The following is a 72,089-nucleotide window of genomic DNA, read 5'->3' as shown; positions in this document are numbered from 1 at the left end:
GAGAGGCTGATGACTTATGGAAGCTTAGAGAGGGTTGCAAAATAATCATGAAAGGCAAGAAGTAAGCCTATTTCTCTTCCTGGCCCAGCATGTTGGAGGATATGAGAGAAGATACATCTAGGATTGGAGGGGAGAGTCAGGAATGCATTGTCTTTTTGTGAAAAGATAGTTTTTCTATTTACTTCACAAGGTTGTCATTGAGGAAGTGAAATCACAAATATGAGTATATCCCCTATGAGCTTTGAGTATCCTTATCTCAACTCCCACTGTCACTGATGAGCCAGGCCTCCAGTGCTTAGTTGACATCTCCCTCTCAGAGCACAAAGAGTACTTCTAGAATTAAATTTATAGTTCCATTGCATGAGACTTCCCCATGAGTATGCTGCCCCCAAGACTAATAACTGAGAATCATTTAGTAAGCCAACTTTAAACAACTTTCTGAAAGGGTTATAGTCTAAGAGGGTACGATAAGAGCAGGGAGTACAAACTATCTCCTACCAAAAGTCAGGGACACATTTTTCTTCAAGTACATATAGAATCCAGGGGAAAGTGAGCTCATGCTTAGAAAGCATATGGGGCAAGGAGGTAACTGACAACTGCCAGTTGCTAACAGTCCTTCACTCCAACTCCGGGAGTTTGTGAAGATCCCCTAAGATGAAGAATCTGTGTCCATCCATCCTTGGTTCCCCACTGCCACCAGCTGACACTGAGAGACTATTGAGAACACCAGTGGGAAAGTGGGAAGTCCAACATCTTCCAGACATTTTAAAGATCAAAGATCCTTATCCTCATCAAAAATAGGGGGAGAACTTGACCAGTTCTTCCTAATCAGGTGGTTCTCCTCAATGGTGTGCTAAAAGTCACATATTTTAAATTCTAGAAAAGCTTCCCTAAATGAATTAGTGCTTTTATTTGTGACCCAAAGGGCATAAAGAAATCCCATAGCCCATTGGATTAGGTTCATCATCTGGAATTATTTCACTTCTCTTATTTCAATATCATTATTATTAATATTATCATCATCATCACCATCATCATGATCATTGAGAAGGGTGCTCAACAGGGTCAAATAAAGGTTGTAGAGTTAGTAAAGGTGAGGACTGAGAAAATGTCATTAGATCTAGCAAGTAAATAATCATTTATCAAATAACTGATATTGTAAGAAGCCAGATTGCTGAGGGTTGAAAAGAGAGTGAAAAGAAAGAAAGCAGAGTTACTATGGCTTTCTCCAGGAGTTCTACTGAGAATATGATATAGGGTCATAGCTATTGTCAAAGGTAAAGTCTAGTGAAGGCATTTAAGAGATGTTACAAAGGTGAAATCAATAGGCCTAGGTAACAGATAGGATATGGAGAGTGAGACATGTGGAGTAGTGGAGGATGATGCTTATGGATGTGAAGATATGAGAAATGTGGAGAAGTGGAAGTTGCTAGACTGGAGAACTGGGAAGATAGTGGTAGCCTGGACATTAATAGGAAATTTTGAAACAGGAAAGGGTTTTAATGCAAGGGTGGGGAACATGCAGTCTCAAGGCCGCATGTGGCCCTCTAGATCCTCAAGTGCAGCCCTTTGACTGAATCCAAACTTCACAGAACAAATCCTCTTAATAAAAGGATTTGTTTTATAAAATTTGGACTTAGTCAAAAGGCCTCACCCAAGGACCTAGAAAGCCACAGGTGGCCTCAAGCCTGCAGGTTCCCCACCCTGGTAGAGGAAGAGATAAGTTTATTTCGACATGCTAACTTTAAGATGTCTACTGGATATCCAATTCAAGATGTCTGAGAGACAAAGTTGTAGATGCAATGCTATAGGTCAGCAAAGTGGATAGATTTGAGAATTATCAGCATAGAGATGGAAATTAAATCCATAGGAGCCGATTGATCACCAAGAAGAGAAGTTGCTTCTGTTGTTCCTCTCCAGTTTATCCTGCGTATATATAGCTTGTTTGTACATATCTGCTTGTTACTTCTCTCACTAGACTGAGTTCCTTGAAAGTAGGGAACATCTTTTTATTTTCTTTGTGTTCTCATCTCTTCACATCGTGTTTGTCACTAACAGGAACTTCATAAATGCTTATTGATTGACTGTTTGATTAACTATCTACTATGTATATACATTTACATTTCCACAAATCTTTACAGAGATACAGTATCAATGTTCCCTCTTTTTTTTAACCACCACACAGACCTGTTACTACTCTAAACAGAAAATTTTTATATGACCTAACAACTACACAGCACTTTAAAAAGACTTTTGTAGTAAATATGATATGACTATTTCCAATGAAAATTTAAAATCTACATATTTTTAATTGTATTTATTAATTGAATGTTACAATAAAATTTAGCACAATTTTATTGAAACATTCATCTCATTAGTTACTATTTACAAAATTGTTTTTCCTTTCCTGATGGTGATGTGACCTCCATCCTGGGCTTTGATTCTATCTCACATAATTTCAGGTTTCTACAGCTAGATAACTCTAGTTAAGCAAAGATAACTCCAGCCAATCATTACTTCCTCATCCATTTGAAAATAGGTAGGTTACTTATTTCATTGCTAACTAGTCCTGGAGGCCAGCCAAGACAATATGACCTCACTGGACCTCATTGGCAGTTGATAAACTAATTAGGATATGTAGAGCATCAGGAAAAGAAAGCAAAAACAGCCATGTAAATCATGACTTAGAAACAGCAATGTTTTTAAAAGAAATTTTCAGCTTCGCAGTAATAATTAATGTGTACAGGAGCATCTCAGTCACTGCATGGTTATGTACCTGCCCAGATTAGAGGGAATATTATATAGTACAGACTACAGTTTTATGTACAAGATATTGAAAGATACTATTGGGTACATATCAAGTTGATAACATGCATTTCCTCTCCCAAAGGAACTTACCCTCTAGAAAGGTAAAAAAATATCTATAACAAATATCATTGTGGGTGATATAAAGCTATGAAGTGCTTCAGAAATACAGAAGAGAAATAGCTGAAGTGTTTCTAGTAGCTCACTTAACCTAATGGTCTGTCTGTGTGTGTGTGTTTGTCCTTCTTTATCGAAGAAGACCATGCCATCAGAGAAATAACGACATGACTTGCACTTGACTTTGTTTTGAGTGAGGGAGGGCTACACAGGTCACCAGCCTCACTTGTCTCCCACAGCCATCTGAATCCAGTGACCAGATATTCATCAGGATGACTGGAGATGACCCAGGATGAGGCAACTGGGGTTAAGTGACTTGCCCAAGGTCTCACAGCTAGTGAGTGTCAGGTGTCTGAGGTGAGATTTGAACTCAGCTCCTCCTGACTCCTGCACTGGTGCTCTATCCACTGCACCACCTAGCTGCCCCTACCTAATGGTCTAAGGTGGGGAGGAGGGGGAGAAACCTATGGCCTCAAGACCACATGTGGGCTTCTAGGTCCTCAAGTTTGGCCCTTTGACTGAATCCAGACTTTACAGAACAAATCCCCTTAATAAAAGGATCTGTTCTGTAAAACTTGGACTCAGTCAAAAGGCCTCACTTGAGGACCTAGAGGCCCATATGTGGCCTTGAGGCTGCAGGTTCTCCACCCCTGGACTAAGCAAATGCTGTGGGTTTTGCCCCAAAATTCTTCTTCAAGAAATTTTAAATCAACTTCTTTTTTTTGGACACTTAGGACACTCTCCTAATAAGCAATTCATCCCTACCTCTTAACATTATATATATATTCAAGAGTTAGAATTTTTAAAAGATGACAGATAGAAGGAACTGACTGTAAAATGTTTATCTATAAAGGTCTTGGGGAAGCAACCACTAAGTTAATTTGTAAATATCTTGAAAAGAACTGTACCAGAGCTAGCTTCAAAAAGGCCAAGTCATATCAGACAAATCTAATATCTACTGAAGAAGTAATAGATGCTACCTATCTACTGACAGAGAGGTAGATAATGGGCTCATTATATGGAATGAGATCCACATTTTTAGACATGGACAACATGGCAATTTATTTTGTTTAACTAATCATATTTGATACAAGGGTTTTGTTTTGCTTTTTTTTCCCAATGAGAGGGGGGAAGTGAGAAGATTAGAAAATAAATGCTCATTAACTGAAAAAAAAATTAATAAGAAAAAAATAACAGTCTCAATGGGTCTAGGGGTAATAGAGGAGATAATAGAACAATTTTCTTGTAGCAAGGCCTTTAAATCCATCTCAATCAACCAGAAAAATGTCATTCAGACCACATAATTATTAAGGTTTTAAATTTAGAACCAGAAAAAAACTTCAAGGTCATATAGTACAACCCCCTTCATTTTACAGACAAGGTAACAGTGACCCAGAAAGTTAAACAAATTGTCCAAGGTTGCACAGGCATCAGAGGCAGAATTGAAAGTCAAATTCCCTGACTCCAAATAGATCATGCTTTCCAATGTACTACAATATTACACAGAGGAGGAAAACAAGACTTGGAAAAGTTGTAACTTGCCCAAGGTCACATAGGTAGCAAATAGTGGAGTCAGGATTTGAATCTAGATCCTCCAATGACAAATCTGGCACTTTATCTGCTGTATCATGTTGTCTTTCAATTAAAAAACAAAACCCTAGGGCAACCAGTATTCTCTGCCAGGAAATTAACCAACAGGTTGGATTTAACCAACATGACATAAGTAGTTTCAGTAGTAGCCAAGCTTGGGCCTGTTTTCATCAGTAGCTTGAAGGACAATGTAGGTCAAAAGTCCCAGTCTTCCTCTAATGGGAGACATAATGATGCAATAGAAAGAGTCTTGGATGAGTAGTCAAAATTAGTCAGCAAGTTATTAAGCATCAACTATGTCCCAGGCACTGTGCTGAATGGGGGAGAGACAAAGAAAGGCAAAAGGCAGTCTCAGCCCTCCAGAAACTCACAGTCTAAGGAGGAGGCAACATGCAAACAACTATGCACAAACATGCTATATATAGGATAATAGAGGGGGACATCAACATTAAGAGGGACCAAGAAAGGACCAGGATTCAGCTCCTAGCTCCAGTAGTCACTTCTTATCTCTCCACCAGAGCTTCCACACCTGCAAAATCAGGGGACTGGACCAGGGGTCCTCTGAATCCCCTTCAGGCCCTGAAACTGTGCTAATGAAATTAAATTTAATGAAATTAAATATTAACGAGAATCATGGAACTTCAGTGTATTAAAGTTTGTTGTACACTCAGTGAAAAATAGTTTCCTTCTATCAGTCAAAAGGAGGAGAAAGAAGAGAAAAATAGAGGACTGAGATCAAAGATGAGGGGATGGAGTGGTATAGGAGGAAGGAAAATAAGGAGATAGAAAAGTGATAAGGAGAAAAGAAAGCAGAAGATAGAAGAACCTGGTTCCCCTGGTCAAGTTAGTCTGCGGTTTTTTGCCACTGAGCCTGCACAGGGGAACTTTCTGCCTCTGTGGGATGCAATCTCCTGCCAGGGTAAAGGATTCAGATAACAAGAGAGAGAGAAGGGCCCTGACCTAGGTAGCTGTCACCCTCCCTTTCTCCTTTCTTTTACACAAGGTAGACTGCAGATTCCTGGAAGATCCAAGGCTACATATGGCACTCTCACCCTTCTCAGAATCATCTCCCAGGCAAAGAGGCCCACCCCTAACCAACTGCACCCAGTCTGAACAGAAACCTCCTCCCTCCCCTCAAATGAGCCACTCTCAGCCTTGTGGGTAAAAGACCTACTCCTCTTTCTAGTCCAATGAGCATTAAAGATGGTAGGCCCTGGAATCTAAGATGGTGCCTAGGATTCAGTATCTTCTAAGGGGTTTCAAGTTTCTGAGAATATAAAAAGATGAAAAGAGCAAGAAAGGAAGAGATTTGAGATGAAAGGAAGTTTGTTAATAATAGAATGGGTGGGAGGGCAGAGGAAAAGATGAAAAAGAAGGACAGAAGAGGAGAGTGGCGGGGGGAGGAAAGGGCTGAGCCTTTAAGATAAGTAAGTGTGGGAGAACAGGGAGTGGTAGCAAGGGGAGGAGCCTTTTGCCTCAGGAGGTTTATGTCTCATCCACTGTAACTGTGAATCACCAGCATAAGAGAGAAGGAAGGTACTTGCTACCCAGAGGACTGGGGAAGTACCAGTTGCCTGGGCCCCCACCTACTATGAATCCTGTAAAGATGGAAAACAGTGTCAATCTATTCTTTCTAAACAGTAAAGATCAGGAGGCAGAGGCAAGTCCAGAAGAAGAGGTCTAGGCTCTGTCAGGAAATACCCACTTGGTGACAGACTCCACGGATCTGACAGCTCATGATCCTACAGGTTTATTTAATTGTTCTTGTATTCTTAACTGCTTACCACAGTGATTGGCAATTAGGAAGCACTTTACACATGCTTTTCATTTGTTGATTCAATCTACTTCTGTCAATACCATACTTAATATTCATTCCTCTTGACCACCACCACTTTTCACCTACTCCAACTTCACATGTCATCTTCTCCCCTGTAGCCTTGTAAACTCCTAGAGGGCAGTCTATTTTTTTTTCTGCTTGTATGTGTATCCCTTACTTGGCACATGCCAGATACATAGTAAGTGCTTCATAAATACTTGTTGACCTACTGACCATGTAAACTCCTCTGTTTAGCTTTAATAGGTGCTTAATAAAGGCATTATCTATCTTTTCTAACTAAAGACCTTCAGAAAGCTAGCTTTCTGTTCTTCACATAACACTCCATCTCTCATCTCCTTTTCCTTTGTCTATTCCCCCCATGGACAGCTGAATGCATTCTCTCCTTACCTTTAACCCATCTTCCTCTAGTTTTCAGCTCAAGCAATCCTTTCTGCAATTTCCAGTGCCCTTCCTCTCAAACCACCTCTCTCTCTCTCTCTCTCTCTCTCTCTCTCTCTCTCTCTCTCTCTCTCTCTCTCTCTCTCTCTCTCTCTTCTCTCTCTCTCTCCATATATATATGTTTAAATTTAAACAACTTTGTATTTATAGATGATCTTGATGGTCATCCCATACCAAAGACTGACTCATGTATAGGAAAAGAGAGATGAGTTAGTAACAAATGAGCTAGACTCTTCAGACCAGTCATTAGGGTAAGTTATTATGTTCCTGGTAAACCTGAAGATATAGTTACATAAGTATCTAGACTACAGTACAAGGGCTTGCCCATGTGAAATGTGAATTTCATACACATGTAAATTACTCCATGTTTGAGTAAATTTGCTTCTTATTTTGCTGTTATGTTCATTTAATAGTTTTGTGTTATGGTCATGCTATAGAGATATTTATTAACCGGTTTGTGTATATGCTAAGCTTATGTTTAAAGTGTATTTTTACGTAGCCCAATTGGTAGTGCCATTGTTGCCGTTAGCTAGCTTTGCTAGTTAGCTATGCTTTATTGCTTATGTTTAATTACTGTATATTATGGATATGCATGTACTTTTGAAATGTGCATGTGTTGTGTCCTGCCTATAGTTAGGTATGTTGTCGTTGTGGTAATATTAGGTAATGCTCTGTATGCCCTGTCTATTACACGTACTGTCAATGTATATTTGTTTTATTTTAGTTTCAATGTTGCCATAGCTTGAATAGTTAGTTACTACTAATTTCAAGTTTGCCCCAGTTTGACCTCTTACAAGAGGCTACAAAGACTCAGAAAAGGAATGTCACCCAAAGGTACATTTGCTTAAGACTCTTAAAGGGCAGAGTTGGCAGAGCTTAGGAGAAGAGAGAAGATACAGGTCTAGATTCTCTGCAGAAAGATGACCCTGAAGAGAAAGAGTGACTCAGGAAAGAAATGGCTGATGTGTACAGGTAGCAACACCCAACTGTCACCAGTTCCCACCAACTACTCATCCAAGCAGGGAGCATTGAGTTATTGGTTTCCATCAATAAGCAGAATCCTATGAAAAAAGACTTTGAGCTGGAAACATTCCCTTGGGTCAAAAAGAACCCACCCCATTTTAGCCCTGATATATTTCTTAGGTAAGAAATAATCAATCAATCAATTATAGGCCTTAGATGAAATGTGATAAGTCTGAAAACTACTTGACAGAAATTCTCCTTCAATTTCAAGAAGTTGAAACAAGTGTGGTTTTCAGTAAAACCTCTGAGAAGAAAGTAGAAAAGGGTATTAAGGAATATCTCACATTTCCATATACGTGGTAGAATACAAAATGAAGGCTGCATAGGAAATTATGAATCTCCCTTTCATACTTTTTTAAGGATATAAATTCCATATATTAATTTCAATATTGTCCTGCTTATCTGTTCTTCCTCCTGAATATCCTTCTGTTCTCCTCTGTGCATTAAAAAAAAAAAATTCAATGGCCCTTCTGGGGTATTATTACTGTTAATCCTCTGCTGTCTGACCTACTCTGGACTCTTCCACCTTCCTGCCCACCTCCTTGCCCCAACAGGGGCCCCAGACATATGTACTTTCGAGCTCTTCTTTGTGGTTTGTCTTCCCCCATTAGTATTTTGGAATGTAAGCACTGTCTTTATCTCTTTTTTTGTTTTTATTTGTAATCCTAGCACTTTGCACAGTACCTGACACATATTGAGTGCTTATTAAATATCTACAATTAAATTAAAGCAAATTAAATATTAAATATCTACCTATTTATCTATCATCTATCTTTCTATCCAGGATTTGGTCCATGGGCAAACTGTCTGACTCACAGTTTAAAAAAGAATATCATGGAAGCCTCATAAAGTTGATTCTCCGAGAGCACAATCATCATGTCAGAGCGATGAGGTCTAAGCTCAAAAATTTTGTTCCTGAAACAGAAATAGTCCACAGACCATCAAAGGAAGTCTTTCCTTCCTCCTCTCCCCAGCCATGTATTTCCTGCTAACCAAAATAATAAAGCTTCTGTGTGATCACCTCTTTGAAAGGTATGTATTTCACACCTCCAGACACTTATATAAGTATAATGTGGCTATTCCCTTACTTTTAAAAAAAATAATCCCCTAAAATAGAAAATAAATAAAATGTAAAATATAAAACACTATCTTCAGGATATCCTTCAATTCCACATTGTAAGTATTATGCAAATATTACTTATTGCTTGAAATGCACAATTTTAACCTAGAAGAGAAATCCTTGGGAAAGTAATCTCAAAATATATTGGTACGTAATTATTCTTTCTATTTTTATTTGACACTAAAGGATTACACTGACCATGTCAGCAGTGTGAGGCTTGTTAAATGATCCCTGGATTTGGTGTCAGAAAACATGGGTTTCAATCTAAGCTCTATTATTTATTACCTGTGTGAGTCTGGGAGAAGTGATTTAACCTCACTGACACTCAGTTTGCACACTGACAAAGTGCTAGATGCTATGACCTAAGTTTTGTCCTTTGGAGGTGTAAACAAACAATCTTGTTACAATTTTATAATTACAATGACTTTGTGGATTCCAGATTTCAGTTCTTCATTGCAAAAGCAGGTCTCTAAGAGTGGCTGTTAATCTTTATCAGATATTTTCTCTTGTCAGTAGACAGGTAGGAGAATATTGGATATGAACAGTTGTATAAAGTGGCAGATATGGTGGTTTTGTGAGTCAGTTTTGTTTACCTGTTTTTCTTAGCTGCAGGAAGAGTTAGATAGGAAGGGGACATTTAGGAAAATCAAGAAGACTTATCTTCCTAAGTTCAAATCTGGGCTTAGACACTTATTAGCTGTGTGACCCTGGGCAAGTCATTCAAACCATTCAATATCACAGTAATACAAGTTTGTGCTCCAACCATTGATGCTGAAGAGGCCAGAGTTGACCAGCTCTATGAAGACCTAGAACATCTTCTAAAAATAATAGCCCCCAAAAAATGTCACCTTCATCAGAGGGGATTGGAATGCTAAAGTAGAAAATCAAAAGATAATTGGAATATCAGGTAAGTCTGGCGTTAGAACACAAAACGAATGATGAAAGAGACTAATAGGGTTTTATCAAGATAACTCACTGGTCATAACATTCTTTTTCAACAACTCAAAAGCCAACTCTACACATGGACCTCACCATGGTCAATATAAAATCAGATTGATTACATGTCTTGCAGCCAAAGGTGTAGAAGCTCTATGCAGTCAGTTAAAACAAGATCTGGAGCTCACGGTGGCTTAGATCATGAGTTTCTTATTGCAAAATTCAGACTTAAATTGAAGAAAGTAGAGAAAACCATCAGACCATATAGATATGACCTAAATACCATTCCTTATGAATATGAAGTGGAAGTGATGAATATATTTAAGGGATTAGATCTGGTAGACAGTGTGCCTGAAGAACTACGGACAGAGGTTCACAATACTGTACAAGAGGAAGCAACAAAAAATATACCGAAGAGCAAGAAAGCAAAATGGTTGTCTGGTGAGGCATTACAAATAGCTGAGGAAAGAAGGAAAGCAAAAGGTAAAGGATATACTGAACTGAAGCTGAATTCCAAAGAATAGCAAAGAGAGATAAGATTTTCTTAATTGAACAATGCAAAGAAATAGAACAAAATAATAGAATGGGAAAGACAAGGGATCTCGTCAAGAAAATTAGAGATATCCAAGAAAAGTTTCATGCAAAAATGGGCATGATAAAAGACAAAAGATAAAAAATGGAACTTAACAAAAACAGAGATTAAGAAGCAGCAAGAATACAAAAAGAACTATACAAGAAGAATCTTAACATCACCAAGAACCACAATGGTGTGGTTACTGATTTATAGCCAGACATCCAGGAGAATGAAGTCAAGTGGGCCTTAGGAAGCATTGCTAAAACTAGGCTAATGGAGGTGATGGAATTCCAGCAGAGCTATTTAAAATCCTAAAAGGAAATGATGTACTGCATTCAATATACAGGTAAATTTGGAAAATTCAATAGTGATCACTGGATTGGAAAAGATCAGTTTATGTCAGAATCCTAAAGAAGGGCAATGCCAAGAAATGTTCAAATTAATAAACAATTATCCTCATTTCACATGCCAATAAGCTAGGATTCAGCAATATGTGAACCAAGAATTACCAGAAGAGCAGGCTGGTTCTCAAGGAGGCAGAGGAACTAGAGACCAAATTGCTAACTAACCCTCTCTGGATTATGGAGAAAGCAAGGGAGTTCCAGAAAACATATGCTTTGTTGATTACACTAAAGCCTTTGACTATGTGGATCACAACAAAATGTGGCAAGTCCTCAAAGAGATGGGAATACCAGATCATCTTACCAGTCTCCTGAGAAACCTGTATGTGGGCCAGGAAGCAACTGTTAGAACCAAACATGAAATAGCTGATTGGTTTTAGATTGGAAAAGGAATACTACAAGGCTGTATGTTGTCACTTATTTATTTAACTTACGTGCAGAGTACAGCATGTGAAATGCCAGGCTGGAAGAAATATCAACAGTCTCAGAAATGCAGAGAACACCATTCTGATGGCAAAAAGTGAAGAGGAAATAAAGAAGCTTCTTGATGAGAGTAAAAGGAGAGTGTAAAAGCTGTGTCGAAGCTTAACATCAAAAAAACTAAGATCTTGGCAACTGGTCCCATCACTTCCTGGCACATAGAAGAAGAAGAAATGTGAACAGTGTCAGATTTTATATTCCTGGGCTCAAAGATCACTGCAAATGGCCACTGCAGCCATGAAATTAAAAGACGCTTGCTCCTTAGAAGGAAAGCTGTGGCAAATCTGGGCAGCATTCTAAAAAGCAGAAACATCACCTGGCTGACAAAGGCCAGAATAGTCAAAGCTATGGTTTTTCAAGTAGCAAGGTATGGATGTGAGAGCTGGACTATAAGGAAAGCTGAGTGCCATGGAATCTGTGGGTTTGAATCATAGTGCTAGAGAAGATTTTGAGAGTCCCCTGGACAGAATGGAGATCAAATCAGTCAATACTTAAATTAATTCAGGCTATTCACTGAAAGGTGAGATACTGAAGCTGAAGCTTAAATTCTTTGGCCACATAATGAGAAGACTGGACTCATTGGAAAAGACCCTGATGTTGGGAAGGATTGAAGGCAAAAGGAATACGGAACATCCAAGGATAAGATTAATAGATAGTGTTACAGAAACAATGAACATGAACTTGGACAGACTTCAAGAGATAATGGAGGACAGAAAAGCCTGGCGTACTATTTATTGTCCATGGGATCATGAAGAGTTGGACATGACTGAACAGCAACCACATTTAGGAAAGTGACTAATAATTTTTTTAAAAAGGCAGACCATATAACGTTTAACAAAAAACATCTAAGGAATTGCACTAAAAGAAAGCAGTGGTGGGTAGAGATGGGATGATAAAGCATACTAAATACTTTTTAATAGGGTTTTGCTAAAATAAGGTGTTCTGGTTTCATTAGGTCCCTTAGACTGGAGCACCTTGGACTGCATCTATTTCCAACATGCCATTCTTCATAATCATTCTACATTCCACATATACACTTAAATAATTTAAATAATAATTAGTATGGAATTATATCACATAATTATAACCTATAACTTATGGTGGAGCTTCCCTTTCCCCCACACCCTCCCCAAAAAAACAACTCTCAGTAGCATCTCACTGAGCTCCTCATCAGGTTTAAACTGCTTCCACAGAGCTGGATGGCGACATTCCAATGTCCAAATTCCCTAAACCAATGACTCAAGTACTGAAGTTTAAGGAGAAAAGGCAGGAGGGTGAAAAACTTGGGTTGGTGATTGTGGCCTTGAAGACTGTCTCTGATACTGATTCCCATAATGATCCCAGGCAAGGCCAATCATTTGACTTAATAGACAGCTTCTTGATCACTAGAAGGCAGTGTAGTGCAACAGAAATAGAGTTGGAGGTTCAAATCCCATTTCCACCATTTATTACCTATATTCCTTTGGATGAGTCATTTTTCCTCTCTAAGGGTCACTGTTCTATAAAATGAAATGACTTGTCTATATGACCTTTCTGACCCTAAACATGGCCAAATACATATGCTAAACATATATTGGAAACCAAATGTCTAGTTAGTTCTTTTTAATAGTCTCTTTCCTTTTAAAAAAAATAAGTGGAAAAAGTATATCTAGGGAACCAAAGGGAATTATGTTTTCAATTTATATTCTCCAAACCATGATTCTGTTCATCATTAAAACCATTTTGAACCCCAAAAAGATGGTCATTGATCTATGAGTCTCATTTTCCTCATTTCTAAATTGATAGAGTTGGACTAGTTGACAGCTGAGGTCCATTATAGCTCTAAATCTTTAATATCATAGGGAGGTAGGTCATCATGATATAAAGGAACAAGAGCTGGCTTTAGTCAGAGGACCAGAGTTCAAATTCTACCTGCCAGGTTGTCCATGTCACCCCACACGCAATAAATTCCAGGGACTCCTTATTACCTCAAGGATCAAATATAAAATCCTCTTTTTGGTGTTTAAAGCCTTTCGTAACCTAGCCCTACTCCCCTGTCTTTCCAGTGTTGTTATACCAGCCATCCTCCCCTCCCCCAACTTATTCTTCAATCCAATGATATTGACTCCCTTGCAGTTTCCATAACATGACCCTAGATCTCTCTATTCTTGGCATTTTCTCTGGCTATCCCCCATACCAGGAATCCTCTCTCTCTCTCTCCCTCTCTCTCTCTTCCTCCCTCCCTCTCTCTGTCTCTCTGTCTCTATCTCCCTCTCTCTGTCTCTCTCTCCCCCTCCTACTCTTCTCCTAATGCTTCCTTCAAGCCCCAGTTAAAATCTCATTTTCTACAGGAAGTCTTTTCCAATCCTTCTTAATTCTAGTGTGTTCCCTCTATTAATTATCATCTATTTATCCTTTATATAGTTTGTTTGTACCTATTTGTTTGCTTTGTTGCCTTCCCCATTAAACCGTCAATCCCTTGGAAACAGGGATGGTCCTTTGCATTTCTTTGTGTCTCTAGCACTTAGCATAGAGCATGGCATATAGCAGGTGCTTGATATATGTTTACTGACTGATATTCATTACCTGTGTGACCCAGGCAAGTTACCTAACTCCCTTCCTCTGATCCTCAACTATAAGAATAAGGGAAAGAACTAGATGAACTCTGGAATCTTTCCTCTTTCTAAATCTATGATTTCATGTGCAACAATGTAACATGCCACAATGTAAAAAGGAAAAATGTAATATATTCAGTTTCCCAACTGGCTGTTCTCCTGGACTTCATAAGATCCAGAAACTCATATTCCTGTGAAAGGAAATCAATTCTAATTCACAGCTCCTCAAATCATTTCCCTCCCTGGCTACAGGACTTCGTCATATCTATCCATACCCCATCCACTTAGCCCTTTCATCTTTTTATGTATCATCTTCTTTTGATTGTGAGCACCTTGAGGGCAGAGACTGACTTATGACTTTTCTTTTGGATCCCCAAAGTTTAACACAGTATCTGGCACATAGCAGGCACTTAATGCTTATTGGCTCTGATAGATCATGTTTATGGTTTTTGTAAGGTTCAAAAACAAAAAGAAGGTGAACTTTCTTCCTCTTCAGGGCCACAGACCCACAACTTTATCTAGCTTTGGTATCATGAGAAACCTCCTCAAAAGTCCCATTCCAGTGACTCATTGTGGCATGGATGATCCTGGGTTCTAAGACTACATCAGTGTGTATGGCATAATGGATGCAGAACCAGCCTCAGAGTCAAGAAGGCCTGGAGTCAAGTCTCACTTCTGGCACCTATAGGCTGAGTCACCCCGGACAAGTTATTCAGCCTCTCAGTGCTCCGAGCAACTGTCAAGCATGATAATTTACTGAGTACCCTTAGACCAAGGAGTTTCCTCATTGAAAATTCCCTACACCAATAAAATCACAGTTCTAGGCAATTGCTGGCAGGGATCAAGAGCTGGCAAATCTTTGTTATGATCACCTACTGTTGCTCTTTTCGTTCATTCCATCCCTCCTGCTCTGGCCTCGTTCTCCCTTCACTCTCTTGATCCAATAATTGACCAGTTCTGTTCCTTGCCAAATGCAAAACCTGGATTACCCAACGCTGTAACTCCCCAACCCCATGCTAGAGTTCTGCTAGAAGAACTGGAGAAGAGTCTATATTATGTAATCTCAACTGGGCCCTCACTTTGGCATGGGAATCCTTTTATTTTTCCCTATCCCACTTCTTGGTTGATATTCCAAGCTATCTCCTTTATCCCTAACCCACTTCCTCTTAGCAGATAATCTTGCTTCCTATTTTGTTGAAAAAAATCAAGGCCAACTACCATGGGCTCTCTCTTTTTCTGTACATCTCAGAATTCCTCTATCACCCCTGCTTTCTCCTCCTTTACTACATTCTCTGAGGAAAAGGTGACCCTCTGTCTTGCTAAGGCCAAGCACTTTACTTAAGTGCTCTGAAAGTTTATATTTTTGATAATTCCTTCTCATCAGTAATCCCTCCTTATCTATGGGCACCTGGCTACAAGAGTTAACTACTCTCCTCTAGCCTAAAAAACAAAAAAAATAACCAACTCTTATGTAGACTTTACTATCTCCTCAAACTATTAATTATAGTTTTTTCCCTTGAACAGCCAGTCTCCTCCTAGAAAGGGATGGGGAACCTGCTAGAATGTCACCCACTTTTCTTGCCCCTACTTCTTTCTCATTTTAAACCCCTTGTGATACATTTCCAACCCCACTACTGATGGAAATTTCTCTCTCCAAACTTATTAACAATTTCTTAACTGCTAAATCCTATGGGCTTTGCTCTTTTGTAGCCTTTGATGATGTGAACCAGTCTCTCCTCCTGTGTATTTTGTCCTCCCTTGTCTTCTATGGCATTGTTCTCTCCTATTTCTCTTCCTACCTGTCTGTCTATACCTTCTCAGTCTCCTCTATTATATCTTCATTTATCTTTTGCCACCTAAGTCTGTTCCCTCTACACTCTTTTACTAATCTCATCCATTTCCATGAGTTCAATGATCATCTCTATACATATGACTCCAAAAATCAGTACATTCAGCCTTCATCTCTTTTGAATTCCAGTTCTGAACTCCCTGCTGGCCATCTCCACTTGGATGTTCCACTGCCTTCTGAACCTCAACATGTTCAAAATTCCCCCTTCTCTGAACTCCCCTATTTCTGAAGAAAGCGCCTCCTTCCTCCTGGTAACCCAGATCTACATGCCAAGAGTCATTCTTGACTCTTACTTCTTTGATGCAATGACTCAAGAAAAAGATTGATGTGAGAGATATTGTTGAGGAAGAAATATCAAGATTTAGCAATGATTAAGTATATGAGCTGAGGGAGAACAAAGAGTCAAGAGGATAAAAAGTTACAAACCCAGTTTAACAGGAGACTGAAACCACTTCATTTGTTAACTAAGTGAGAATACTTGTTTGAATCCATCTGAACGTGTGTGGCCCCAGGCAAGTTGTTTCATTAAACTTCTCTCAACCTCAGTTTCTCATTTTGTAAAACAGGAATAATAATAACACCCACCTACTTTCTAGGGATAAAATGAGATGATATTTGTAAAGTATTTTGCAAACCTAAAAGCCCTGCAGCTTTACAAAAAGAATCTCATCTAATCTTCAAAACAACCCCGGAAGGTGGGTGCTGTTACTATAATACCCATTTTACAGATGAAGAGACTGAGGATGACTTGCCCAAGGTCACACAGCTAGCGAGGTGTCTAAGTTTAGATCTGAACTCAGGTCTTCCTGAAAGTAATACATAGATTGTAGGTCCCTTAAGACAAGAACTGTTTTGTTGGGGGGGGGGGGGTTGGTTTGTTTGGTTTTTGCTTTTTCTTTCTGTCCCCAAGTTAGCACCTAGTAAGCCACCTGAACAGAAGGCAGTTAAGTGGCTCGGTGGACAGAGTGCCTGGAGTCAAGAAGTCCTGGGTTCAAATATGACCTCAAGCACTTCATAGCTGTGTGACCCCGGGAAACTCACTTAACCTCTGTTTGCCTGAATCTACCGGGGAAGGCAACGGCACACCAGGAAAACCCACAGAGAGCAGGGCCCGCAGGCTCCCGGAGAGGCGCACGTCTCCGCTGCCCCGCTGACTGCGCAGCGCTAAAGGCCCTCAGTCATTTCCGATCCGGGGGCCGCTGGAAGCCCCTCGGGTTGCGGTCGGTTCGCCTTCTCTTTGCCTTCTCCCCGCCACCCCCCTAGCCCTCCAATGAGCCCCTCCCCTCTGCCTCCTCCCCACCCCACTCCAAGCCAGATGGTCTCTTCCTTCTGCAAACAGGGTCTGCCCTCGCTTGTCATAATGCGCCGGGTCACGTGGCGGGGGACAGCGAGCTTTGTGACGCGCTGAGGCTCCGCCCCCTTTCCCTGTCCCCGCCTTCCGCGCGGAGCCCGTGCAGCGCCTGCTTAAGAGACCCCGCACTGGGGCGCTCAGGCTGAGTAGAGCAGCGGCCGCCATAGTGACTGGCCGGAGTTGTCGCTGCTGAAGGGCTCACCGGCTGAGGAAGGAGACGTCGCCATCGTCGATTTCGGAGCCCGAGGTTTCTGGCGTTCCCGGCCCAGGGAAGCGGAAGAGGAAGAGGAGGAAGGTGGCCGCGGCGGCCGGGGGCCCGCACAGCGTCCCTGTGCTGGCTCGGGGCTGGGGTGAGGCGAGGCCCCGGGCCTAGTGCGGCCTAGTCCCAGCTTTGTCTGTGAGGAGGCGGCGGCGGTCTCCGCGGCCGAGGGGGAGAAGGAGCCGGAGGCGGCGGCGACCCCGTCAGGGAGGCCTCTCTGCCCCGCTTCCCCTAGGTTTGCGGGGTGCTCGTGTCTCCTCCCAGCGGGACTCCGTGTACGGGGAGGAGGAGGAGGGGGGAAGGGGGCCGGGGCGGGGGCCCGGGCCCGGGAGCTGACGCCGATCGGGAAGAAAACTGCAGTCGCCGGGAGCCGAGCTCGGCCAGGCGGCCGCCCCAGGAGGAGACAGACAGACAGGCAGGCAAACAGGAGGCCTGTGGCCTTGGCGGACTCTGCCCCGTCCTCCCCTCCTCCCGGGGCCTGGGGTCGCCCTCGTTGCCGGAAAGAGACAGAGGGGAGGTGGCGGCGCGATGGACCCCTGATCCCTCTGGGGGGGACTCGAACTGTTTCCCTGGACTGCTGCTGATTGCGCCGCCCGCTTGCCTGTCTCCTGCAATCCCTTAGCATGAGCGAGGGGGGCCCCGCTGGGTGACATTGTACGGCTTCTCCCCGTTGGATCCCTTTCCTCTCCTTTCCCTCTTCTCCCTCCTCCCCACCCAGGCCCTCCCTCCAAACTCCCTTCCCCCATACCCTCCCGCTCCCATCTCTCCATGAAGTGATTTGAATATTTTGGGGGGGATTCTTGGTTCAGAACCCCACTCGTGGTGGGGGGGCAATAAGGCCTAAGGTTCCCTCAGTTTCTGAGTGTTTCTGTGTGTGTACATATCTCTTAAGTTTATAAATATACGTATAATTCAGAGTGTCACGTCTCATCGCTGAGCCTTAGGGAACTTTTGGCACCATGTCCTGTGTGCATTATAAATTTTCCTCCAAACTCAACTATGATACCGTTACCTTTGATGGACTGCACATCTCCCTGTGTGATTTGAAGAAGCAAATCATGGGGAGAGAGAAGCTCAAGGCTGCTGACTGCGATCTACAGATCACCAATGCGCAAACGAAAGAAGGTATGAGCCCCGCAGGGCCCTAATCAATATTGGTTTTCGATTTGGAAACTTTACTTGTAATTTTGCTTTGCAGAGGTTATGTGTGTTGGCAAAGTTATTTTTTGTAAACCTTTAAACTCTTAGAACATCTTAGAGTAAAAAAAAACCATAGAAAATGTGAGGTTTTAATCCAGTTCTGGATCTCTTATTTCCGCTTTCTTTGCAGATTAACTGAAGTAAGTGAATGATAGGTTAGTTTTTGTCTAGTTATACAACTTGTGGCTTTTTGGATCTGCACTTTGAGGCTGTGTGCTGCCCCTTGGCCATCTGGCTCCTTCTTAACACTTGCCCTAGTGGAGAGGGAAGGGGAAAGACCTTAGTCTTGGTGAAAACTGCTTCACAGCAAGTCTTGTTAAAGGATTTTTGGGGAAAGGATGACCAATTGCTTCGGTTTCCCTCATATGTAATAAGATGGTAGGGTTCCTTAGTCTTTTTTATTTTAACTCCCTTTATCTCCTCACCTCATCCCCCAAATTATATGCAGTACTAAGGTGGGGGTTCTCCTTTATTAACTGCCATAAAGGAATTTCTTCCACCTAGTCTTCAGTGTTGAAAATGTTTGGGTTCTTTTGTGTGTTTTTAGAGTCCCTAATCAGTGGTGATCGTAAGAGGTGCTCAGTTTTATACAATTTTTCTAGTTAGAATTTTGAGTGCTGATTTTGAAATTAATACCTAGGAGACTTTTAGTGATTTTTGAACATGCTGCAAAGAGGCCAGAAGTTTCCATATTGGCACAGATTAAGGAAAACTTCCTTGTTGAAAGCTCTTAGTTTGAATGGACAATTTGAAGATTTTAAAATAATCATTAACTTAAATGGTAAAGAATTGTAATAGATTCAAAGGAATTCAAATAGATAGTTGTTTTGTTTTAAATTACATTTAGTGGGGGTTAAGATTTTTTAAAGGGAGTTGTTGCCTTGTGTAGTTAGAACATTTAAGATTTTGAGTTCCTAAAAGTCTCACTACATCAAACCTTCTCTTTAGTGGGATTCCCTAGGTAGAGATGCTGAAAGTAAAATTTTAATGTTAATTTTTAAATAGGTATTCTGGGAAATGTTGTGAGATTCATTCCTTTAAAATATCTACTTTAGTTGATCTTAATTGTAAAATGATAGGTTTCATTTCTCCAGTGCATCTATAGCTATCCTAGAGTTTTGTTAGATCATAGCACTATTGGCTAGAGATTTGGGAGTTGGTTTGTTTGGAGGTTTTTTTTTAAACACCAGTGACCAGTGACTTTTTTGTTAAGGGTACAACACTGTAATATGTAATTTAAGCAAAGAAGAATTTTGCCCCTTTGCAAAACATAGGTACTTTTTATTCAATATTTAGAAGACATTTTTTGTTTTAACCAAAACTATTTTGCTTTAAAGTTAAAAAAATTGTTTTTTATTCATTGATTACAATGCATTGTATCATTTACCATATTCAGCAAGATTTGGAGTATTTAGTAGGAAAAGGAAAGGAATGATGTCTTCCATCACTGTACTGATGTGAACAAGTTGTATGGGGATTTATTTGAAATACTTTAAAAAATATTTGTGATTCCTTCATAAAATTATTCACCAACCGTTTATTAAGCACCTCCAGTGTGGCGCGCACTGTGGATATAACTAAAAATTAATTTTATTTTGGGTACTAGTCCTTATTCCAGCCATCAGTTTGAGCACTCATAAAGAAACAAATGAAAATACACTTTGAAAGTGGTTTGTAATCTTAGACTTTACAAATAGCCCTTGAGAACTTTAAGTTTCCTACCTTAACCTTTAAGTTTCATAACTTACTTTATGTTTCTTAAAGCTTTATAATGACTCCTTTAAGTATTTTTTCATTTGGATAAATAATACATTTGGATGTAGCATGCTTAAATCAAAATTCACTTGTAGGAAGATGTATACAAGGCATCTGATAAATTCTTACATTGGTAAGTGATAGCCTATACTAATATATAGTTTGCAAATTATCAAACTCTTTTAGTATAGATTTACTCTATTAGTGCCCCATATGATTTTAACAGCATGTTAACTTGCTAAAAGCTCTTTTAATATAAAAACATTGGCTATTTTTATGAGCCTTATTAACTAAGAATTAATGAATAAGAATTGTGTCACTCAATTTTATTTTGAGACTATAATTAGGTTCTAAATACTGACTTTCTATAAAACCAGTACACTGATAACATCTCACCTTGAGTTCTTTAGTGCTAATGCAGAATTCCATTTTTAACTGGAACAGCCAAAACAGGTTTCAAATGTATAACTTCCAATGTAGAAAAGCCATTTCAAAATTCACACCAAGTTTGCTTCAAAATTTCACTGGATTACAATAAGACCTCACTGGTTTGGCATATTTGCTATGTTTCTAAGGGTTGGTGTTTTGTTGTTTAATCTTACGTAATATTTTTAATGTATTTCTAAGTAATAATTTACCTAGGCTAGTGCGATTGCTAAATGTCCTTTGGGAGCCCACTTAAATAAGTGAGTGGTGATAATTTGGGTATTAATAAGGCTTTTCTACAGCTTAATCTGTTTAAGAAAAAGTTGTTCAAACGATTTCCATGCATTCTTTTTCTTTTCTTCCTTGTATGTGATATCAGGCTAAGTTATATTTGAGCCCTATAAATTTGGAATTGGTAGGTACTGAGTAAAAGTTTCAGTGTCAAGATAATGTGAGAATTACACTGGGCAGTGACAGTCAATCTTCAAATTGTTAGTCAGATCTTCTAGCATCCTACTTTTTTATGTTTCATCTTATTTTAAGTTTGCAATACCATGGTAAGTAAGCACCATGGTCTGTCATTTAGTAAAGCCCGCAGTGTGCCATACAATTTATGTATGGAACGTTGTGTGTAAAATCTACATTTCTGATTTATATGAAGACCAAAGAGAAATACTTCAAGTTAATACTTCACAGTGCATTTAAAAGGTTTTTTTATATACATGTATTCAAACATTGAGTGCTTTTGAAAGAATAAGAATAGTTCAGAGGCCATGAGTAGTCCAGATAATGCTGATTAGTCCAATTAATTCAAAAGTTTATTGAGAAAATTAAATTTTAATTATACAGGTAAATTTTTTCTTATTTAGGTTGTTAAAATGAGACTTCATTATTTAGCCATCCATACAAATTTGAATTTACTTTCAGTAGATTTTGTTAAAGGGTATTTGCGTAAACAACATCGTAAGATAGCATTGAAAATTGCATACCATTTGAAGCAACTAATCTTGTCCAACAGACTAGACGCCCCATTAGTATTCATTGTTGTTCAGTCACATTTGACTCTTTGTGATCACCTTGGACCATGCTTTCCAAGGGGTTTTCTTGGCATGATGCTTTGGCACAATGGGTTGCCATTTCCTTCTCCATAGATTAAGTCACAGTTAAGTGACTTTCCCAGAGTTACACAGCTATTAAGTGTCTGAGATCAGATTTGAACTTAGGTCTTCATGACTCCAGGCCCACCACTCTATCAGCTGAGCCACATAGCTGCCTAATTGGTCTTCAGAAGTGTTCTTTAAAAAAATTTAAGTGCATTTTATCAGCATTTTAAGATTTGCAAGGTGCTTTCCTCACAACAATGATGTGAGGTAAGTATTTTTATTCCCATTTTGCAGATAAACTGAGGGGGCCTGTTAACCTTTCTTTGAATCATGGACCCACCCCTTTTCAGAATAGTGTTTTTAAATGCCTAAAATACATTGTATTACAAAGAATAACCAATACTATTAAATCCATTGATTGAAAATAATTTTTTTTTTAAAGTTTACAAACTCTGAACAGGTATGATTTATCCTTGGTCATATAGCATAATAAGTCAGAGGTGGACTTTATTCAGTTTGTTTTCTACTTCATCAAGGCTATTTTTCCCAAGATAAGAGAGGACCAGCATCATGTGGGAGAGGATATCCTGTGAAACAACTTAGTTTCTATTTTAAACTCTTCCAGGGATAGCGAGTCCCATCCCCCCCATCCTGGAGAAAGTTCTTAAGGCTTATTATCTATTCAAGAAAATAGAAAAATTGTGGTTCAGTTCCTTTTTTGACTCTATTTACCAATAAGTGGGTATGATAAAACCTTCAAAAGAAATTTTGAGCTGGCAATGTCCACTATTAGTGTTTTGGGTTTTTTTTTTTTAAATTATGTTGTGCCCAATATCAACCAGTCATGTGCTCAAGGCAGTCTCAATTGTGGAACCTATCACTCATTGGATGACAGTGTGCAGATTAAAATATTGTTTGCTTCAGTTAATGAGAAAGTAACCCTGGAAGGGATAATACTTTTTTGTTTGGAGATAGTGTCTAAGTATGTTCAGGACATTAGAAGCTGCCATATTTCTCTAACACGGTTTCTCTAAAACAAAATGTAAGCAACCTTAAAATTTTCTTAGTCCAAACTCCTTATTTTGCAAATTAGGAAATTGAGGCAAACATAAGAGTGATGACTTACCTTGTACAAGGTAATCTGTGCTTCCTGTGGAATAACCTAGAAACCAAACAAAACTATTTTGAGAATCTATGAGGGAGTTGGGAGGGGGAGAGATGAGACACAAAAAAACATATATTTGGGCACATTTGAAAATTTTGCATTTCATTCTATGTCTTCACCACCACCCCTTAGAGGGAACAAAAGGGTCTGTGTTCTAAATTCATGAAATTTTTTATATTTTTGCTCTGTTTAAGGAACCCTACCTGCTTCAGTCAATTTCTGTTCTTTTCTAGGTCAGAAACAAGACTCAGTTTTAGTTTTGAAATATAGATTTTCAGTTTTTTTAATTGATTACTAAAATATCAAGTGTGAAACCAACCTCTTAGTTACAAGCATAGAATAGGCATATAATAAATGTTTAAATTTTTTTTGTATGTATCATCAAATCTTTGAAGTACTAGTAATTCAGACACGCACATAACTGGTTATTTAATTTTGTTGTACTCTTGCACAGTCTATTACATAACACCGTGCCATTCAGATTTACACTTTGGCTTGGACTTCAATTAGGAGAACAACTGAGCAATTCGGGAGGCATGCAGGAACTTCCTGCCAGATGTGTGAATACTAAGGTCTATTTTTAGGATTCCTCTCTCCTCCCCGCCAAAAAACCTTATGTTAGATTTCAGGTCAGGCTTTACAGTGGTTTCAAACTTGAAACAACAGTTTTAAATAATAATGGAATTTAGGAATGTTATTTTAACTGCATGAGACTGGAAAATTCATAGAATATTAGTGTTAGAAGTGTAAGAAGAAGACACTTTAGACGTTATTTAATTCAGTCATCATTTTAAAAATTAGAAAACTGAGGCCCAATGAAGTTCTTTGCTCTAATAGTATAGCTAAGTGATAGCTGGGAGTTAAACCTAGTTCTCTTAACATTAAATCTAGGTTTCTATGTAATAATAACCACTCTGCTCTTCAAGAGTTTTCCTGATTCAGCCAAAAAACATTAATTATTGTGACATTGATTTTTACGAACATCTCTGTAGCCCCAAATCGTAGGTCTGCCCTCATTAGAATTGGAGGGGTGGAGCAAAGATAAATAGTTAATTGTGGTGACCAGTGACTGAAGTGATTGATGAAATACTGCCAGTTAAATTTCATCTCAGAAATTATTAGCCTGAAATCCCTTATTGACAGTGCCAAGACTTTATCAGTTTTTGCCATTAGTTCTCTAACTATACCTCAGACATCTCTCTGTCAAGGACTTGAAGGCTTGTGAATAAATACCAAGTCTCAGCATTATAGAAGTAAAGACAGATAGTCATGATGTGGCTAGGCCTTAATTAATTCACCTTCAAGAATGAGACTCGGTATATTTCTACCCATACTCTTAAGTTAATTGCAAAAATTTAGTCTTATTTCCCCTAAACATTCTTAAATTTCTGTTTAAAGCATTAAGTAAAACATTTAAATAGCAAGTTACTAATAATGATTATGGTATGCCTTCTTGAATTAGAACTATATATTTGTGGTAAATAATATGGTAAAAACAAATTCAGGTGTCCTTTATTCACTGTCTGATACTCCTAAATAGGACTACACCATGGAATTTAAATGATTCCTCACAACACTAAATCAGACCATTTTTTTTTCTCGGTAGAGCATAATTGTGTTCCTTGAGTACAGTGACTTTCATTTTTATCTTTGTGCCCCTTAATTCCTGGCACAGAGATTTTTGCATAAAATAGGCACTTGAAAATGTTAGTTGAGTTGATCATGGAGTTAAGAGGAAGTATGTAATCAATATCCTGAAATTTGGTTTTAAAAATTGCTTTATATACCTTCTTCCTCATCAAATCTTTTAAGTATTATAGCTAGCTGTTTTAGTAACCAAATGTGAATGTTTTGAGTCCATTTCCTTTGTTCATCTAGTAGAACAAATAAGACAGAATAATCAGACAGGCAATGAAAGAATTTAGATGTTTAGAAACCTAGTATCCAATTTTTAGATTTTAAAATCTGCATATTAGCTTAATTGAATAGTATCTTAATTTTTTAAACTAGAAAAATAATTTAAAGTATTTCAAGGTTCAAGTATCAATCATATCAGAATTGTAGAGGACATACAGTACTTTTTGGTAGATAGATGGGTATAGTTTTCTTTTTTGTAAATTGTGTTTCAGAAACCCCAGTATGTACAATATTGCTAATCTGGGATTCGAAATTGAGGGGACACATTACCACTCAGACACAGATTCTGAACACCATGTATGTGGAACTGCTGATCTAGAAACAAAAGCTGGCAATTTCCCTTGCTATAGGAGTGTCTATTTAGCATATAGAGCATGAGTATGGACAAATATAATGCATATATATACATATACAAATACATATGTATTTATATGGAACACTTTTACAGACTTTGGCATATAAAGTAGTTAAAATTCAAAAGAACTTAGTTGTTTCTCAGATGAGTAACCTTCAGTTCCCTAAATTCATGTTTCACTGAGATCAACTGACACAATCTGAAATAATTTAGTATTTTAATTTTGAAGATTTAAGAGGGAGTGAAAAAAGTAGGTCTCCTCACCACGCTGGAATCAGCACAGCTACCAGCAAATCACAGGTTGTTTCCCTCTGTTGATCAGCATAAAAGCTTTGACAACTCAGCTTCCACTCCTCAGGAAGCCTGATGGTTCACCTGGTCCCACCATATAGGCTTAATTTAGCCTTACTGTACCCCAGTACTCCTGAGCTCAAGTGATCCACTAGTCTCAGCCATCCTAGTAGTATGAACTAAAAGTATATATCACCATACTCAGCCTTGAGATATTTTAAGACATTGTTTTCAAATAGTTTTTATCCTTTATTTATAGTAGGTTAAATCAGATTTTAAAATCTTTGAATAATAAGGCTTTCTTTTTATTTTTTTGGCTGAATGGGTCATGATATAGCAAAATCTCAGTCAAAAAATAGGGGTTTTTAAAGTTCCTGTTTTATTTTCAGAGTACACAGATGACAATGCCCTGATTCCTAAGAATTCATCAGTTATTGTAAGAAGAATTCCTATTGGAGGTGTTAAATCTACAAGCAAGACATATGTTATGTAAGTAGTTATCAAATCTTGTATATTTACATATAGAATATTTTGGTGATGGTATGGGGTTGAGAGAGAACATACCAAAAGTTAACTTCATATTGTAGGTTGTTTTTCTTTCTTACTGTCCCATTACTGAACAGGTCATAGGTTAGTACCAGTTTCTTCTGTTCCCTCCCTCCCCCCTTGTTAAAACAGGTTGCATTTTTTTGTCCTCATTAGTATTTAATGACCATAGGAAATGCTGTTCAAACCCTATAAAGGTTACTGGTTTATATTTTAAGAAGAATTTTTTTCCCCTGCTTTAATTAAAATTGTTTTTTCCCCACCCACATCCATTTTGCTTTGTGTTCCCATGTTCCTACTAACTCCTTCCCCCACCACCACTATTGATTCGTAACTGTCTTTGGCATAAGAGACTCATTGAAATCATAGGCCCACAGTTAAAAAGTAGAATTTTCCTCATAATATGGAAAAGTTCAAGAGATTTATGCTGGTAATTATTGTATCAACTTCAAGTATTTAAGCAATATAATTGGCTAACAGTCCCAAGCATTTGTTTCATTCCTTACTCCCCATATCAGTACGGGCTGTGGTTAGATGGAGTAAAAAATGGGAACAAAACAGTTTTGAATTTAGAAAATTCAGAGGAGAGAACAGAATAGGCATTGGGTAATTGGTGCTGTTTGCATAACTTGGCAGCAGAATGATAGTGACCTAGAAATTAGTCCTAAGTATATGAGTGCCAGATAGGGTTTCTGCTTTGAAAGGGGAATGACTTTGGTTTTGTTTTAAACTGTTGACCAAAATGTTTCAGTGAGATAACCTCAAACTTGATAATTTCGGAAATAAGACGCTGATGATGAGCAAGAGTAAAGCAAAGCAAATAAAAACATTTTTGGAGTTTTAACACATAGCTAGCAATATTTCATAGAAACATTTTACTCTTATGAGGCCCAGATCTTTTACATTTGGAGATCATTTTAGTATAAAAGACATGACATTATCTTAATTTATATAAGTCACAGTCCAAAAGTGTTTAGGGCCTAGTATTCTATATTAGGCTTCTGCCTAACAATAAGCTAACACATAGCTAGTGATTTAAAGCTTACCAAGTGCCTCATAGACATTACCTATTTTGATCCTTCTTGGTGGCAAAACTTGCATTTTTGAGACATTGCAAGTAGGAAACTAATTATTGTACATTATATGGTATAAATGACCTTCAGGATTTATTTGATTTTTTTTTCCTTCTCCCAGAGTAGTGAACATTGTTTCTGAGTAAATAATGCAATCTACACCAACTCCCAGGGAAACTTTTAAAAGGAGGTGCATAGCAAATGAGCACATGCCTTTAACACTAAAACTTGCATGTCAGTTCACTAAATACAACGTGCAAGACAATTTTTATGGAACATAAGATTTCATTTGTAGTAAAAATTCTAACATCTGTAAAAATGCTTCTGATTTTTTTTGTTATCAAATATTGGAAAATGAAAACTTTCTTTTGTCACAGGACTTCCAAATCGCGCACAATCCTAGAAACTCCTTTCAGGTGATATTCTAACACTACTTTATAGTCAACATAGCTTAAAATTTTAAAAATAAGACTGAACATATAAGGTTATGTTTAGTATACCCCCTGGTGTGTGGGCTTCTTTAAAGGAATTTCTGCTTGGGCTTATGCATACTCTTGATCTCTCTTCCAGTGTTCTGTCCAGTTCTCAGTAAAACACATTTTACTCATTCTTTTTAACTGAAATACTTTGTCCAACTGTGTATGCTCTCATTTCTAGATTAGAATTTTAGCTTAATTTGTTTTAACCTTTAATTCTTTGTCACTATTTTGGGAAATTAAGCAGGAAAACAAGTATGGGTCTGAGTGCTTGTTGCCAATTTAAGAATATTTGCAGCAGGTCCTCAGGGACCCTAAACCCAAATCTTTACTATAAGTGTACCCTGCTTTTTTTTTTTTTTTAAAGTGAAAATCAAGACTTATTCAGGAAAAATTAAACAAAAACTAACCTTGTATTCTTCAGTGTATAGAAGTGTCAAACACAGACTTCCTTATAGCAAATTTTTATTACAGCTAGCTTTTTAAAGAATGCTTGAATTATGGTCTTCTAGGTATAATACTTTAAATTAAAAAAAGCAAGGTACAACTGTGTAACAATTCCAGAGCAAGACTTTTTTCTTTACATTTAATTCATACCTTAATTTTACAAAGATTGAAGGCATTTAATCAAATTAGATTATACATTTGTAACTGCAAAAATTAATAGGTGGTTGTTACTTGTAGCATCAAAGGAGAATTGTATTTTTGCATATATGCAATGTTTAGATATGTATTAAGACTTTGATCAGCACAGTTGTTCATGAAATATTTAACACTGAAAAAAATCCATTGGATATTCTAACAGGGCTTGTTTTGTTTTTTAGAAGTCGAACTGAACCAGTGAGTGGAACCTCAAAAGCAGTATGTAAAAACACAATCTCACACTTTTTCTACACATTGCATTTAACTTTAAAACATTTAATGTAGCAGTGAAATGTGAATCCGTTTTAGAACTTTTCATTTTTCCCACTGCAGTACATCTTGTAAATACAATGTATTTGCTTACAGTGTAGTTGAATATTATATTTATACCATAACTTGCACACTTCTATTGTAGAAATTGATAACTTGTGCCAGAAAAAGCACTGTATTTCATATTGAATGATAGATTTACTTCCTGTATGACTCTGTGTTGTACAGATAATGTATGATCCTTTGTAGATCATGTAGGTTTAAGGTTTGCACTAATGAACATGATGCCATGTTCTACATCTGTCTGTCTATAGTTAGTATTTTGTATGTATGTATAGGCTGTTGTGTGCTTCTTGTTTTTTGCAATAAAAAATGTTTGGAGTGTATACCTTGCCATTTTCACGTTGTATCACTTAGTTTTTGTTAGATTTTTTTTTCTGCCTGCCAAATGGCTTGAAAAATGCGATAAAAACTTCTGTGAAGTTTTATATTGTTAAAAGTTTGATGTTTCTTCCTAACCTAGAATTTAAACACTCATGCAAAGAGCTCTGTAGGAGCATTTGATGCAGTTAAATTATTCATCTTCTGCATTTGGAAGTTTGAGCTCTTTTTCTTTGTTTAAAACTGTGCTATGAAATAAATCTTGAAATTGTGCCCCTAGTACAAACAGGTCTTAAAATAATGAATGGTTTTGCTAGGTATGCAAAGTAGTTTTCTGAAGTTTTAATTATTTCGCTCTCCCACTGAAGTAAGCAAATAGACTTAAATATAGACTTAAATATTCAGATTTCAAAAATCATTCACTCCTTTTGACAGGGAATGGGGGAAAAGAAGGGGCTTGGAAGTGTTTAAGATATTAATGTGCTGCATAACTGTAGATGGAATCCCCAGCTGTAGTAATTTTGTCAGCGCTGGTTTTTGTTAACCTGGTGAATGTTTTTTTAGGTCAGCTATATCACAGGTTAAACTTTACTACTTTAGTATACCACCAGTTTCACAACAGCTTGGGTAAAAAAAGTAGCAATATTCTTTTAGTTGTGAAAAGTAACTTAATCTGATTCAAACAAAACACAAGGCTATTGTGTTTTTGGTTCTCTAGATGTTCTACTTACCATACTTGTACAGAATCCAGGTTCCTTGCTATTTTATTTATCCATTTTAAGGACTACTGATCTTCATCTAGAATGGTATATGAGTCATTACACTAACCCTTTATCATTGTATTCTCAAATATATTTTAACTTAAAGGTTTATGAGCTTTGGGCTTGTATTCTATAAAGAATATAGCCTTTAGTTCTCATGGAACTAAACATACTTATTCTAAGCTCACAATTCCTACATTCAGGGTTCTTTACTTTTTTTTCTTTTTGGTTTTTATTTTGAAGCATAAATCTGTAAAACTGTCCAGATTTCTGTTTTTGCTGGTGATTGGTTTAAAATTGATTTTTAATGCATCAGTGTGTATCCAAATGCTAGCACAAATTAGCCTAACTCTCCCGGTGACTGTAGTAGTTAATGTAATGCATTTGTATAAACCACATTTACAGTAAATGAACTAATTCAGATGAAACTTTTATTTCTTGAAAACAGAATTCTTTTCCTTTTTTGTTTACTAGCATGTGTATAAACACAAAATCACATGTTCATAAATAAAGTTAACCTTCTTTTAGCCTCGTGTGTTCCCTGGCATGTCTGTATTACACTTTTAAGTAGTAGTTTATTTTGAGTAATTTTTTAGGTTTTCATTTGTTTTATAAAAAGAAGCATTCTTTAAGAAATAGTCATTTAACAGTAGGTAAAAGTGATCTTAAAGGAGTCATTAGTTAACTTTTTATCCCCAAAGTATAATTGGGGTATACTTTCTGACATTAAAGCTTAATTAGTTTGGAATATAGGTAGGGAGAGTACATAAATAAGTATGTGTTCATTAGGCATAACTATTAAAAGTTACTGCCTAACTTTATAAGACTAAGAATTTACATGGATGGAAGTCATATACAAAATTTAAGGCATAAGCACCATAGATTGGATTTATCTGGTTGGTAAAAACAAATATATCATCTTTATCCTTGAAACCAATTCTCTAGTTAAGAGATCATTTTCTAAGTTGCCTTTATTTCGTTTAGTCATCCTTCCATGTTAATGATATAAAAACTAGCTGTCCATATGCTGATATATTAAACAGTGAGAAATGAGTCTTATAGTACTTGAAAAGTGAGAACAAATGTCTCCTCAAGCCAGTAAAATGGTGTGTATACTCTGATTTAAACCATTGCTCACAGAATCAAGACCACTGATTAGATACAAAAAGGTTGGGTTCTTTTCATTTCAGCAGAAGTTTACATATAAAGCAAGAATGAGTCTATAACATGAATCATTGTCACTTTTGGGGGGACTTTAAGCAGTAGTCTTCATTAACTCCACTCCTTTGACAGTAGCCATTTGGTTGTTTATTACCTAATATTTGTGAATTCCTACCCTTTTTTTTAAACACTGCCATTTTCCACTCTTAAAGCCTTTGAAGTATGTGGAAAACTAAGATGGGTTTTTTAAATTCCTTAATTTATGATAAATTTGGCATTTGTGGATTATAGTCTACTTAGGTGTCACAAACACCTCCATAAAAATAAGTCATGGCTTAATAATTTGGGTTCTTTTCATATAAACCAGACCCTATGTAATTCATTTTGAAAACAGTTTAATTTGCATAGTAGTGTTCAATGGGAGGCTAAAATGGAAACTAGAATGAAGATGAGATATGGTATAAAAGGGAGAAGATATTCATATCTTCAGATGTATTGGGGGTAGGAAAATACACCAAGGAATTAATTCTTACAATTAGTTGTCACTCATTTTATTTACAACCTCTGGAGGTAAGAAAATTATTCCTTACAACCCTCCTCCCTCCCAAGGAAATCAGGTTAGTATCCACAAAATTTGTATTGCCAACTTAGGTCCAATCAGAGACAGTATGAACCAATTTTTTAAAAGCTGGGGGGTTTGGGGGGTTTTTTTTTTTTTTATTTTTTCCATTAGAAATGGAACATAGGTGGTGGCTGACAATGTTCCATGCTTTAAATTTCCTCCAAAACTGATGTCAGATTCAAGAGTTTTTAGATGTTGATCACTTTAAATATTGAGATGGAATAGGTCCAAACTTGATATTTTGAAAATCTATATATAAGCAAGACATTTAATAAAGAAGTATTTTATCCTATTTCTTCATTGACTATTTACTTTAGGCAGGTAACTTACATAGTTCTTTTTTCGATATCTTAAATCAGTTACTCTGTGGCTGAATTTCCATTAACTTATATAATATTTTACACATAAGCAGATCATTATATACATACACTCATAACTTTAGCATATATCATGGAGATGTGTTTCGTCCTGCCTGGTATTAGGTGGTTGAACATTGAAGATTCTTTTTGAAAAATTGAAATACATTAGGGTAAAGGACACTTATTTCCTAGCAGTTGTCCACCTTAATTTCATTTGGCCAGTATGGTGGCTTTCTTAGAGACAGGGTGAAAATTTTATTGACTACCTTTCCTCCAAGGGTGAAAATGAAAAGGTTCATGCCTCATAGTGACTATTTTCCTCACCTTTACAAGATGCCTTATTTTTCCTCCCTCCCTCGCCCTCCACATTTCATTTGGAATCTTTGCCTTAACATAGCTTTGCTTTTTTTCCCCTTATTTCTTTTTTTTTTTCTTTTTAAAACAAGAAGCTATAGTTAGACTTTTCAGGAGAATTCATGCACATGTATTCACAATAACAGTGACATTTAAATGAGAGCAGTCTTGAAATATTAAAAACAATTCTTTGGTTTTTAGATTACCTTTTATTTTAAAATTCAGTTTTGGCAGTGTGAAAATATGCACTTGCATTGTGCAGTCAATCAATCATGAACATCATCAATTAAAGATAGAGTGTTGAAAGGTGTGGGATTTTTCTAGTACTTTTTATTATAAGCTTTCTATTTGATATTCTTTCCTATCCCCAGTCTCTTTACTGTAACTGAAACCCTCACATGTTATCTTGTGTATGATATATATCTGGATAGATATATGGACACATTTATGAGAGGGATAAAATAGGATCAGTTACACTGTAACTTCACATGGCATATAATGGAAAACATGCTCTTCAGAAAACTTTAAGGAAATGCCCAGTACTTGATTTTTAAACAGCATTAGGGGCTTAATTATCACTTACAGATGTTTTCAGTGTGGAACTTGAATGTGTGTTTAATTTTTTATGAACAGATTGATGACTCTTCTGCGTCTATTTCTCTGGCCCAGCTTACAAAGGTATATATACATATATATATATATATTCTTGAACCACTTGTATTTTCTTATGAATAATTTTGTATTTGGTGCAGTTTTTTCAAAGAAGGGAATTCTTAATTTTATTTGGAAAAAAAAATGTACATTTATTTTTTACTATCCTGTAAAGAGTAGTTCCAATTTTGGGAAAATAGGGGAGTACCTTATCAGCCTCAACATAATGTTGGAGTATTGCTCATCTTCAAGACAGAAAGAAGAAGCACATGAAGCTACATTTAGCAGTTTTTTCCTCATGCATTTTTGCTTAATTTTACATTGGAAACTAACAAAGTTCTGGAGGAATTTCCTGTTTGGCTGTATATTATGTGGACTTATTTAAACAGCCAAAATAGAAGCATTTCCTTAATACATGGACAATCACATGATTATTTCTTGGATTTCTGAATTGACCTGATGGCCAATATTTTGAATGTTTCAGTTGCTTGGTTTCTTTGTTTTTTGGGTTTTTTTAAATTACAGACTTGTAGTCTGTCTGCAGTAGACAAGTTAAACAACCTAATTTGTTTGAACACAGACTATGTAAATTGTGTAAGTGTATATAACTGTTTATAGGAATATACCAATGTATATGTTTGGCATATGGGCAAAATGTCACCTCTTGAAACTGTTGTATATGCCATGTTTTGCTATAAGATTGCTTGCATATATATATTCTGCTCAATAATGTGTACCTTTTGTTTGGGAAAGCACTAGTGACTTGACTACACTGGACAAATAGAGTTATCAACTTTTTTCAATAAGTAAAACTCATTTCAGAGTAGACAGATGTTCTTTGAAGATAAAGTTAGGAGTTTTCCAGCTTATAGCTTCTCCCCCTTCCCTTTCTTTCTTTTCCCTTTACCCCTGCCTCCACCAACTGTCAAGAATTTTCACGATCTTACATGCTTTTGGCAATCCAAAATTAACATGAAAATAAACTGAAAAGATAAATTTTCCATTAGTGCTGTCCCTATCCTGTCCTTGGTTTTGTTTTAGCTTGTGTCCATTTTTTTTCAAAAAAATGTGAATACTGTCCTAATAGTGAACATCTTTTAAGTTATTGTTTTTGAAGAATAAATATTCAGATAACCTTCATAACATAAAGCAGGTTAAAACTGTTACTTACTTTAACCTCTTAATGCAGTGTGGTTTAGCATAGAGGCAATGTCTTTAACAGTTTACTGTTTTATTCTTATGTATTATAAATGCCATATTTGAGTTTTGGTTTATTCCTACTAATGTTTTGCAGGGGGAGGTTTGGGAGGATTTTTGTTTTTTCATTTTTGTTTTTTTTTTTTTTTTTGATTGTTTGTAAACTAATGTTTGGGTTCAAACAAATTAGTTGTTAAACATCTGTAATCAAATTTTCTGTAAATGTTACTGTCATTCTAAGCTATGTTAATGTTAAGAAAAGTATTGTATATGAAATTGACAATAAAACATTGAAACTGGTTGCTTGTTTTGTGAATGAATGTAAAAAGGTAAAACCCAGTGAATGGCTGATCTGAATGCTAGTAGATGCTTGAAGATTCAAGTGATTAGGAGTCACTCCCTTAGACCCTGCTTGTATCTGGACTAGTGTATAATGAATTATTAACATGGTAAATCTTTTCTAAATTAAGCATCTTTAATATTTGAAAGGCAGCTTGACCTAAGTTTTAGACTTACTTAAATTAAAATTGTGAATAATAACCTATCATAACTTGTAGCCATGTAAAATCTCAATATTAATTTCTAGTTCCTTGTACAACATACTCAGATTTCTATACTGAAGCTATAATCCAATTAATTATAGTCATAACATGAAATTTGAGACTTCATCAAAGGATAAGAACATCCAAGAGTGGGGGTTTTTTTCTTTCTGCACCTAACATCAGTCAAAGTTTAGAGAAGATACACAAGTCTTATTATAAAGTACAAACAGGGCCTAAGGTTTTGAGTGCCCCCAAGAAATATTTCTCAAGTAAACAGACACCCAAACATCATGTAATGGCTTAAGGAACTCCCCAGAGCATCCTCAGGAGTATATAAAAGTAGCTTTTTTTGATGTAACTTTAGTTAGATGCTGCTCTTTACAGGATTGGATGAGTGGTGTTGTCTTTGGCTGTGTGGACTTAAATGTGTTTCTAATGTGTGTGTCAAATAATTACCTGTTAAACAGACTGCCAATCTGGCTGAAGCCAATGCTTCTGAAGAAGATAAAATAAAAGCAATGATGTCACAGTCTGGCCACGAATATGATCCAATCAAGTAAGTTCATAAGTTGATCCTTTACAATAGTAAAATGGGTGGGAATTTTCTTTGTGTTTAAAGGGGGAAATGTAATCGAACTTGTGTATATGTGCGTGTGTGCGTTTGTGTGTGTGTGTGTGTGTGAACATACACCTGTGTGTCTATATATCTTATTTTTAACTTTCAGTTACATGAAGAAACCTCTGGGTCCCCCTCCACCGTCCTATACCTGTTTCCGGTGTGGTAAACCTGGTCATTACATAAAGAATTGCCCAACAAATGGGGTAAGTTCTGTGAATCATGCAAATATTTATTTTATAAACATACAGTGTTTTATAAATCAAAAAATGTTACTGTAGTATGAAAAATAATTACTACTTGAATAATAGAATTATTCCCAATATGGGGTAGTTAGCAGCGAATGAGAATTTCAGTCTTTTCAGTTGCTCTTCAAGTACTATAAATTCAAGTGACTTTCTTTTAAAAATTCTTCAATGGCTAATTAATGTTAGAAGAATTTTTAACAGTCATGGTAAATATGTTAAAAAACAATATAATCACTAGCAAGGAAAATAAAAAGTCTAAAGGTATCTCTTATCTGAATTTAGAGATCATAGACTTAAAGTTGGGGGAGACCGAAGTTCATCCAATTTAGTCTCTTCCATTTACAAATGAGAAAATAAGCCCGGAGAAGAGAAATTACTTTCTCAAGGTTACCTAGGTGGTGGTTAAGTGGCAAAGCTGGTGTTCAAAACCACCCCCCTTGATAAACATTAATTTTTTCATTGAGTATTAGGTAAACTTCCTTGGAACTTTATGTAACCAAATATGGGTGCAATATGTTAGCTCTAACTGCAGTTGAAGTTGCATTTTTTGTGTATTTTCCCTAGTGGGAATTAAATGGTTAAAATTTTTAAATCCAAGATGTCGTTTTCATTAATCTTTTTCGTAGCCTCCTAACTCCAGGCATTTCTTCTGAGTCTTTATGTTCACTGCAGAAAACAAAACAATTTAAAGAATTTCAAAACTTTTTCTTTTTTATGACATTAACAGAGTTATGAAAGACATAACATTTTACTGTTATCTGACTCCCTATTTTCTAGATGAGGAAAATGTGTGAGGGTCATTGAGATTAAGTGACTTGTCCACAGTGTCAGGCCAGCTAGAAAGGGTGCAAGCTGGGCCTACAATCCAGGCCTTCAATTTCCTGGTATGGTGCTCTTTCTATTTTACCATGCTGCCTGTTCAACTTTCAAAATAAATGTTCTCTATTCCTTGGTATTTTCACTCTGGTGAGACTTTTGCACATCTTGTGCAAAAACTTTCACACACTTGGACTTGCACACAAATCCAAATAATTGAAAATGAAAAATTTCTTCCTTTGCCTCAGTAAAACCTTACTTTATACAAATGGTTAACTGAAAGTGATTCACCAGAGTAGAGTGTGTATAATGAGAAGCAGTAAGGTTGTTCAGTCATTTCCAGTTGTGTCTGACTGTTTCTGACCCTATTTGGGGTTTTTCTTTGCAAAGATACTGGAGTGGGTTGCCATTTCCTTTTCCAGCACATTTTACAGATGAGGAAATTGAGGCAAACAGAGTTAAGTGACTTATCCAGAGTCACACAGTTAGGCTGTGTCAAAGGCCAGATTTGAACTCAGGAAGTTGAGTCTTCCTGACTATAGACCCAGCACTCTATCTATTGTACCACCCAGCTGCCTCAGTAAGGTCAGTGGTCTGTGTTTATTAAAGTCATTAAATTAGAGTTAATTGCTTTCCATTCATATTAGGACACAGACGTTTAAAATGGAATGCAATCCTATATTTTTCATCATTTCAGATTTTACCTTTTTAATGAATAATTTTATGTGTGAGCTTCTTGAAACAAATAGAAGATTGCTTTTATCAGACATTTTTATCTTTCAGAGCTTTGCAAGGAATCAGGTTATATGGAAAAAAACATAAATGGTAAAATTCAGTAATAACCCATGCCCTCAAATTCTTAATTCTCTACTATTTTCGTACTTTATCAGATAAAAATAACTGACTTTTAGATAGCAGTCTCATATTTTCAAAAGTCTTTATGTGCATCATTTCACTTGATCCTTTCAACAAGCTTGTAAAGAAGTTAACTACAGATGTTATTTAACCTCATTTTACAGCTGGAAGCTACAGGCTCAAAAAGAGTCAACAGAGTCACCCAGCCACTGAGTATGAGAGCATAAAATTATAAGCAAAATTACTTTTTAATTCTTTTAATCCTCGTAATCCAACTGAAATTAATGCCAAGGAGGCATTTTGTAACGACAGAAGCACTGGATTTGGCATCCTGGTTCTGTTGATGTGTGTGCAACTTTGAGCAAGTAATTTAACTTTTCAGGGTCTCAGTTTCCTCATCTGTGAAATTAAGAACTAGGACAAAATGGTCTCTCCCATTCAGAATCTTACTTTCAGAGGCTATGTGTATGATCTGAAGTTAGTTTGTATTTGTGGGTGTGTTTATTTTCAGGTAAGGTTATATGAAGACCAGTAAAGAAGCCTCTTAACTTAAATGAGTAAATCAAGAACTACATAAGATTAATTGGTCATAAAAGAATATTTTAGTCTGTTAGAGATATTTTAGCACTATTTTATTTCTAACTTGGAGGGGTAACATGATTATCGAATTGAAACAATGTTTTGCTTAACCAAAGTACGATATAAGGGCCTTTAACATTTTAAAATTGAAAATATTTTTCTCTAGGTCTAGGATCTTCGTTATAGTTTCATTTTGAAAGTTGAATGAAAAGACTCGAATTTGACTTTCAGCTTTAACTAGCTGTGTGAGTTTGTGCAAATTATCTAATCTCATTAAGTGTAAGTGATAATTTACACTTCCTATCTTTAAAGTAAGTGTTGTCTAAACTATAAAGCATTTTATAAATGGTGAGTGATCATCATTAGTAAAAGTAAAGTTTGGCTGTTTAAATATTTTGCATTGTTTTTTAACAAGTAAAAAGTTTTGGTTTTTTTCCTGACTAGGATAAAAACTTTGAATCAGTTCCCAGGATTAAAAAGAGTACTGGAATTCCTAGGAGTTTTATGATGGAGGTCAAAGATCCTAATATGAAAGGTGCCATGCTTACCAACACTGGAAAATATGCAATCCCAACTATAGATGCGTAAGTACTCAGGTTAGAGGTGGGGCAAAAAATGTGACCTGTGGAGACTATAGGTCCCAGGGTGCAATGCTGTTTTTTTGTTGCTTGTGAGTTGGCTATTTTAGACCCCTTAGGGAACATTGTATGCTAAGACCTCTGGTCTCCACAAGTTGCATTTCTATATTAAGGATGAGAGGCTGCAGTCTGCTCCATTTTAAGCAAATTTTAAGTGGGTTTTGGGATTTTGTAAAATTGTCCATGTGGGTGCCCCTTCCCTTGTAGTCTTCTAATTTTTCTTTTCCTGGCATTCCCTGCCTTCTTCCTCATTCACATACATACTTGCACATGTTCCCTTAGATTTATTTTTGTTATAGGCAGTTTATTTCGAGAGTGAGAGAATTTACAAATCATCGTGAAGTCTGAGATAATTATTTTCATTCTAATGAGTTTGGAACAGTTATGTATTAGGGTTAGAAGATAAATGTGCTGAGTACTACCTCCACCTAAAATGTGAAGATTTCATGTTAGTTATAGGTTTAAGTATGTTATCACCTAAAATCTCAGCTTGAGGAAGGTTAATAAGTATTAGGTGAAATGGGTTTTGTGTTATTAAAAGTTACTGATAATTACTCTTGTTTTAGTGTCATGTACTCTTAAGAAAATAGGGAGGACAGTTAGTGTCAAGGGCCATAAAATTAGTTTTATCTTCTGGTAAACTCAAACATTTTCTCCAGTGGTTAACAAGTTTATTATTACTCTCTATTTCATATGGCATCTGAATTGTCACACATAGAAGATGAATTAGATTTATTCTGCTTTGCCCTGAAAGGCAGACTGGGAGTGGGAGACATATGGGTTAGATATAAAGAAACATTGCCTAACATGTAGAGTTTGGCCAAATGAACTTCTTTTAGAGTTAACCAAATTCCCTATCTTTGGAGATATTGAAGCAGAGGTTGGATGACCCCTTTGTTAAGGACGTTGAAGAAGGAATTCAAGGGTCAGGTTGAGATTGACCTTACTGTTCTATAAGGTGTCTCTTACAACTTTGAAAGGCTATATGAAAATATATACTATGTGAGAAATATAGAATGTGGATAACCCTTGTTCTCCAGATTTTTCTTTTTATCCTATATAGCATAAATGTGCAGAAATGAAACACTTCTTAATACTACATTCAACAATTATTTGTTATGAGAGTTTAGTGAGCCACTGAGATGTTAAAAATGATGTGCACATTTAGAGTGGAATGAAAAGCCTAAAATAATAAAGAAAATGTTGAAAATACTATTGTTTTGTTTTAGTTCACAGATAAGAATTAGATTATGTAGAGTTTTAAATGGAATTTTTTTTAATTTTTTTCCAAGTTCACCCCACCCTTCCCACTTTGTACCCTGCTCACTTACCCATACCATCCACTTTATATCAATCACTGTCCTGTGTTTTTGTGGTTTCATATCAAAGCAGCTTGAGCATATACTGTCTCTACTTCAAAGACATATAGAAATTTCCAAACAAATTTAAGCTGAAATTGCTATTTCAGCCCAGACACTATATATTTTAAGAGCAGACCTATTCAGTTATATTTTACTTAAATGGGTTAAAAAAAGAATATAAGTTGTGGTGGAAAAATTAACATTGCCTGTGAACCCCAACTAATAATTAACCTCTGCTTTTGAAACCCCTCTTGAATGCTGAAATACAAAACCCCTTTGTGCCAAACACACAACAGATATATTGGGGAGAGATGGGAGACCAAAATATTTTTAAATGAAACCTTCACCCTCTCCACTAACACCGCTGGTAAGCAACTCAGACTCTTCTGTTTCTTTCTTTTTTCTATCCTCTCCTCCTCTTCTCTTTTTTTTTTCTTTTTTTTTTTTCTCTCTCTTGGGCAGTGGGAGACTCCTCTTTCACAAATTGGGAACAATGGGGCATAAGCAAATTGATACTTATTTCTGGAATCGTGGTGATGTCTATGGAGCAGCTGCAACACAAATAACACACCTAAGGTACCCTACTACCAATACGTACAGCTCAGATTCTTTCATTTTCCGCATTGAGAGCTACACACTGTTCCTTAAATGAAATGGAAAGGCATTTCTTTAAAAACTTAAGGCCTGACATTCCTGTTCTGCAAATTTGCTAGATTTGTACAAGGGAAAGAAGGGTGGTTGCAGGGGAGGGAATAGCAATGTTTGGAATCTAATGGCTTTTTGGTAATCATTTAAAATTTACCAGAAGGGTTTCCATTTCTGTAGCACATTTAAATATAATACATTTTTACTAAACACATTGTACACCCAGATGAGACTGTCAAGGAATGTCTGGTGGAGTGTCATTTCATCTCTTTGTAGCACATGTTCAAAATCCCAATCATTTAGTCAGTTATAAGGCAATAATATTCCATGATGCTAACTATGAATAGATGAATACATTCTTTCAACACTGATCATAATATAGACCTGTCTTGAAATCTGCTGCTGCTTACTATAAATAGATGTGCATGGTGATGATATAAATATTTCCCTTGAAACTGTCTCTTATTGTGTATTGTGATATAAATACTAATTGTAGTTTTTCATTTTATTTGTATTAACTTGACAAAGACTGGTATTGGTAGCATACATAGTAAAGGCTATAGGAAAAAAATTCAAAGAAAATAAAAATTAGAAAGGCATTATGATGGATTGGACTATATTTCCAGAGAGTTTTAGTCCCTTTTTTTGGTCACTGACAGACTTTATGAACTTGGGCATAATTTAATGTCTCTGGACTTTAATTTCCTCATTTGTGAAAATTTCTAGAGGCTCTCTAAAGTTTTTATCGTCGTCCCCCCCAAAAACAAATTTATGAGTTTGATTTACCTATCATTACCTAGGTAATTGGGTTACCTAGCACTGCCCCCACGACATTTTTGCATAGTTTACAAAGAGGTACTTAAAGAAATTTCTTCCCTGATCATTTTGAACATATGGTATTTATCTAACTTCTCTTCTGTTGAATGACTCAAGTGGCTATAATTCATTGCTTGGTATTACATTTGCTCTCCATTATGTAATGGAATATGTGGCATGATTTAGGTGATTCTATACCTTATTGACAAAAGTCTTTTTAAAGGTCTAAATTCTTTTATTTCAGAGAGGCATATGCCATAGGGAAGAAAGAAAAACCACCTTTCCTACCAGAGGAACCATCCTCTTCATCAGAAGAGGATGACCCTATCCCAGATGAATTGTTATGTCTAATCTGCAAAGATATAATGACTGATGCAGTTGTCATACCTTGCTGTGGAAACAGTTATTGTGATGAATGTAAGTTCAGTTAAACCTGGAAGTGGTATATATTTCAAAATATTCTTATTGGGATGTGCCCACGCCATTTTATGTTTCCCAAATGTTGCAGCTGAATATGTTAATAAAAATCAGGAAATGGAAAATACTGTCTTTTATCACAGGTAAGAAATTAAGTGTTGAGTGGATAAGCATTCCATAAAGTAAAATCTCCTTTCATGAGTATTAACTACATTTGTTTGGACTTACATTTTCTCTGAAGTTTTCTTTGTATATCTTTGCAGTGGTGATAGAACCAGTTATATAATTATCACTGTTTTGCCTAAAAATGAATGTAACATTTCTATGACTTAATATAACAAAAGGTGGGGATACTAGTTTGTAAGAATGACTTGCTATATATTCATAGGTCAGGCCTATCATTTGTCCCAGATAGTCCTACCCACTCTTGAAGTTGTGGGAAATTGAATGTTGTAGGAAACCGAATAATTGTCCTTCCTGGTGTCAGCTTCAAAAAGTTAGGGATAGGTGGTAAAACATCATACTGGTTTTCTTTAAATTAGCTGGTGAGTCTCATATGTCAATTGAACTTCAGTCTTCAGAGATGGTAATTCTTTTACCTGTTATTTAAAATAGCGCTTTCTTTTTAATCCAAAAATACCTCTTTCCAGTTACAAGAGTTGTCCAGTAGTCCCCTTTCTCCTTCTCACCTTCACCCCACTCTAAAATGAAAAAATGCCCACTTCCTACAGTTTACCACATGGATTGTCTGTTCAACCATTCATCCCGTGTTAGTCTCCACCTGCAATTTCGTAGTCCCATTTAGGATACCCGGAAGATGATATGAATTAGTTTATCATAGGTCAGCAACACAACAATAAGTTTTCATACTAATTCGCAGAAGTACCTGTGTATTCCCTATACTTTGTCTCTTAAGCCATGTCTTTGTCCATAATAAAAATAATACCCCAATTTTAGGATGACTGTTTTTTTTCTTAAAAGGCTTTGGTGTGGACCCTTGTTAAAAGTATTTCAAATGGCCTAAATTGCATACAATTGTTTCTTTCTAATCAGAAAGCCAATTTGCTTACTTGAAGCACTCTAGCAGTTGAATTAGGTGGGATTTCCTTAATAAAGACATGATTTTTGCCCCACCCCCACCCTTCAACTGTTTGCCTATAATTATTTGATATAATTCAGAAATTATATCCTTTATTATCCTTTGTCTTATCTACTATAGAAGAAAGACTCCCTAGTCTATTGTTATTCATCTTCTTTTCAGCATGAGTTACGTGGCAATCTGCCAGTTTCTCTAGCACAGTGGCCAGAGAAAAAGCCAACCGCAGTTAACCTATCATTCCCATTTTCACCCTTAAGTTGTTTTGGAAGTTTTGAGTAAATATTGCCTAATTCTATTAATTAAGAGTCTCTCAATTAGATCTAGAATATCCTGTGCACTCCAAAAACCATTCTTGCGTATTTACTTTAGAAGACAGTTGACCAGTAGGAATGTTATTAACATTTTCCTTAGAAAAGTTGAAAGCAAGGTTATTCTTATCTTTAATTCCTAGATTTCTCTTGTGATTGTAAGGAATCCTCCTAACTTTCTATCTGGTTTCCTCCCTTTAGTAGATTTACCTTCTTATTGGCTTTTTGAAACTTTTTGCAAAATAATCTCCACACTCCCTTTTGGCCATAATTTCTAGTTAGTAGCTGATAGTCATGCTGTGCACTACCATGATTTCCTTGTTTGTTTTATTCTTTACTTTTAAAAATGGAGTTGAAGGTGGGGCAGGTGTGTTTGTTTTGAGGTTTTTTTCCTTCATGATTATCTCTTTTGTTCATCTCAGAGATGGGGAAAGTTCTTCCATTTATTAAATGTAAACTTGGGCAAGTCACTTAACGTCCTTTGGCCCTAGTTTCCTCATTTGTAAAATGTGGGAGTTAGAACTAGATGACCTCTGAAGATAAGATCCCTTGCAGCACTAACTCCTGTAATGTTATTCAGCACCTTTGATCTGTTTTCTCCCATAGTGACCTTTTAATAGCTATATCAGGGATTAGCTTTTCAGAAGTTTTATGATTTTATCCTGTCCACACTTTAAGTTATGATTTCATAAGTAGATGTGACCTCCCCAAAAAATATCACCATCATCAGCCTTCTAGAGTGATGCAGTAAGCCAATCAACACTATTGTTTCTTTCCTATTTTCATTCATTTATTCACACATCTTCGATAATGGTTAGGATCAGCTCTACTTCATCTGAAGTATCTGACTTCCTAAATCCTAGAATGAAGAGTTTGTAGTAGGAAATCTAAAAGGAGAAAATAAATTAGATTAGCACTGTGGTATAGAGTTTTTAAATATAAAATTTATAAAAGGGTTTATTTGATAAATGTGTTTGTACGGTCAGTGGTATAATCATGAACCAAAGTTTAGTTATCCTTTCTGTAACTCAAATTGTCTTGAAACACAGGTATAAGAACAGCATTGCTAGAATCAGATGAACATACATGTCCAACTTGTCATCAGAATGATGTATCTCCTGATGCTTTAATTGCCAACAAATTTTTACGCCAGGTAAATATATATCCTGCCTTGTATATTCTCTTCAATAAGAAAGGACATCTTTCCACTGACTACTAAGAATGCCTGTTAAATTTTGTTTTTTAACATAAACTGTTTGGTTTTTCTAGGCTGTTAATAACTTCAAAAATGAAACTGGCTATACTAAAAGGCTTCGAAAACAGATACCCGCACCACCACCTTCAATTCCACCTCCAAGACCACTAATTCAGCGGAACCTACAACCCTTAATGAGACCTCCAATCTCAAGACAGCAGGACCCTTTAATGATTCCAGTGACTTCTGCATCTACTCATGCTGCTACTTCTATATCATCATCCATGACTCCCAATCAGTCTTCCCTATCATCTGCTGTACCTATAAATCAGCCTTCTCCAGCGCCAGTTCCTGATATAACAGCCACCGTGTCTATATCTGTCCATTCAGAAAAATCAGATGGACCTTTCCGGTAAGTGATTGTGTTTAATATATTAGAAAATAACTAAAATGTTAATGTAAGCATTTTTCTTTGCCTTGTTTTTGCTTCCCTTTTTGACTGCACATTGGGCACTGTTAGTAATTTTTGGTATATGTGGGGTACTGCTAAAGCCAATTGAAGTTAAAAGGAAATGCGAGGCTTTGTCCAGCCCCCCAAGGAGAACAGCCTTGATAAAGCAAGACATGAAAAGAACTTATAATACCCTGGTTAATATTAAGTACCCAGCTAGTTGTACAGATAATGAATGCTATGGGAGTTCAGAGAAGGTTGAAGTTACATATAGCTGAGGTACTCAAGAGAGAATTTCGTAGCTTGAATTTGTCCCTGATGGACTTAGAGAAGCAGTATGAAGAGTAGAATGGAGCAATGGGGAAGCACCAGAATGTCTTGTCTCCTAGTCTAGTGTTTTTCCCTATTTAAGACAGGGACAGGGTTGAAATTACTCGTTAGTGTCTAAAGGTTGTTTCTTTTCTTTACTTTCCCTGTTAACTATGAAATATCCCCATACCTGATTCTTCTGTTCTGTGTCTGTATTCTGTCCCAAAGAGATTTTATCTGTTCTTTTATCTTTGACTCTCCCAGTGCAGCACATTCCATCCATCTTTTCTGTCTTAATCTTGATTTCCTTCTTCTCTTTTCATATGAAGTTGAAACACAGCCCTTGTCTGTATTTTTCATCTTCACATTTACTTGCTTCCATGCTTAACTAAATTTCTAGTAAGATCTTAGAGGGCAGAAAATGAGTCTTTTACTTCTTTGTATCCCTCCTTGGAATTACTCTCAGTCTAGATTTTCCACTGTTGTTGGAGAATGACATCTATACCTTTACTTATGTACCACATGAATTTTTGAATCATTGTTTACGTTCTACTTCCAAATTTCTATTTCTTAAATTCCCAAGGTCAGATATTTTTGTTTACATCCGTAATTTTCAACGAACCAGTCTAGGTACCTTAATCTCACACTATCACAGATGATTTCTAAGTTTCCCTCTAGCTTTTACAATAAGCAGCTTATTTAGCATACAGTACTTAGATATATCTTTGTCAGCTACTACTAAAAAGCAGATTTTTTTTTTCAAATAAAAAGGACTTTAGATAATCTAATCTCATTTTATAATGAGTGAACAGAGACCAAGAGAAATTAACTTGCTAAAATCATCTAACCAGTGGTAGAGTTATGACTAGAATTCAAGTCCTCATTTCCAAACCATTGTTTTTTTTCTCCTCCATGTTTCTGGTACTCTGCAATAGCTATGTCACTCTTTTTCAAAGACTCCTAACTGGTGTTCTGCACAGTATTAAGTGCTGATTAAAGATTGAAGGATGTACTAATTTTCTAGTAAATTTTATATTGTTTTTAAATAATCTATAACATTTATGACTTATCTTGCTTTTACATTTTTTTGACATCGTAACTTCTGGGAGAATATTATTTTAAACATCTTTGCCTGAGGAAATAGTATTTACAGGGAGATATATAAAACCAATTAAAATTTTATATAATGTAAGTCCATAGCTGAATTTTTTACATAGTAACATTGGTAATGTTACATCTAACATAGTTCTTTCTTTAAAGCTGATAGTAGTTCCTCATAAGCTTTTTGAAAACACAAATTACATTGTGCATAGTATGTGGCATATCAGTGAGATGTACTATGAGTTATCTGAATTATTACCTATAATGTAGTAATTAATGCTACACCATTTAGTTAACTCAGAGTCTCAGTGAATTCTGAAACTTTTTCAGTGCATTTATAGGAACATAGATTAATATAACAGAACAAAAGATTGAACATTTTGAAAACTTAAAATATTAACTATACTGTTACCTAAACCAGTGCTATTGGTCTTTATGTTGTCACAAATTATCTTATGTTTTCCAGTGATCCTGATAATAAAATTATACCTGCTGCAGCTTTGGTATCAGATCATCCTAAAGCTTCTTCATCAATAGCAATTAGTGCTTTAATGGAAGAAAAGGTAAATTTATTTAATAGAGTTTTTAAAGCTATTAGGGCTTGTTTGTTTCTTTTTCCAATAATATTTGACAATTTTGGGTTTTTTTATTTTGTTTTTGCTGTTCTGTCCTCTTCTTGATTTTCCACAAGGGCTATCAAGTGCCTGTACTTGGAACACCTTCTTTGCTTGGACAGTCCCTTTTGCATGGACAGTTGATACCCACGACCGGTGAGTAATGTAATATTAATTTAAAACCATTTTTGAAAATCTGTTTCTATCCTCACTTAACACACACTTTGTTATTTATCTGTCTGTTCAAAGGTCCAGTAAGAATAAATGCTGCTCGTTCTGCTGGGGGTAGGCCTGGTTGGGAACCGTAAGTATATTTGCAAGGAAATTGTCTTCAAATAAATACATTTAAGTTAGGTAATTGAACATATAAATTTAACCAGTTATTATATGTTGAATGTTCATTATAAAAATGTTTAGTTTGATCCTGCTTAATTTAGATAAAATTAAATTTAATTAGACCTCACTGATTGAGAATACATTAATGCCTCATCTAAGTTAGTAAAATTTTATTGGATGTGCTAAATGTATAGTTTTATTATTTATGAAGACATAGTTTTATTTTCAAAGTGCCTTTGGATGTGTGGACAGAGATTTTGTCAAGAGCTGCTTTAGTGAATAAGAATCTTCAGTAGAAAGAGCGTTGAACCAGGAACCAAAATATCAGGCCAAGTCCCAGCTCTGTTGCTAATGAAGTATAATCAGTGACTTTCTTCAAATCAGTTCCAATCAGTTCCCTTTTCTGGGTTTCATTTGCCTCATTTATAAAATGAGGGGATTGGACTAAAAGATATGTACATGTAAGGTTACTCTCAGTACAAACTGGCCTTCTTACTATACCTCATAGGTGAAACTCAATATCCCACCTCTGTTCCTTCTCATTGACTGCACCTCCTTCCCTCAATTCCTTTTTCACATCCATCTCTTAGAATTCTTAATTTTTTTCAAGACTCACCTTAAATGCTGCTTTCTATATGATGCCATTTCTGATCCTCCTAGGTGGTGATACCTTTTCTCCCCAAACTACCTTATAACCTTAATATACTTTGTGTATTTTGTATATAGGTATACTTACTGTCTTCTGTCTAAAGATTGTGAGTTCCTTGAGAGCAGGGATTGCTTCATTATTGTCTGTTTCCCCAGTGATGGTACATAAATAGGTGTTTAATAGACAATTATTGATTGATTGATTGAATAAATATGACAAAACTATCTTCACATTTTTATAAGCATTTTCCCAAGTAGGCTAAATATTTTGCCTGTCTTAATTGCCCTAATAAAATTGGGTTTGTTGAGTAAATTGATAACATAAAGAAATCTGTTCCATTGAGTGTAATTCAAAGTATATACTAAAATCCAAAGAATTGGGGTTTTTTTATTCCTAAAAACATAAGGTATTTTACACTGTGCTCCCAAAGTGAATGTAAATTAATCGTGACTTAAGAGTTTTGTTTTTTTTCCTTTAGAAGCATAAATCGAGGACGACACCATGGTGAACGCTCACAGAGGACCCAAGGCCCATCCCTACCAGCAACGCCTGTCTTTGTGCCTGTACCACCACCTCCTTTGTATCCACCACCTCCCCACACACTTCCTCTACCTCCAGGTGTTCCTCCACCACAGTTCCCTCCACAGTTTCCACCTGGGCAGCCACCACCTGCTGGCTACAGCGTCCCTCCTCCAGGTTTCCCTCCAGCACCTGCAAATTTATCAACACCTTGGGTATCAACAGCAGTACAAACAGCTCATTCAAATACTATCCCAACAACACAAGCTCCACCCTTATCCAGGGAAGAGTTCTACAGAGAGCAAAGACGACTTAAAGAGGAGTGAGTATTTCATTTGCAGTTGTATTTTTTATTTTAATGATGATAAGTATATATTAAAATGAGTGCTTGTGGAAACATTTCCCAGTGTGCTCTTTAGAAAAAAGGCCAACGACATAAAGATTTAAAATAAGGCATCCAAGAAACTTAATAGGGATTCCTAGTTACTGTTTTAAAATGAAAAGCTTGACTATTTCATTCATTTGCTTCATGATCTAATTATATTTGTCTTGTTAGTTCTTACACAGTTTTTTGTTAACGTTTACTCTTTAACTTTATTTTACTAGGGAAAAGAAAAAGTCCAAACTAGATGAGTTTACAAATGATTTTGCTAAGGAATTGATGGAATACAAAAAGATTCAAAAGGAGCGTAGGCGCTCATTTTCAAGGTTAGTGTTTTGTAAGCCTTCATGATAGAATAAAAAGTAATCTAGCAGGGCACAAGATAGGAGATTTAAAAAAATAATGGGACTGGATATTCAAGGAAATATCTGAATACAAGATTGTACTTTTGTCTTTATAATTCAGTCTAGATTGATAGAAATGGAAAACTAACATTTCTTGTCATCTGTTGATTGATTTAAATTTATCATTGTAAATCCTATTTTCCAGAATAAGAGATTACAGGAATTAAATTACTCTTCCATAGAGTTGTTCCCTGTAGAAGTTGAGTATATAAGATGAAGTAGTTAAATCTTTGAGCAGTCTTTCAACATACGGTTATGGCTTTTTTCTGGAACATTAACCTGAGTAATTATGAAGCTATAATATACTTCAAATTGTTTTATTAATAGCAAAGCAAAGTTAGCATTCCCCTAATAGTTTATTTAAAGGAATTATCTTTAAAATTAATAACCGATTGTGACTTGATTGATTTTAAAAGCTGACACTAGCTATTGGATATTTTGGTACTTTATTTTTTTTGCAATATTATTGGACAAAGTATTGTCACAAATGTTCAACTTAACAACTGGAGAATAAAGCTAAATAGAATTATCAGTCTTGTGTGCTGTTAAAAATTGTGCCCTCAGGGATGTCACAGCATGTTACGTCATAGTGCACTACATTCCATTTTGTTAGAATTTCCCTTCATTGGACAGATTTTCTATGGACCACCCTTGTGTGCTTATCATCCACATACCAGTAGGGGTCTCTGTCTCCTTAGATAAACTACAATATGACAGTTATAGAAAAAAGCAGAAAACTGAAAAGAGAGAGATCTTAGAAGTTGAAAAAGCTACATTTGATTTATCTTCCTCAGTCCTGGGTTTTGTTTTGCTTTCAGGTCTAAATCCCCATATAGTGGCTCCTCTTATTCAAGAAGTTCATATACCTATTCTAAATCAAGATCTGGTTCCTCACGTTCACGTTCCTATTCTCGATCCTTTAGTCGTTCACACTCTCGTTCTTATTCACGATCACCTCCATATCCCAGAAGAGGTAGAGGAAAAAGTCGAAATTATCGTTCAAGATCCAGGTCTCATGGATATCACCGTTCCAGATCAAGGTCACCCCCATATCGGCGATATCATTCACGATCAAGGTCTCCTCCAGTTTTTAGGGGACAGTCTCCTAATAAACGAAATATACCTCAAGGAGAAACAGAACGTGAATACTTCAACAGATACAGAGAAGTTCCACCACCTTATGATATAAAAGCTTACTATGGTAGGAATGTTGACTTCCGGGACCCATTTGAAAAAGAACGTTACAGAGAATGGGAAAGAAATTACAGAGAATGGTATGAAAAATATTACAAAGGTTATGCTGCTGGAGCACAGCCTAGACCTCCAGCAAATAGAGAGAACTTTTCTCCAGAGAGATTTGGACCATTGGGCAACAGAAGAGAGAATTCTCCCTTTGCTCGAGGTCGCAGGGAAGATTATTCTAGTGTACAAGGTCATCGAAGTCGCAACATAGGTGGCAGTTACCCAGAAAAGCTCTCAGCAAGAGATGGTCACACTATGAAGGATAATGCCAAGTCAAAAGAAAAGGAGAGTGAAAATCCACCAGGAGATGGAAAGGGAAACAAGCATAAGAAACATCGAAAGAGAAGAAAGGGGGAAGAAAATGAAGGCTTTCCTAACACAGAGTTATTAGAGAGTTCTAGAAAACAAAGAGAACCTGTAGGTGGGGAAGATATTAAAACAGATTCCTTGTTCATTCTCCCCAGTAGAGATGATGCCACCCCTGTTAGAGATGAACCTATGGAGGCAGAATCAATCACTTTTAAACCTGTATCAGAAAAGGAAAAGAAAGAAAAAGACAAACCAAAAGCAAAAGGTGATAAGACTAAACGTAAAAATGAAGGAACTGCTGGTTCCAAAAAAGAGAGCACTGCAAAACCTGTTAAAGCATCCCAGGAAAAAATAGATGTAGAACGTGAAAAGTCTCCAAGATCTGAACCACCCTCCAAAAAAGCCAAAGAGGAGGTGCCAAAGACAGAAAGTACTAAATCCTCCTCTCAGAAAGATGAAAAGTCCATTAGTACACCCAGAAAAGCTCATCCCAAGATGACAAAAGAACATCAAGAAACTAAATCCACCAAGGAGGAAAAAGTTAAAAAGGAATATTCAAAAGATGCCAAACAAGAAAAGCTAGCTATCAAGGAAGAAAAGTCAAAAAAGAATGAGAAAAGTAAACCAGCTGATGCCAAGCCAGAAAAAAGAAAAAGAAAAGCTGAAGAAAAGGGTGTAGAAAAAGAACATGAGATTTTGTCATTGAAGAACTCTAAACCAGAAGTTGCCGAAATGATGAAGCCATCACCAAAGCGCAAAATTGAGCCAGATGTTGAGAAAACAGATAGGACCCCAGAAAAAGACAAAACTGTATTAACTGCTCCAGCTAAAAAGATAAAGCTGAACAGAGAAACAGGGAAAAAAATTGGAAGTGGAGAAAATGTGCCCAATGCAAAAGAACTCACTGAAAAATTGGAGCCAACATCTAGTAAAATTAAGCAGGAAAAAGTTAAAGGAAAAGTAAGAAGAAAAGTGACAGCCACTGAAGGATCTAGCTCAACTCTTGTGGATTACACCAGGTAATTTTTTTTTCTTCACTGCAATTCTGTAATACAATTCAATTTCATTTATAAGAATTCTAGTAATACAGAATTTTTGGTAATTTGGGCCCTGGTTCACCTTTATACTATCTCTGGGGAAATAGATTTGCTAAGAAAATACAAATAATATTTTAGGAAAAATGTAAAGTCTGAGGGGCATGTTCCCATAAAGTTCATGTAATCCATTTGGAAGAACAAATGTTTTTCTGGTGAGCAACATAAATACCTTCCTGATTCCATGTAGTATCTAAGTGATGGATGTATGAAAGTTTTTTTGCTTTATCTTAGAGAACAGAACCAGGACCAACGAATGAAGTCTACAGGGAGCCCATCCTAGCCTTATTGTAGAGCTTGTTAACAAATCTGGTCAAAAGTAGAAAGAGCTATTTCAGGAAGTGGTAATTTCCCTAATATTGGAGGTGTTGAAGCCAGAAACTAGATGACTATTAATCAGGGATGTTAAGAATTTATGAGTTAGGTAGTTTGAGTTACATTCCCAATGAAACAAAAACATTTCTAAGCATTTATTCTTAGAAATCTTTATCTGTCAGTTTTATGTTAACAAGAGAAACTGATGAGGCTGCTTTAACATATAACTTTATGTTAAATCATCCTTTTTTATTAATTGAAATAGTTCCTTTTACTCAGTGGTTATCATTGTGATCTGGGAATCCCTGAGACCCTTTCAGGAAGAATTCACAAGGTCAAAACTTTTCATAATTAGTATACTAAGATGTTCTGATTTCAAATATGTGGTAAATATTGATAGCTAAACTCACATAAAACCTATTTTGAGGGAGGAGCTGGTTGTCTAATAATTTTTAAGACTAAATGAGTCCAAAGACCAAAAATTTCGAGAACCACTACTCTGTTACTTATAGGCAATAACTTGAGTTAGTGTAATAAACTATTTCTCTGTGTAATTCAGGCTTTGATAATAATTCATTAATTCATTAGACTTTCCCCATATGGTTTTAATTAAATGAAATTAAGTTAAGCTAAATGAACAGTAAGATAACTAAGAATAGTCATGGCACACTACTCTGCGCAACAGTTCTTTAGGTTGCTGCATATTGTCCATATTTATCTCTGTACCCTGCACTTAAGGTTTTATAGAATCTAGATTTTCAATTGAAACAGATAAAAGTATTTATATGATGCAGAGAGTGGAAGAAAGACATCAGAATTTAGGTGCTGCAGTGTGCCTGCCACTGATAGCTTATGTTGAGGCAATGAGAGATAGTAAACCATCAAACCAGTAACCTATGTTGACGTGCATAAAACATAGCACTGTTATCTAATACTCAAGGCTTATCACATTTAATGGAATAAAGAAATATCTTGCCTACCCTACTCTTATTCCTTGATACCTGAGAAAGCAAGATTTTAGATGGATTCGTTTTTAAATTGAAGCAGTTTAGTTTCTTTGGGATCATATTATAAAGGAAAAAAGGAACTATCACAACAGTATTTCATGATGTCGTCATAAGATTTTTATCATGTATCAGTGTTACTGGTCAAAGCAAGAATGTCTGTCCTCTCCCATTACTGAGGCTTGTCTGTCCATAGTTGCCTTATATAAAAACAAATGCTATATTGATAATCACTTACTACTTCCACTTTACCAGTCATAAAAACCATGAGGGTATAACATAGTCCACCTCAGAACAGCAGGAGTAAGCAGTGAAACAGCACACTACTGAGAAAGAAAAAATTATTTCTCTGTACTTCAGAAGTTGAAGATTAAACCAGGATTATTTAATCCTCAATTAACATTTAATTTCTATGTATACTTTATCTGTATATTCCTTGAAAGGCCAATATTTGAAATGTTTTCGAAGTAAGTCTTTAAGTAAAAGTTAATATTTCATTGATCATCTTTAAATGAAATTTTACTGGTCTATGAAAGTTTTTAAATTTTAGGTACCAATTAATTGTTTTAATTTTCTTTATTTAGTACAAGCTCAACTGGAGGCAGCCCTGTAAGGAAATGTGAAGAAAAAACAGACACAAAGCGAACTGTCATTAAGACCATGGAAGAATATAATAATGATAATACAGCTCCTGCTGAAGATGTTATTATTATGATTCAGGTTCCTCAGTCGAAGTGGGACAAAGATGACTTTGAATCTGAAGAGGAAGACGTTAAATCTACACAAGCTTTGTCAAGCGTAGGAAAGCCTGCTAGTGTTATAAAAAATGTTAGCACTAAGCCATCAAATCCTGTTAAGCATATTGAAAAAGAAAGCGAGCCATCAGAGAAAATTCAGAAGCCCACAAAAGAAGTAAGCCATGAAGGTGTACAGCACGAGGCCAAAAGTTCAAAAATTTGTTCATCCAGTGAAAAAGGAAAAACCAAAGATCGGGATCATTCTGTGTCAGATAAGGAAAACTCCGAAAAAAGGAAAAGCAGCAATCAGACAGAAAAAGATACTAGTATAGATCGTATAAATGAACAGGGAAACTTTAAAAGTCTTTCTCAATCATCCAAAGACAGTAGAACTTTGGATAAGCATGATTCTGGGCGCGGTTCCTCAAGTAAAGACTTTACCCCTAATAGAGACAAAAAAGTGGACTATGATAACAGGGATCACTCTGGTTCCAAACGGAGAGATGAAAGGAGTGACTTAACAAGAAGAAAAGATTCTCCTTCTCGAACTAAATTAGAATCTTCATTGGGTCAGAAAAATAAACTGAAGGATGAAAGGACAGATATGCCTAAAAAGGGAGTAGGAGAATCAAAAAGAAGCAACTCTAGTCCTTCAAAAGACAGAAGATCATATGATCACAAAGCTGTTCATGATTCCAAACGGTCAAATGATGACAATAAATCTGTAGACAAAAATCCAGTTAAAGAGCGAGAGAAGCATGTATCAGAAACCAAAAACAATAAAGAGAAAGAGTTAAGTGGAAATAAATTATTTTGTAGACATAGCTCACCAGATACACAGATTGAAAAAGAGCATGTTACTGGACAGAACGATAAGACTATTGTCAAACCTAAGCCCCAGGTAAGCCACTCTTCTCGACTTTCTTCTGACTTAACAAGAGAAACTGATGAGGCTGCTTTTGTACCAGACTATAATGAAAGTGATAGTGAGAGTAATGTGTCTGCAAAAGAGGAGGAAACTCTGGGGAAAAATCCTAAGGAACTGAAAGATAAGGTGACAGAGAAACCTAAAGAGACCTTGGATGCAACAGTAGTTGGTCAAATAGGTGTAAGAAGTCAGAGTCAGAGTAGTCCTAGTGTTAGCCGAAGTCGCAGTCATAGCCCTTCTGGAAGCCAAACACGAAGCCACAGCAGCAGCGCTAGCTCAGCAGAAAGTCAGGACAGCAAGAAGAAGAAAAAGAAAAAGGAAAAAAAGAAGCACAAGAAACATAAAAAACATAAGAAACATAAGAAACATGCAGGCACTGAATTAGAATTGGAAAAGAGCCAAAAACACAAGCATAAGAAGAAAAAATCCAAGAAAAGCAAAGATAAAGAAAAGGAGAAGGAAAAGGAAAAGGATGACCAAAAAGTTAAATCTGTCACAGTATAAAAATGGCAGATTAAAAAATTGACTTAATTACTAAGTCATCTGTATTAAATTTTGTTATAATGTAAACAGATTCAAGCTTTGTAAATAATGACATGGAAGACCCTGTGCTGCACTTAAAATATTGCTGCTTGATTATTTGATTTTTACATCAGAGCTTTATAACACGAACTTTTTGTACAGAATTGTGAGTTGTGACCATGTAACATGAGAGGTTTTGCCTGGGGCATCTTATTTTTAACCACCATTAATTAGTTTGGGTGGAGTTTACTGTACTGTGAAATTTTCACATTTGAATTTTTTTAATTGCCTGGCAGAAAAAGCTGGTATCCGTTCTAAAATATCAGCAGAATGATTTGCAGAATTCATTACAGCCCTGTTATGTCACTTTTTGATTACAATAAAAGTTTTCAGTAAACTTTTCAATTGTGTTGTATTTTCCATAAAGCACAAAAAAAAAAAAAATCCCCAGAACTACCCTTGATTCTATGGTACTTTTCATTACCCAAGAATATCATATGTATGTATTGTCCTTTTAGTAATAAAATGCAAATGGGAAAACAAAAAAATCAAACAGCACTCAGCAAAATGATTTAATATTAATTCCATCTTTTAGAGGGAACAATAAAGTTCTGAACTAAAAAATGTACACTGTTTGACTTGAGTTCAGAGCATCTACCAAATTCAGCTGTATAGCTTTTCAACTACTATTTTCACATCATAGCAAGGATAATTTAACTGCCTTATGCTATTATCTTAAAATTTTACAGTAATAATAATATGTAATAACATACGATAATTATGTTTGGTCATCACTGTTTCATTATTGACCATTTACAAGTTTTTCCTTTTAAGAAGTCTGATGTGAAGAAATCAGACCTTTACCCAGATATTCATTAAAAATAAAATTGTTTTAATGAGGTAGAGGTACAATACTATGGATAAAGGGTAAATGCACCTTCTATTTAAATTGAATTCCATCTTCATATGAAATGAAACCCTCAAGAATTAACCTAATACTAGTAATATGGCAACACTAAACATCATTTGGCTTTTTCCTTGTTTGCACACAATTTAAGTCCTTTCAAAAGGTCCATATTTCTTTGATGTGGTTACTCCTTTACCAACAGATTTTTACTCTTCCATTCCCTAATGTAGTTTTCATGAATTGCTGTGACTAATTCCCTGGCAGTGATCCCTTCTGCAGTTAGCTAGTTTCATCCTCATCATTACCAGTATCTATATATATAATCATTACCAGTAATCTTTACAACCTGCCAGAGTGCATGCCTCTGGCATGTCCTGTAAGAACCCAGAGTTAACTTCACATTGCGGTAGAACATTGTGGTAGAAAAATACATGATAGCATGTAAGAGCTATATTAGCAATAAATTGAAAACTGGAGTGGAGCAAGCAAAATTTACTAAGTTCAAACAGGATTCAAAAGGATAGAATTTGGAAAAAAACATTTCAGGTGGGAACATTATGGTGAGAGTAAATTTGTAGTAAAAAGTTTATTTCAGGGAAAAGGAGAAACCGGAATGAAGACTTCAGGAATTTGAACTTGATCCTGCAAGTCATTTTGGGTAGCAGCAAAGCTGTCAGTTGTTTTCTGAATCTTGGTAGACGCAGAGGGAGGTTATACATAGTAGCAGCCAGCTTGAAAATGAAGTACTTGGGCAGGGGGACGGAGCCAAGGTGGCGGAGTAGAAAGATGGACCTGCTCTAGCTCTCCCCCTATAGCCCATAAAATACCTGTAAAAATGATTAAACAAATTCTAGAGCAGCAGAAGCCACAAAAAGACCATGAGATTTCCAGCCCAAGACAGCGTGGAAGGCCAACAGGAAAGGTCTATCACACCAGGCTCAGAACAGACAGCCCAATTTGGGCCTTGCAGCACTGACAGGACTGGAACAGGCTTCAGGGTGCTGAATCACAGTAGCAGCTGCAGTTCCCAGATTTCTCTCAACCCACAAATGCCCAAAGCAGGTTCAAAGGTCAGTGAGAAGGCTCTTTCACCTGGGTGAGAGGGGAGCGTGGTCTGGCCCCATCCCTGGCTCCAGGGTGGCAGCAGGCACTGCTGCAGCATCCACTTTTGAAGCCCTCAGCCTAAACACCCTGGAGGAATCTAGCAGCTGATCTTAGTCTCAGCCTTGAGTGGCAGTCCTGGGATGAGGAGGAGTGCTGGCATGGTGGAGTTAGTAGTGGTTGTGGAGAGGGAATCCTACTCAGAGTTCCAGGGCAGAAAAGAGTGCTTATGGTTGCTCACAGAACAGAGCACAGGCCAGGAGAGGAGTAAACACCCCTCTCTTGATTGTGGCACCTTGGAGGAACTGAGAACTTACAGGTCCCTAGAGTATACCCTCCACTTGACAAAGGACTCAAAAGTCAGGTAACTGGCTGGGAAAAAATCCCCAAAAGGGGGGAAAAATAAGACCATAGAAGATTACTTTCTTGGTGATATTTTCTTCCATCCTTTTGAATAAGGAAAGAAGTATACCATCAGAGGAAGATATCAAAGTCAAGGCTTCTGCATCCAAAACCTGCAAAAAAGGTAGACAGTGGCCTCAGACCATGGAAGAGCTCAAAAAGGATTTTGAAAATCAGGAGAGGTGGAGGAAAAATTGGGAAGAGATGAGAGCAATGCAAGAAAATCATGAAAAGCAAGTCCACAGCTTGCCAAAGAAGACCCAAAAAAGGCTGAAGAAAATAACACCTTTAAAAATAGACTAAGCCAAATGGCAAAAGAGCTCCAAAAAGCCAATGAGGACAAGAATGCTTTAAAAAGCAGAAATAGCCAAATGGAAAAGGAGGTTCAAAAGCTCACTGAAGAAAATAGTTCTTTAAAAATTAGAATGGAACAGATGAAAGCTAATGACTTTATGAGAAACCAAGAAATTACAAAACAAAAAAGAGTGAAAAAATAGAAGACAGTGTGAAATATCCCACTGGACAAACAACTGACTTGGAAAGTACATCCAGGAGAGATCATTTTAAAATTATTGGTCTACCTGAAAACCATGATGAAACAAAAAGCCTTGACATCATCTTCCAAGAAATTATCAAGGAAAACTGCCCTGATATTCTACAATCAGAGGGTAAAATAGAAATGAAAAGAATTCACTGATCACCTGAAAGAGATCCCCAAAGGAAAACTAGGAATATTGTAGCCAAGTTCCAGAGTTCCCAGGTCAAAGAGAAAATATTACAAGCAGCCAGAAAGAAACAATTCAAGTATTGTGGAAATACAAGCAGGATAATACAGGATTTAGCAGCTTCTCCACTAAGGGATCAAAGGGCTTGGAATATGATATTCCAGAGGTCAAAGGAGATAGATTAAAACCAAGAGTCGCTACCCAGCAAAACTTTGGAAAAAATAGAATTTCAATGAAATAGAGGACTTCCAAGCATTCTTGTTGAAAAGACCAGAGCTGAATAGAAAATTTGACTTTCAAATACAAGAATCCAGAGAAACATGAAAAGGTAAACAGGAAGGAGAAGCCTTAAGGAACTCATTAAATTTGAATTGTTTACATTCCTACATGGAAAGATGTTATTTGTAATTTCAGTATTAGGGTAATTAGACAAATATATATATATATATACATACATACACACACATATATATGTATATACACATAGGTATGTATGGGTTGTATGTGTGTATGTGTATGTTATATATGTGAAGGTATGTATGTGTGTATATGTATATATACATATACACATAGAGGGCACAGAGTGAGCTGAATATGAAGGGAGAATATCTAAAAAAAATAAAATTTATTGTTGAATGGAATGTACTAGGAGTAAGAGAAAGGGAGATGCAGCAAATCATCTCACATACAAGAGGAAAGAAAGAGCTTTTACAATGGAGGAAAAGTGGAGGGAGATGAAAGGAAATAATTGAGCCTTACTCTCTTGGGATTTGGCTTAAGGGGGGAAAAATACACACTCATTTGGATATGGAAATTTATTTTACCCTGCAGGAAGGCAAGGGGGAATGAGATAGGAGAAGGAAGATAATTAGAAGGGACAGCAAATTGGGGAAAGGGATAATCAGAAGCAAACACTTGTGGGAGGATAGGTCAAGGGAGAGAATGGAATAAATGAAGGGCAGGATAGGACAGAGGGAAATGTGGTTAGTTTTTGACAACATAACTATTATGAAAGTGCTTTGCATTGTTACACCTGTATAACCTATATTGAATTGCTTGTTTTCTCAATGAGAGAGGGAGAGAATATGGAACTCAAAGTTTTAAGAATGAATGTCAAAAGTTCTTTTAGCATGCAATTGGAAATTAAGCTATACAGGCAATGGAGTATAGAAATCTATTTTGCCCTACAGGAAAATAGAGGGGAAGGGGGATGGAAGAAGGGTGGGTAATAGAAGGGAGGACAGACTGGAGAAGAGATGAGGAGAAAATTTTGGATTCAAATTCTTGTGGAAGCGAATGTTAAGAACTGAAAAATTATATATCAAAAAGAAAAAAAAATGAGGTACTTATAATATGGAATTTTGGGTGGCTATTATATATATTTGTGATGGAAAGTTTTTTCAGAGGATTTTAAGAAGTACTTTGTACTGGAAACAGGTTTTCAAAAATTTATCACCTAGTAACCAGTTTACTAATAGTGTGCCTTTCTATACTTGACTGTTGGTCTTTAAGTAGTGCGTTTTATTCTATAGTAAGGACCTTACTTAAAGCTTAGTCTAGGGCCTGTTAGAACTGTACAAGTACAACCTTCAGGGCCTCAGTTATCTCTATATATTGGAACACTAAAATAGGAAATAAACGATGAAAGTATTTAAGTTATTAAAGTAGACATTCCAGTAAGCTAATAAAGAATTTTACTTTCCCTCATTAAATTTCAATATAAGATTGTAGCTGTATTGCTATGAGAAAAATCCCCAGTAAACAAATTTCAAAACTTGTCAGACAAGTGGTTTAATATGAGCATGCTGTGGTGTTTTAAAACATCTGACCTCTCCCATATTCCCTCCTACTACCTTCTCCCCTTTAATTCTACAACCTGTTCTTTCTCAAATTGTAAAACTGTCTTCTGTTGTGGAGGGTTCTTCAATAAATTGACACTTCACAGAACCACCTCTTCCTTTTGAATTTTACAATATGTACCTTATAGTGTGGAGTTGAGCCTGAGTTCCCCAAGGCTGTGCTTGCAGAGCACAACCTCTGGCAGGTCCTACAAATACCTGTGTATGAACCCAACTGTGAACTGTGACCTTATTCTAGGGTCATTTTAACTTTGATTCATCACCAAAAAATTAGTTACCATATGAGAAATTTTGGTTGGCCATGGCAAATTATTAAATTCAAAGGTATAGAAAGTTTGCAGTCCATTACCAGGATTACCCACACCGTTGAAATAAGGTTTTTTTGGAAGTATTGAAAATACAAATGACATTGTAGGGGAGTAGGAACTACTCAACAAATTCTACCTATAGATACTGTAGTTTAAAGGTATGATTTTCAGTTTGTGTGTATAAATTTACATACATGTGTATATGTATATATGATTTTAGCCTGTTGCATATATACATACATATGCATGTAAATTCTTAAACATGTATTGGGTATGTAAATTTACTTAACAATTAGGGATAGTACCAATGCCCTAACCAATATCTTTTAACATTTCCCCCCAGTCATGAAACTTCAAGTATACATAAGATCCAGGGGAACTCTGTCCCCAGAGCCCTTCCAAATCTTAGATATATTTCATCGATTGTTTCCCTCGCTACAAACTTTTAGTAATAAACCTCTCAGAACTTAGCAAGGATAATCCTTGAACAGTAGGTAGTTAGTTGCCATACTCAGACTCAGACCTTTTCAAATTTGGAAAGTCTAGCCAGAACTTGCACTCTTGCCATAGCCTTCCAAAAGTACCCATTGATTGCCAGCCAAGTGTTAAGAGCTAGAGGTCCCATTTAATTTCTCTCTCTCATCTCTCTCTCATGTATATATATATATGTGTGTGTGTGTGTGTGTGTATGTGCAAATATACGTGATTATATAAGACTTATTTTTCCATCTTAAACCTATTCATCTTTTTGACCTAAGTAGTAATACTATTTTCTTAGTCACCCATGATTGCAGCTTCAGAATCCTCTGACTTCTCTTTCTCTTATAAAGTCAGTCACTTGCTAGGTCTTAACCTCTTTTCCATTTCTTACTACAGTCAAAGCAGTCATACCTAGACTATTTCAGTAGCCTCTCTCTAAAGTTTTACTGGTGTCTTTTCAATAGCCTCTGAAAGATCTTCCCACCTTAAGTCTCCCACAGAATCTCGGAGTTGGGAGACACCTCAAGACCTTATTCAAATTGTACCTGAATAAGAACCCCCTCTATAAAACATTCAACAAACAGCCAAGAACAAGCACAGTAGTATATTCTCCATTAAACTATCAAGTTCACATACTAATAATTAACACTCTGGTTCCAGCAATTCAGAGGATCATAAGTTTAGACCTAGAATGTGCATCATAAAGGTTATTTAGTCCAAACCAGTACTAGTGAGAGTGCAGGGATTTGAACTCAAGTCCTTTGACCCCAAATACAGGAAACTTTTCACTATACCATGCTGCCTTCCATAAATTGTTCTGAATTCAGTCGTGCCTGAATCCACTGAGTAGTACTATTTTCTAGCCCTTATCTCACATCTTAACTGCAAAAATAGCATGAGAAATTTTTATGTCAAAGGGTTTGTTAAAATCTAAGCATATGTATATGTACTATACATATAGCATTTCCCTCACCTTCAATCTAAAATCTTATTGAAGAAAACGAAGTTAGCACAGGGGTGGGGAATTTGTAGCCCTGAGGCCACATGTGGCCTTCTAGGTCCTTGGGTGCAGTCTTCTGACTGAATCCTAGTTTTACAGAACAAATCCTTTTATTAAGGGGATTTGTTCTGTGAAGTTTGGATTCAAAGGGCCACACTTGAAGACCTAGAGGGCTGCCTGTGGCCTCAAGGCCACAAGTTCCCCACCCCTGGCTTAGCATGACCTATTCTTTTTCAGATGTTCATTAATCACCACTTTAGTAATATGTTCTCTACAACCATTAAAGGGAACAAAGTTGAGCTCATTAACTTGTAGTTGGCAAGTTTTGTTGAAAATCAGGACATCATTTGCCCTTTGTCAATTCTGTGACAACTCTCTTTTCTCCATAATTCTTTCAAAAATTATTGACAGGCCCAGCACTTATATCTATCTGTTCTTTCAGTACCCTGGGATGCAATTCATCTGGGTCTGGGGAGTTGAATTCATCAAAAGCATCTGGGTTCTATTCTTTTGTATCTATGTACTTATCTTGGGTGTTAATGCTCTTTGACTTTTTTATCTGACCTTTCTAGTTCAAAAGTCATTCTTGGCTGAAAAAAAAGCAAAGTAATACTTGAAAAAATGTTTTGTTTTGGTTTTTTTGTCATTATCTTACCTACCCTATAGGGAACAAAGTTGGGGTTTGCTAGTTTCAAACCCTACCCCCCGCACCCAGCTTGGGTCTGCACAGTCCACGAGACTCACAGTACTACCTTAAATGAGGCAAAGTGAGGTACAAAGTTTTAAACAAACACCTGCTTACGGTTCTGTGCCTAGTTACTCCTTGGTCATCGCTACCTCCAGTCTCTTCCATCAGGACTCCCATTGTTTTATTGCCACTGGAGTCACTTGCTGCTATCTGCTGAGTTCTTCAAGAAAGAGTTACAACTCCCTTGGAATGAGATACAGCTAGAAGGCATTTGAGCTATTTAGCCACACCTAGCTTTCAGATAACCCCAGAGTTATAAAACATGTTCTTTCACTCAGGCCTCAAAATACTTTTCTACAAAAGTCCTCATCTGACTTGAAGGGAATTGGCCCACCAAAAAAAAAAATATGTCGAGTGTTCTCTTTGCTGGCTAAGATGATTGTTCTTTTAATTGTTCCTGGAAGTTTTGTTAAGGGTGAAAAACAGATTTAAAAGGGGTGAGGTCAAGAATTGAGACAGTGGTATGGTGGTAAATTTTTAACAACTGGTTCTCTGGGGGCAAAAATGTACTCAACATGCTTTTAAATTTAATCTTCACTACTAACATTTTCTCCCCCACTTTCTTAAATTTATACAGTCAACAGAACAAGCTCCAATTTGTAGTATTTGGTGATTTCTGAGATAAAATTGCTCACACTGAGAATTTAACCATCAATTCTCAGAACCAGTTCGCAATGTATTTATGCTTTCTGTGACCTCCAGGCAGCTAGCCACTAGTGTAGAAAAAGACATAACTAAGGGAACACATACAAGTCATGCCCACCTGGGTTCCTTCCCCCACCATCCTCGTGGCACAAGAGTGTCATCCCTTAATTCTTTTCTTTAACTACTTATGTATTCACTCCCTCCACCTTGGCAGAATTATGAGGCTGGTTTGAGGAAATCACCAACAATGTTCACCAGCAGCTCCTTACTGGGCAGGTGGGAAGGAGTCCATCATGGTTATAACTGAGGTCTGTGTGTGTGGTGCTGGAGAATAGAATGGTACAGTCCCAGTAGGAGGGACCAAAGGCAAGGGACAGAAAGTTGGTTAGTCAAAGAGGTCATTTATTCAGTGGGCAAGGGAACAGACAAAATCAGGATTCTGAAGTCACAGTGAGTTGTAATCAATGACTGGATGCCAGGCAGATCAAAGGAAATGAGCAAAGAGTTTGCATATTTTGTCACATTCAATAAGCTAAGCAGGGTCCTAAGGTTTGATTTTGTTCTTTGTGGGGAGGGGGGAAGGGGAGGGGGGAGGCAATCAGGGTTAAGTGACTTGCTATGGGTCACACAACTAGTAAGTGTCTGAGGCCCAGATTTGAACTCACATCCTTCCTGAGTCCAGAGCCAATGCTTTATGCACTGTGCCTCCTAGCTGCCCCTACATTTAGTTGTGATTACTGCGTATTTCCCTCCATCCTATTTTCCTGTTTATCCTTTTCTCTGTTTTTAATCCTGTCTCTCCTGAAAAATCTATTTTGCTTCTGACCACTGCCTCCCTTAACCCTTTCTCCCCTTTATCATTTCCTTTATCATTTCCTCCACAAATATCTCTTATCTTCTTCTTCTATTTCCCTATTGGGTAAGATAGCATTGCCTGCCACTACCACTCCCCATTTTTGCCTCCACTATAAAAGCTCTCCCTTGTATGCTTCTTTGATGTGATAAAAAATTTTCCTCATTTTACATCTCCCTTCCCCCTTCTCCCAATACATCCCTCTTCTCACTCTTTTATTCTTTTTACATCATCCCAACATAATTGACTCATATTCATGCCCTCTGTCTATGTAGACTCCTAACCATACTAGCAGTTAACATGCATCATCTTCCTCATAGGAATGTAAACAGTTCACTTTTATAGTCCCTTATGATTATTCTTTCATGTTTACCTTTTTATGCTTCTCATGAGTCTTCTGTTTAAATGTTTGATTTTCTATTCAGTTCTGGTCTTTCCATCAGAAATTCTTGAAAGTCCTCTATTTCATTAAATATCCATTTTTTCCCCTGAAGGATTACACTCAGTTTCACTGAGTAAATTATTCTTGGTTATAATGCTAGCTCCTTTGCCCTCCGGAATATCATATTCCAAACCTTCCATTTTCTTAATGTGGAGGGTACTAAATCTTGTGTGATCCTGTGTCTCCATGATATTTGGATTGTTTCATTCTGGTTGCTTTCAATGTTTTTTCCTTGGCCTGGGAGCTCTAGAATTTGGCTGTAATATTCCTTGGAGTTTTCATTTTGGTAATCACTTTTAGCAAGTGATCCATGGATTCTTTCAGTTTCTGTTTTACTCTTTGGATATAAGATATTGGAACAGTTTTCCTTTACAATTTCTTAAAATATAATGTCTAGGCTCTTTTTTTTTATCATGGCTTTTAGGTCCAATAATTCTTAAATTATAATTCCTTGATCTGTTTTCCAGGTTAGTTGTTTTTCCAATGAGATGTTTCACATTTCCTTCTTTTTTTCATTTTTTTTTTACTTTGTTTTATTGTTTCTTGAAGTCTTATGGAGTCATTAGCTTCCATTTGCCCAATTGTAATTTTTAAGGAATTATCTTTTTCAGTGAGCTTTTGTATATCTTCTTCCATTTGACCAATTCTTCTTTTTAAGGAATCCTTTTCTTCAGTGAATTTTTGTGCCTCTTTTACCATTAATTTAATTTTGTTTTTTAAATTGTTATTTTCTTCAGCATTTTTGTGCCTCTTTTATCAAACTGTTAGTTCTCTTTTCATAATTTTCTGACATCACTCATTTCTTTTCCCAATTTTTCTCTTTCATTTTTATCTCTTTCCTTAACTGTTCCAGAAATTCTTTCTGGGCTTGGGTCCAATTAGCATTTTTCTTTGAAGATTTGCTTGTAGCTGCTTTCATTCTGAGTTTGTGTCTTAGTCTTCTCTACCACTGAAGTAGATTTTTATGGTCAAGTTCTTTAGTTGTTTGCTCATTTTTCCAGCCTGTTTCTTGACTTTGAACTTTATGTTAAAGTTGGGTTCTGCTTAGCTGGGGGTGGGAAAGTACAGTTTCAAGCTTCAATCTTCCTCATGTTGCTGTTTTCAGATCTAGTCTTAGGGTCTGCAGATTTTCTGTGTTTCCAAAGTGGTGTGATCCAGCAAAAGGTGCAGTCACTGCTCTCCTGTTCTACACTTTGGTCTGTACCCAGAAAGGGCCCCTACTCTCCTGCAGTTACAAGAACTGGTGCTCCTCTTGGCCCTGGAACTATGCCCTGGTTCCCTTCTGTCCTGCAGCCACAATCACAAGTACTCCTCTCTGCCATAGAACCGCAACCAAGAGCTGCACATGGACAATTAAGTCAAGCAGTGCCAGCTTCACCCAGTGCTAGCAGAGGGTCTCCTCTGATCTCTTTCTGACCAGTTGTCTGACTCCTTTACTGTCTCTGGACAGAGAGCTCCAGAAGTTCCTGTTGCTGCTACTGTTGTAGCTGCCTATAAGGTCCCTGTAGTCCCAGACCTCTACTGCCAACTTTCTCAATTGTCTTAAGCTAGAAAAATGTCTCACTCTGACCTTTAGCTGGTGCTACCACTTTAAAATTTTGAGGCATTATTTTAAAGTTGTTTGGAGGGGAATGTTGTGAGAGTTCATTTGAGTTGCTTCCTATCCTCCACCATCTTGGCTATTAGGGTCCTGAGCTTTTAAAACAGATCTCAGAACTAGTCTTACTTCCCCAACCCACCCCAACTTTCTTCTTCCAGAAGATGCACAATTATGTTCATTATTAGGCCCATCTCCTGAATGGAAGGCAATAATATCATGGTGACTGCATATATAGCACTCATTCAGTGTTACAAAATTTTTAATTTGTGAATAGCCTAAATCCATAATTTTGCCTCTGCTTAATCCCATTTCTTCAGTCCTGAGTGGAGATGGAAAGGAACTACTCACCAGGCTAAACTTGATTCATATAAATGATTGTTAAATTACCTCTATAAGTACCTCTTCTCTATGTTCTTATTTACGTTTAGTTATTTTCACTTTCATTCATGTCAGCCAGTTGTTCAGTAATTCTTGAGAAAGTTGGGTCTCCTGGGAGCAGGACACTAGGCAAGTTCTAACTTTCTAGCCCTTTAATCATATGGACCAATAGCTAGAGTTATGGTGTCCATGTCTATCCCAGTGTGCTCACATAGCTCGAACTGTTGGGACTGTGATTCACAGGGCTGATGCCATGCTCATAGATGACTTTGACCGTAGGAATCATGGTTCTCAAAAGTTCACAGCATCCCATCTTTAGGCCAGGCAGAAACCTAGAAATCAAGTCCAATCCTTTCTTTTAAAGATAAGAAAACTGAGGCTCAGAGAGGGGCTATCCCTAGGTCACACAAGTAGTAAATAGCCAAGCTGAGATTCAGACCTGGGCTCTCTAACTGCAAAATCTTACACTCTTTGTACTACAAACCCCATCAAGAATTTTATTGTCTGTACCACATAATTACTGAGTAGAGGTAAATAAAAGAAGAACAAGGTTTTGTTTGTTGCTGGATATGCATAACAAAGAAAGGAATAGGGACCAGAGATGTACAGGGGGAGATGGCCCTGCCATCTTAACCTAGCTTTTCTTCTTAATCTGTCTTCATTTGCATGCCCATCAAAAAGGACCTTAGGAGGACCATTAAGGGATAGAACAGAGAATTCGTTAGAAGTTCACTTTGATGTTCCCAAAATTGGTTATGAGAATTCCTAAGAGCTATAACAGGAGTTACAAGAAAATTTCTAATGAAGTCATGTTATTGTCTGGTACCACAGACTTTGAATCAGCATCAGAAATAGAAAATTACAATTACAATTTATCTTAACCATGGACTTCTGCTAGGTTTGGTTGACTGTAGCCCAGCCACATTTGATATCTCATTGCCCTCAGTTATGTTGTTAAAAAAAACCTGCTATATATAGCTCTTGCTCATAAGTAGAGACTCTCTACTAGCCATACCTCCTGAGGATAATGGAAGGAACAGCTAACACCCAACAATGGTAGTGGTTTAGCTACTTAGTGACCCCCAAAGCAGCAGAGGTGACATGATGGAGAGCAGAGATGTAATGCCCAACACAGAGATGATATAGACCACTGAGGTGACCTACCTGGCAAAGAGCAGCCCAACCACGTGAACAGAAGATGCTGATAGCTCTTATGTGGAAGGCATGAATTACTTGAGCCACATGAGTGAGTATTCTAGCCACATGGATTCTTGGTACGTGCTCCTTCACACATATTCCCTGGCCGTATGTATTCAATATTTGTCCCCTCCATTTCCATTCTCTGGTTCTAAGTATGCATGTTGGTCACATGCATTCTGTGTATGTACGTGTCTTCCTTCGCTAATGGTGTGGTAACCTGGGGAAGATGTACCTCATGTCATCATGACTTTATTTGCTATGATACTTGCTATGTAACTTGATTTGCTGTGCTATTTGGGTAGATGTCTGTTGTTGTTTTTAAATAATGTGTATTATGGCTGGTTTGTAAGAGGAAACATATTGGTGGAGGATTACGAACCATAGTTTAGGGTGCTGACCCATTTAGTGTATCAAACATTGAGTAGCTTCTCTAAAACACTATTGATTAGCCAAATGCAAATTAAAACAACTCTGAGGTTCCACATCACACCTATCAGACAGTCAAATTTCAAAGCCCCCAGCTCAAGGATAAAATATTAAAAGCAACAATATTAAAACAGCTTAAATATGATGGAGCCACAGTTAGAATTACACAAGACCTAGCAGCAGAGACATTAAAGGACCACAGTTCTTGGAATACAGTATATCAAAGAGTGAAAGAACTGGGACTCTGGCCAAAAATATCAAACCCTGCAAAGTTAAGTATTATTCTCAATAGAAAAAAAAAAATGGACATTTGATAAACTCTCAGACTTTCAAGACTTTATTAACAAAAACCCAGAACTTAATAGAAGATTCAACATACAAGAACCGAGAGAGATATAATGCATACCAAAGACTGATTATAAGAGATTCATAAAGACAGACTATTTACCTTTTATATATGTAAAATGTATGCCTAAGACTTATTAATAATTGGGTAGCTCATAACAAAGATTGGGGTAAACTTGTCTCTGATATTAATTTTAAAAGTAAAACCATTTAGGAATACCTAAAAGGAGTAATTATTTTATACATATGAGGTAAAAGAGGAAGAACTGACACTGAGGAATTAGATGGGGGAGGGGGGCTGGTGATTTTGATAATCTACTTTCATCAGGAATGGTTTAAGAGGGAATAATACATATATATTTAGAAGAATATAAAAATCTAAATTCAGAGGAAATAAAATGGTAGGGGCATAGGGAGGAGGAGAGAACAAGGGAGGGATGTTTAGAAGGGAGGGTGAGGGAAGTTAAAAGGGGGTACAAAATTGTGTTTAGATTTATGGGAATGGGAGGATGGGGAGAGATCCTTGGATGAGGCAAGTAATAGGAGGACAAGGTAGTTGGTAGAAGTTAAGTAGAGGAGACAGGAGGGATAGAAAACGAGATATGCATAAGCATAAAAACTAAAGATCAGGTGTAGAATGGGTTTGGGAAAATATATGTCTATGTATGTATGTATATGTGTATGTATGTGCCTATAGCTATAGAGGAACATTTAAGCGTCATTGTACCCTTTGGGGGGAGAGGACAAAAGCAGAAAAGTGCACAGCAGAGGACAAAAGAATTCAAAAGGAAGCAAGGAAAAGATGGATGGTTTTCAACACAAGTATTTATCATACAGACTTTCTTGAAATGAAAATATATTGTTGCATAATTTGAATCCTCTCTTTTGTTCTGCTATGCACATGACATTTTTTTCTTTTCAACTTTGTATTTAAGTTCCAATATTTAAGTTTAAGATATGTTTTTGTTTCTTTTCTCTGTTCTGTATTTGTGTTCTGGCATTTGAGTCTAAAATAAAACTTTTAAAAATGACTTGGGAAAATTGGAACATTACTGCATTGTTGGAGTTGTGAACTGAAGAGCAATTTGGTACTATACCCAACGGGCTATAAAACTGTGCATACCCTTTGATCCAACAATAGCACTACTAGGTCTGTATCCCAAAGACATCATAAAAGAGGGAAAAGGACCCACACATACAAAGATATTTATAGCAGCTTTTTTGTGGAGACAAAGAATTGGAAACTGAGGGGATGCCCATCAATTGGGGAATGGCTGAACAAATTTTGGTATATGAATGTAATGGAATACTATTGTGCTATATAAAATGATGAGCAGGCAGACTTCAGAAAAACCTGGAAATACTTACATGAACTGATGCTGAGTGAAGTGAGCAGAACCAGGAGAACATTGTACACAGTAACAGCCACAGGATGCGAGGACTAACTTTGACAGACTTAGCTCTTCTCAGCAATACAATGATCTATGACAGTTCCAAAAGACTCATGATGGGAAATGCTATCCACATCCAGAGAAAGAACTATAGAGTCTGAGTGATCAAAACATACTATTTTCTCTCTCTGTTTTTTTCTTTCCCTTGGTTTTCCTCTTTTGTTCTGGTTCTTCTTTTACAACATGACTAATGTGGAAATATGTTTAATATGATTGTAGCCTCTATAGCCTATATGAAATTGCACGCTGTCTTAGGGAGGAAGGAGGAAAAATTTGGAACTCAATCTTATAAAAGTGAATGTTGAAAGCTAAAAATAAATTTAAAAAAATCAAAATTGTAAGTCAAAAAAACCCCAAACCATTGAGTAGCTTCTCTGCAAGCCCACCTATGAATCTTGAGAGCTTACATGTACATTGAAACATTTAAATTACATTCTTTTACTATTTTGATCTCCTTATTATGGCTATTGACTTACTTTGATTAAACTTGTATATGAAATTATTATGGTTCATATCTGTATGAACTTTCTTAGAGAAAGCAGGCAGCTTGTACAATTGAGTCAAACCAATACTACCACCTTGGCTATCCACCCCCTCTGGGATTTGAATGGAAACAGCCTAGACCCTGACTGGGGAATAGCAATGTACCCCAAATCACCAATTCCGTTTCAAGTTCAGCCCTCATAACCGTTCCCCACAGCCAGTATCCAGAGAAGCAATTCCTATGGAGAAAGAGTCAGCCATTTCCACCATCTGTCAAGCAGCTTCACACCGTGGCAAATCAACCTTACTGAAGCAACAAGGCACCCTAAATAAAGGAGAGACACAAGGCAGCCTATGCCAAGTAAAACAAACTGCCACCTCTACCCTGACTATGGCAGCTTCTTCAACCCTGAAAGAGACAACCCAGAACCCTGAACCCAATAATTTAGGAAAGAGCAGTGCCCCTCAGACTACTGGGTCCTGATTCCAGCCCAAACCCTGCAGTCATCAGTAAGGGGAAAAATCACTGTGTAGAAGGGTCCAACCTTTCTTACCAACAATAACACTTGCACTTGACTTCGTTTTGAGTGAGGGAGGGCTGTGCAGATCACCAGCCTCACTTCTCCAGAGCCATCTGAATCCAGTGACCTTGTTGAGGTTCAGGGTTGCTGGGAACCCCAAAATACCGACACACAGGTCCTGCTTAAATGAATTCGACTCAAGCCTTCTTAAAGCCAAAGAAAAATGAAGTTTATTTAAAATTTGCCATATTGGGTTTACTCTTAAGGAGCCTAAGCATTTGTAATGCTTGTATTCACAAGTGGGCCGGATAGAATCTCAGCTAGACAGAGTCTGAACTGGATTGAATCTGAGCGCCTCCATAGAGGCAAGAAGGAACTTAAATACAGAAAAGACTGTAGGAGGGATCTGGGGGTTGTCTGGTAGTCTAGGGTGACGGGAGGAGGGGTTTAGGGAGGGTCTTGAGGAGGAGTCCAAGGAGGGGATGACTGGTCAAGGGTTGGAAACAGCTGGAGGCAATCAGGTGGGGCAATCCAGAGGAAACAGACAATGGAAGGCCAGGCTAGGCCAAGCACAACAGATTTGAAAATGAAAGGCCAGGTTAAGTGGGAAGATTCAAGGAGAACTCAAGGGGGTTCTGAGAGTCTATACCGCATCAACCTGATATTCCTCATTGATTAACTGAGAATATATATCAAGTGCTTTATAACTAGAAAGTGCTATTACATAAATATAAACTGTTACCATAACCCGATAGTGATGATCATATTTCTACTTGTTAAGAAAAGCTTCAAGTGACATTTTTGATCCAACTTCCAAGTTAAATACATTTGGTATTGCCTTGTTCAGAAATAAATGGATTGTATGAAGTTGTTTTGCAATCTTTAAGGACTATGTAAATAGAAGTTATTATTCTACTTTAAATACATCATTCTGAAGGCAAGCAGTTTTGGATAGCTATCTTAGGAGTGTAAGCAGTTGCTTTTAAATATAATACTGCTTCAATGCTTTCTTTAAAGGGGGGAAAATAAGATTCCAAAGTGACCAAGGAAAGAGAAAACGGATCTCTCTGTACAAAAGTATTTGA

At 36.8% G+C, this 72,089-nt stretch overlaps 1 protein-coding gene across 4 annotated transcripts; it reads left to right on the top strand.

Moving 5' to 3' along the window:
- Window positions 1–18,333: 18,333 nt before the first annotated feature.
- On the top strand, window positions 18,334–55,535 carry RBBP6 (RB binding protein 6, ubiquitin ligase). 4 transcript variants are annotated; one of them, XM_072603809.1, is made up of 18 exons: window positions 18,334–18,499; window positions 25,976–26,075; window positions 27,583–27,621; window positions 28,506–28,542; window positions 32,865–32,909; window positions 35,089–35,177; window positions 35,347–35,443; window positions 38,180–38,319; window positions 41,440–41,612; window positions 44,069–44,172; window positions 44,289–44,626; window positions 46,542–46,638; window positions 46,767–46,845; window positions 46,939–46,993; window positions 48,153–48,515; window positions 48,800–48,901; window positions 49,798–51,549; window positions 53,528–55,535. In XM_072603809.1, the coding sequence occupies exons 1-18, from the start codon at window positions 18,334–18,336 to the stop codon at window positions 55,110–55,112; spliced, it is 5,361 nt and encodes a 1,786-aa protein (XP_072459910.1). In that variant the 3' UTR covers window positions 55,113–55,535. The 4 variants fall into 4 exon arrangements, with proteins under 4 accessions (XP_072459910.1, XP_072459917.1, XP_072459924.1 ...); XM_072603816.1 differs by lacking the exon at window positions 27,583–27,621; XM_072603823.1 differs by lacking the exon at window positions 48,800–48,901.
- Window positions 55,536–72,089: the final 16,554 nt, after the last annotated feature.

The sequence above is a fragment of the Notamacropus eugenii genome, chromosome 1 (assembly GCF_028372415.1).
Source record: "Notamacropus eugenii isolate mMacEug1 chromosome 1, mMacEug1.pri_v2, whole genome shotgun sequence".
In the NCBI taxonomy this organism is placed as follows: domain Eukaryota; kingdom Metazoa; phylum Chordata; class Mammalia; order Diprotodontia; family Macropodidae; genus Notamacropus; species Notamacropus eugenii.
The sequence above is the reverse complement of the archived record's forward strand: the minus strand, read 5'-3'. Positions and strand labels throughout refer to the sequence as shown.

Coding starts and splice junctions, on each gene's coding strand:
- RBBP6 (XM_072603809.1), top strand. CDS start 18,334: ATGTCCTGTGTGCATTATAAATTTTCCTCCAAACTCAACTATGATACC. Junction 35,444..38,179: donor AGAATTGCCCAACAAATGGG/GTAAGTTCTGTG, acceptor TTTCCTGACTAG/GATAAAAACTTTGAATCAGT. Junction 48,516..48,799: donor CAAAGACGACTTAAAGAGGA/GTGAGTATTTCA, acceptor TTATTTTACTAG/GGAAAAGAAAAAGTCCAAAC.